This window comes from Periplaneta americana, chromosome 4, assembly GCF_040183065.1.
Source record: "Periplaneta americana isolate PAMFEO1 chromosome 4, P.americana_PAMFEO1_priV1, whole genome shotgun sequence".
Classification (NCBI taxonomy): Eukaryota; Metazoa; Arthropoda; class Insecta; order Blattodea; family Blattidae; genus Periplaneta; species Periplaneta americana.
Window position 1 is genome coordinate 38,837,133 of NC_091120.1, and position 72,089 is coordinate 38,909,221.

Below are 72,089 nucleotides of genomic sequence, written 5' to 3' on the forward strand. Positions count from 1 at the left end.
AATTATATAAATTATACAGAGTGTTAAAAAAATACGGGCCATAATTTCAGGTATGTATTTTCCACATGTAGACAATCAAAACAGTTCATTACAACATGTGTCCGGAAATGCTTCATTTCCGAGTTATGGTCTTCACAACATTGAAATTCACCGGAACGTTTTTCTTTCCGCAGGTCGTTGTCATTACAGAAGATGTTCAAAATATCCACCTCCTGCTTGAATACAGACCTCACTTCGATGTCTCATTGACCTGCGAACACGATCCCAAACTCCAGGAGTATTGCGTATGTCCTCAGAACATGCCACAATTCGATTCCGAAGGGATTCCAAATCAGGCACCGGAGACGAATAAACCAATGATTTTAAATGGTCCCACAAGTAGAAATCGAGAGGGTTCAGATCAGGTGAGCGTGGAGGCCAAGCAATACCTATCCATCGATCGGGAAACCTTCGATCCAAGTACCGGCGAGCCGTACGACTGAAGTGTGCAGGAGCGCCATCATGCAAGAAGTGAATGTGTTGACGATTGATCAGTGGAGTGTCTTCTAAAACATGAGGTATGGTGTTTTCCAGGAAGTTTGTGTACGCCTGCCCCGTAAGTCTGTTTACAAGTACATGGGGTCCAACTAATCGATCACCAATGACACCGGCCCACATGTTGAGGGAGAACCGCACCTGGTGATGAGATGGAACAGTTGCACGTGGGTTTTCATACGCCCATACATGCTGATTGTGGAAATTTGTTATGCCATCTCGTGTGAACTGTGCTTCATCTGTAAATAATACTAAGGCAGGAAAGTTCGGATTTACACCACACTGCTGCAAGAACCACTGACAGAACCTAACTCGTGCAGGGTAATCTGCTGGTGACAGAGCCTGTACACGTTGCAAATGATATGGATACAATTGATACTCTTTCAACAGTCTCCAGACAGTCGTATGAGGAACATTGACTTGCAACGCTACCCTTCGTGTGCTGATAGAAGGAGTCATGTTCACAGTCTCCAGAATCTCCTCCTCTACTTCTGGAGTTGTAGATCTTGGTCGTCCCCTTCCCAAACCAGGAGAGTTAAATTTTCCATACTCGCACAGACGGTAATGGAGACGTACAAATGTCTTCCGATCTGGACATTGTCGCTGTGGAAACCTCTCCTGGTACAAACGACGAGCCAGCGCAGCATTGCCGTCCGCCTTACCGTACATGAAGTGTATCTCTGTCAGCTCTTGATTTGAATTCATGTCGCACAGTCTAACGCCTACACAACACTGAATGTAACCTTCGCCTCGCAATGAACTGTCAGAGTGCCCTCTTAATGTCTCCTTTGACGGCAACGACCTGCGGAAAGAAAAACGTTCCGGTGAATTTCAATGTTGTGAAGGCCATAACTCGGAAATAAAGCATTTCCGGACACATGTTGTAATGAACTATTTTGATTGTCTACATGTGGGAAATACATACCTGAAATTATGCCTCGTATTTTTGTAACACCCTGTATAATGAACCTGACATTGTTAGATGTACAAAGATGAGAAGGCTGGAGTGGGCAGAGCTTGTAGTTCGTGCCTATGACAGTATGATAAAGACGATATTTAATGCATTGCCAGAAGGGACCAGTAAATTTCGAAGACTTAAGTTAACATGGGAAAGAGGTGTGAGACATGATGTAAAGATAATTGGAATTAAGAAATGGAGGAGGTCGGCACTAAATAGGGAAGAATAAGGAAAACTTCTCCAGAAGGCCGAGGCCCAAAGAAGGTTGTTGTGCCGATGGTGATGATGATGACGATGATGATGATGACGATGACGATGACGATGACAATGATGATGACGATGATTATGTATCCTGGATACTGGAAGAAAAGGCTCTTAGAAAAGTGAAAGAATAAACCTATTTCTACACTACATAACGACTAATAATGGTGAAATATAATTCCAAAAAAATTTATAATCAGGGTTTATAACTCAATAATTAAATCTACTCTGTATTTAAAAGCGAAACTTGTACCTTACCTGACAGAGTATTTAAAATTCTTACCACTTGGAAAAGTACTGAAGAAAATACAATGAACAACACTGCAATGTTTTCACAGAGAATAAAGAGGTTTTTTGACGTGTAGAGATAGGAAAACCCATAGTCGCCGACGTAAATTGCCTATTGTACAGTAATGACCATTTAGTACTCATAAATCAATCATACAAGGGATTATAGCTACAATTTTTTGTGTAAGAATGACTTGACGCTTTCTTAGTGATCGATAGAGATCTGATTGCTAATAAAATAATTCGTCAACTGCGTTCTTATAATTTTAACATTATCATAACCTCCAAATGCACAGACTAATCACGTGATTATACGACATTGTATTGATGTTGTTCATTAATTAATTAATTCATTTATTTGTTTATAGTTTTCCACCTAAGGGGAGGTGTTTCACTGCAAAGAAAACATCCTCCAATCTTCCCTAGTTTTCGCCTTCCTCCTGTTCTTCGCATACGATCCTCATATCTTAATATTCTATATCTTCTGATATCTTTTTGTGCTCCGAACTTTTCTCCCATTCACCATTCCCTTCAGCGTATCATTTTTATTAGTTATTTAATATTTCCCTTTTAACTCTTCCTCCTTTATTCTTTTATCAGTTATTTAATTTTTCTCTTCCTTTGTCTCTTCCTATTTCATTCTTTTCTCAATTATTTAATTTTTCTCTTATTTTAACTCTTTCTCTTTCGTTCCTTCTCAGTTATTCGTTTGTTTCTTTTTAACTCTTCCTCATTAATTACTTTCTCAATTGTTTAGTTTTTCTCTTTCTTAACTCTTCCCCTTTCATTTTCTTCTTAAAATATTCAATTTTTTCTCCTTTTAACTCATTACCTTCTCAATTATGCTTTTCTTCTAACTCTTCCTTTTTATTCGTTTTCTCGATTATTTAATTTGTTCCTTCTTTTAACTCTTCCTCTTTCACTCTTTTCCCAATTGTTTAATTTCTGTCTTTTTTTAACTCTTCCTCTTTTATCCTTTTCTCAATTATTTAATTTTCATCTTCTTTTAACTTTTCTTCTTTAATTCTTTTCTCAATTATTTACCTTTATCATTTTCGAACACTTCCTATTCATTCATTTTCTCAATTATTATTTAATGTTTCCCTTCCTCCTCCAATCTTTCCTCAATTATTTAATTCTGTTCTTTTTTAACTCTTCCTCTTTCATTCTTTTCTCAATTTCTTTAATTTCCCTTTCTCCTTCCTCTTTATTTCTTTTCTAAGTTACTTAACATTGCTCTTCTTTTAACTTCTCCTACTCTTTTTCCTGCTATTGAATTTCCGCTCCTTTCAACTCTTTTTCTTTCATTCTTTTCTCGCTTTATTTGTTTCTCTTTTTTGTCTCTTCCTCCTTAAATGCTTTTCCGAGTTATTTCGTTGATACAAGTATATTAAACTATTTACTTATAAAGAAATAATTTAACGAATCCTTCATTCTTGAGGGTATCTATGGAACATTTCAAATTCAAAGTTCTGAACGTGAAGCGAATTGTATCAAATATAAAATGTAGTAACGTACTAAAGGTTTAATTTATATTAACTAATAATAATAATAATAATAATAATAATAATAATAATAATCTGTGGCGCTACAGCCCTTTAAGGGTCCAGACCGATCAGCCGGCTGCTGGCCTCATGTCCACATACCGAAACAGAGGTGGGAGACCATCCAACAAGAATCGAGGTATCGTGTGGTTTGCACGATTATCTCCGGAGCCGTTATAGCTGGCTATCGTAACAGGATTTCGCTACCTATCGTAAATCCCCAAGTGCATCACAATGCATTGGGTCATATTACATTAGCACGATAAATATTAATCTTTGGTAGTAGGTCTATTCATGGTGAATGAATTTCTCATAAAAGACAGGCGACAAACATATCTCAGTAATTGAAATAAATAGATTTGTTGTGCTACACTTTTACTGCTTAACCACTCAAAATTCTAAATTATGCGTATTTTCTATTTCTGTTGGTCATATTCCTATTATGTTTTACCACAGGAGACATTTTTAGGTGACACCAGTCGTAAAAATTGTCTACTCAGAGCAATAGCAGGTCTGTGCAGCTGTAAAAAGAATTAGGAGGAACATTGACGTTAATAAAACTCTAATTAAAAAGTACATATGTTTTATTTTTTTAATAAAATCTGTATAAAACAATAACATGTAACTTTATTTAAAGTGTAATGTGTTCCACTCGTCTATAGTATTGTTATTGTTTGTAATGTCATGTTTGGCTTTGTCTGTCAAACGTTATAGCCTATCTGTCTGTAGGAGTCCAGTCTTGGAAGTATATGTGAATATATTTTATAACTTTGTCATTACAATGCACTACATATTATATAACAGTCAGCATATACTACAGTTACATTACAAAGAAGAGCCAAGAAGTGATGTCTCGTAATTAACAGAAAAATAATTAAAAACATATACAGAATGTAATAAGAAATGGGAGGTAAAATCTTTGGTATTTTATGTAGAGTCAATATGTGTACTTCTACTGGTCAAAGTACATGTGCTACTGGTCATTGTTTAGTGGTAACATTTGGTCATGAAATTGGTTTCTAATAAATACACATAATCTTTATTGTGTCACAATATCTCGTTCACTGTCGAAGTCAACATGAACCTCTATATTTCTCTATAGTTTGATTCAGAAACAGGTAACTCGTTAAACTTGTTGTAAGTAATCATAGACGTTGTTGCTGTTCGAGGCAATATCAAGACTAGATTTCAGAAAGTACACACAATTGGATTAGGTTTATAATATTTTATGAAGGCAGACTATAGTGACAAGATATACTGCTGTGGAATATATTTCCACAAAAATACTGATAAAAATTAAACTGAGCAGAGAGGACATTAGTTTTACCAAGCTCGAAGCTTGTATTTTCAAGTTTTACGTATGATATTTATATTAATAGTAGTAGTTATTAATATCATCTGATTTTGAGCAATAGTTGTAGGTCAACGTTTCTCAAACTTTATTGAAGTGGGGACAACTTTTTAAAGTCAGAACAGTTCCGCGGACTACCTTAGTCTTGTTCCCTTCGAAAGCATATTTTAATACCTGTATACTTATATTTTAAAATTGAATTAAAGTTCGGTACTTTGGTACTCTGTTATGAATTCGGGTGGACCCTGGCTGGGTTACAGGCCCGGCGCCAGATGTGCAGGGAAAAGATGTCGAGAAACACCACGTATATAGTGCTCTAAGGGGAGGCAGAGGTGAAATTTTCGAACAAAAATGAAGAAAAAATGAAAATTTGGTTTTTCCATTTTCATTATCTTTATTTTGATATTCCGATGTTAGTTTTTGATTTTGTGCCCTTAAAAGTATTAAATTAAAGCCAAGATAATTGTATTACTATATTACTCCCATAATAAACTAATACTTATCATTATTTATATATCTTCTCTGAACATATAAATAAAAGAAATATTGAAAATTTCTTACAATATGGTGCATGCAGCATTTTATATCAAACGATATAAAGTTTTATAAAATTATTAATATTTACAGAACTATTGTACTTAGAACGTTGAAACTTGGATGTCCATTACTAATAACATACTTAGTATCCATGATAAATTTCAAACAAATCGGATACATTTTGTGGATTTTGAAAAATTCATCTCTGTCTACCCTTAATCCCTCTTTTGTTGCTGAGAGTAGAGTGGGAAGTCGATAGACGGGTAGGGCAATAAATTTCATAAAATATCTGTATTGGGAGAAAGAGTGAAATTCGATTGCCATGTATCATTTCCAAACTCTGAGATTTTAAGCTATAGTGTGATACGCAATTCCATCGAATTTTATTTTTTCTTCTGTCTTTTTTTGAAGGGCCACAAGGGCAGACCTCGAAGACCATAGTTTGAGAAACGCTGTAATGTAGATTACTAGTTACGAATAAAGGAAGAAATATATTTATCCCCCAATTAGTATTTAAAATAGCTTTTTTAAACTATAATTTATAACATTCTTTGAGTATTATTCATACAATAATTTACGTTCTCTGTAAACGAATTGAAGATATTAATATGGAAGGCTCATTTAAATTGCGCTATTAATATATATTAAACAACTCTTCGTTACATTAATTAGAAAGAACGAAAAAATATATTTTCTGAATATTATTTTTACTAGTTAATTTCTGCGAAGTTTTTGAAGAATTGGAGTTGTGACGCGGGGCCTAACAGCAGTTTGTGAACTCGTTGGTCGCTGATGCATGTCCTTCAGTGCTTAGTCACGAAGTTGGGTTTACGACGTCGAAATGCATAGCAACGTTAAGTCATGTCTATATTCGATAGGTTGAAATTAAACAAAAAAATAAATATTATTGGGAAATATTTTAAAAATAAATTATGTTAGATAATAATTATCTGTACAAAATAATTGAGTATTTCTGGTACTGTTGGCACTTTTTGGACATCCGTCCAGTGCGTCGGCTTCAAATATGGCGCCTTCTCCTTCCCAACACCGTCCGATGTCCAACTGCTATGTTCACTCCATTTATAACACCCATGGAACTAAGTAATCTGGAAAAGAAAATATTCACTGTTGTAATAAACGTTTTGTACTGTGAGACAGTTCCTCGTATAGGATAAGGAGATTTTCATTAGATTAGTATTTCGTGTTAATATTCTTATATGGATAGGATGCGCGGACGTGTAAGTAAGTTTCAGAATGTGAGGCGGAAGTAACAGGTGGACAGGAAGGCCGAAGCGACGCTACGCTGACAGGAAACATGTGTCCAGGCGTGGAGTTGACTGATGAGGGAATGTATGGACTTTGCCTGCAGGTGGTCAGTAAGATGACGCCAAGCCAGGTTCCAAAAGAGATGATCTGGTATATGTCAGAGAATTGTCAGGACGCCGGAAGTAAGGGGATGTTCTAGTTAACGAACAATTTTTGAAGAGCGCGTCTTAAGTGACGTAAGTGTAATCATGGCCAATCAGGATTCTTAATAGAGCCACGTGATATATAGATAGGAGGGCGAAATTGTATGTTTGGTGGTTGAAAGTAGAGGATAGATTTGGCAGATAGACAGAAGGCAGATAGACAGCGTTCGGAGAGGTCGCACTCCACATATTCTCGGCGTACCTAACTCTGAAGGATAACAATTTACGGACTTAGAATTTTTCAGTGGGTTTAGTAAGAAGTCGTGTGTTGTATCATTATTATAAGCCTGAATTCTTTTCTCATCATTATTATTACATTCGGAATAAATTGTCATCAAGTTATCAACTCTCCGTTATATTACTGGTGTTTTATAGTACAAAATATATAATTACGTGAACTCAGAAATTAGTCTACCAACTTGTAGGAAGTGAGAGCAGTAAATTATACACTTGGACGCGCATTTCTGCTAATCTGAAACGAACATTTAATAATAATAAACGTTTTCATAGTTCTTACCAACAACTTCTGGTGTGCGCCTACGTCATTTCAATCTACGAGCACGTCTCCCAAACCCCATGTCCCGACCGTTTTTGCAGCTGACCTGGGAATCTCATACCTCTACCGGAGTAATCTGGAGGAGGCTGGTGCCCAAATTAATTAGTGTACATCTTTAATTACTGACATCAACGTGCCATCCTTGAGATACTTTCCATATACGACGGAGCTGGCAGCCGAGGGCAAGAAAAGGCGTCGTGGGCAACTACGACGACGACCGACAACCGCCGCAGATATGGCAACCCCAACGACGACCGACCGCTTCAACGGTGCCACTATTAAAATAGTTTTACAGAATTTCAGGCTTTAGAAGTAATATTACTGCTACATTCGAATTGAGATTAATGGTTTGAACGAAGTTTGTGATATATTTTAAAGTAATGTCGACGGAGATAACATGACTCATTAAGAATAACTTAGGCCCAACAGAAAATTTATATTTGAATTTTTATATCTCCCATAAAATGTGGTATATCTTAGTTGTTTCAACTGTACTGTGTAAATCAGGCCTGCACAAGGTTTGCGCTCTCCGAGCCGGCTCACAGCTCATGAGCGGAATGCAGATATTAGCTGCGCTCTGTATAGGGTGGACTGGAAGAAGGGGTGATCTCGTACAAAATAAACACAAAAGGAAATACTATTACGAGTGTTTATGAAATGCATTCCCGTTCAGTGTTTGCAAAACTATCTTGGACTATTATTAATTAATAAAGAAATATTTATTTTACAGAAATAATAGATATTCTATAGCTACTTTAATGTACAATATCATTTTGTTACATTTTTATTTATCAGTACATCAAAACGAGGTTTTATGCTGTTGGCAGCTGAAAGGAACAATAGCCTACTGATCGTAATGAAACATCAGTTACAGATGTTCGATGTCTGCCTTTGTTAAAGTTGATTATAGAAAACAGTTGCTCACAAATATAAATGTTGAGCCAAACATAGCAATCATTTCCACAGCCAGCCTGTGTAGTCGTGGATATTATTGCTAATGTTTAGTCTTGTAAAACTCAACCAGACTAGTAATATTATTGAAACGATCTTTAGCCCTCAGGTCACATTGAAGATCAATAAGTTCGAGCTGTAAATCGTTAAATGTTAAATGTTACGTTCCGTCTTTTAGATTCCTCCATACTGTACTGTAACAGTAGCTAAGCAACGTGAAACAGTTACTGAGGATAGGCCTACACACTGCACTCCACTAGATAACTGAGTTGTCGTTTCCCTCTTCTCTACTTATAGCAAGCCTATGTCATTCTGACGTATCTTTCTCTCCGTTTCGGCGAGTGGTAAACACAGCTCTCCCGCTCCGAACGAGCGCGCGCGCTCGTTGAGCGCTGTTTGTGCAGGTATGGTGTAAATGGTAGTTTCAGCCAGTAAAAGAGTTTGACCAAGTATTTTCAGAACTGACCTGTAGGCAGCAGCACTATTATAAGTGAATTTAACTGTATGGTAGCATGAAAAATATTGTGGAAGCATTTATATGGTGAAACGGTATTTTCAGCAGTAAACGGATGGCATATACCAAGCAAATTGGTAGGCCTACATAATATTGACAAAGTAATTTAAATTTGAAATTTAATACATTATTTGCCGTATTGATTATACTGTATTTTGAAAAATAAGAAAGACTGACCAGATACAGATGTGCCAGGATCTAGATCATATTCAAATTATTCACATGAGAAACTAAACCAACGCTTAGAAGATGTCAGAAATTGCGTGGAAACAAAGGGCATTAGCTGAATATTATGGTATTACACGTAGAGCCATAAAAGTAAACTCAAAGGCAACTTTAATGCAAAACCAGGCTGACCAACAATATTCATAGATGAAGAAGAGGATGTATTTGCCAAACGTATCGAAAAGAAGGCAGAATTTGGATTTCCAATGGGCGAACACTTTCTACGAACGACAATGAAGAGCTATCTTGAGAAAACGGGACGCACAGTGACTAATTTAAAAAAGAATATGCCTGGGCAAAACTTTTGTCTAAAACGTCATCCTAACTTGTCAGTCAGATTATGGAGCAATATTAAAAGGGATCATGCAACCACTGACGAAGAGATTACTTACTTACTTAGTTACTTACTTACTTACAAATGGCTTTTAAGGAACCCGAAGGTTCATTGTGGCCCTCACATAAGCCTGCCATCGGTCCCGATCCTGAGCAAGATTAATCCAGTCTCTATCATATCCCACCTCCCTCAAATCCATTTTAATATTATCCTCCCATCTACGTCTTGGCCTTCCCAAAGGTCTTTTTCCCTCCGATCTCCCAACTAACACTCTATATTTATTTCTGGACTCGCCCATACATGCTACATGCCCTGTCCATCTCAACCGTCTGGATTTAATGTTCCTAATTATTATGTCAAGTAAAGAATACAATGCGTGCAATTCTGCGTTGTGTAACTTTCTCCATTCTCCTGTAACTTCATACCTCTTTCATCACTTATTTCATGATGCTCTATCAGTTCTGATGCTATTTAGCTTCGGCGAATTTGGTGACAGCAAGTGTGAGAATTCTCCATGCGATTACCTGATATTCGCATTGCAATTCGTGGAAACTCCAAAAACCAACCCGAGCGGGATTCAAACCCAAGCCAGATTGGAGTCTCTGATAATGAGTTCATGTCTAAGCTAGACTGTTATGTTATCAGACTAGTAGGTTGGACTTACATCTAGGAAGCCTGCTGGTACCCGCGGTACGCCAGCTGCTGGGCGTCCACGGCACTTCGGCCCCAGCCTCCGTGACCGCCGCTGCCACTTCCTCCGTAACCACCGACGTCTCCGCCGCCACCGAATCCGCCGCCGCCGCCGGAGGAGTAGGACTCGTGGTGACTGCTCGTGTGGTGCGGGTGGCTCACGATCTCGTACGTGACTGTCTTCTGGTTGGACAGCAGCTTCTTGAGCCCGATGATGGCTGAGATGACGAGCGCTATCTTGCCGATCAGCAGGGCTTTACCAGCGATGAGAGCGATGGCTCCCAGGAACAACGGGATGAGAGCGGCGGCCTTCAGCTTCAGCGCCAGCAGCAGGGGCAGGAGCATCTTTACCTTCTCTGCACAAAAAATAAATAATATATCAATGGCCGATTGAAGCTCTAAACCCCTGTTGTATAAAAGTCACTATGGGATATTTTTAACTCAACATTGGGAAATAACTAGAAGTTGTTTCTAAAGGCATACAGACTATGAAGTACGTACAAAATTAACTTATGAACATGTAAACGGTTCACCTCCCCGGAGTAACGGTTAGCATGTCTGACTACAAAACAAACGGACCCGGGTCAAATCCTGATTGATAAAAGTTACCTGGTTAAGGTTTTTTCCTAGGTTTATCCTTCAACACATTAAGAGCAAGGCTATTAAATATTTTCACTTCCATTATAACGCACTCCTTTTTGATAGCACGATAGACTGTCGATGGAATATGAAAGTCATTTTTAACGCGTATTTATGCTATGAACTGTTGAATTAGTTACAAAGTTTTCACGATTACATACGAGGAAGATTATTATTGAAAAAAATATACTGACAATCCATGGGCATTATTTACATCATGCACCCTTACGGCGTCTAAGAAGGAGTTTACGTTTGCCGACCTAGTTTAATTCTTATTATATAGAGTTTTTCAGAAATAAGAGGTAATTTTAATTACTCATATTTTCTTAAAATTCTTCAAAATCTTAAAAATTCTGGCACTTTCGTATTACAAAAAAAAAAAGGCATTTTTTTGGATCACCATCCGTTGTCATAACTTCATTTTAAGTGTTGTCTGCGTCCACAGTTTTGTTCTTGTATCAGTAACAACCTATCTTCAATGCTGTATACGACTGCTCTGAGTTCTGGAATATCTGCCGCAGTGTGTGTGCGATAAAATCTTTCAACTCATCAATTATTGTCGTAGGTTTGCTCAAGAACAGTCTTTCCTTTAGATAGTCTTATAACCCATAATCTGCTAGGTTAATGTCTGGCGATCTTGCTGGCCAAGTTATAGGAAAGTGCCTAGTGATAACACGACCATCAGACACAAAAAACTCGTAATGTTTACACAATTACATTTCTTGTGTAATAAATAGAGGCCTGCGTGTGCTTTCCTAAGGCACTAACCAACCCGCAACAGTGTTGGTATGTACGGATTATAGCGCGATGTACACACTTCAGATCTGATGTTCAGAGAACATGTCAAAACAAAACAAAGACGGTTGAAATTGAGTGCTCCAATAGAAGAATTTGGTAACGTATTTTATCAGAAAAAAGGAGAAATTTTTATTTTGAAACATTTAAAATGTTTACAGTCACTCATTGTAATGCATAGAGACTCGTAAAACAAGTGGTCGGTGTAAATAATTTTTGTTTTCACTGTGATTTTTTCTATTATTGTCATTTCCACCATTTATTTGTGTACTTATTTATAGATGAGTAGACCTACATACATAGGCTGTGCTCACTTACAACGTTCACGTGTGAAACAAGTACGTCTATTCATAATTAATTTCTGTAATCTGGCAAAAATCCACAAACGATTAGGGAAAACACGGGAATTTTACTGGAAGCAAGTAAAGAGATAGGTTTGGAAGTAAATCCCGAAAAGACAAAGTATATGATTATGTCTCGTAACCAGAATATTGTACGAAATGGAAATATAAAAATTGGAAATTTATCTTTTAAAGAGGTGAAGAAGTTCAAATATCTGGGAGCAACAGTAACAAATATAAATTATACTCGGGAGGAAATTAAACACAGAATAAATATGGGAAATGCCTGTTATTATTCGGTTGAGAAACTTTTATCATCCAGTCTGCTGTCGAAAAATCTGAAAGTTAGAATTTATAAAACAGTTATATTACCGGTTGTTCTTTATGGTTGTGAACCTTGGACTCTCACTTTGAGAGAGGAACAGAGATTAAGGGTGTTTGAGAATAAGGTGCTTAGGAAAATATTTGGGGCTAAAAGGGATGAAGTTACAGGAGAATGGAGAAAGTTACACAACACAGAACTGCACGCATTGTATTCTTCATCTGACATAATTAGGAACATTAAATCCAGACGTTTGAGATGGGCAGGGCATGTAGCACGTATGGGCGAATCCAGAAAGCATATAGAGTGTTAGTTGGGAGGCCGGAGGGAAAAAGACCTTTAGGGAGGCCGAGATGTAGATGGGAAGATAATATTAAAATGGATTTGAGGGAGGTGGGATATGATGATAGAGAATGGATTAATTTTGCTCAGGATAGGGACCAATGGCGGGCTTATGTGAGGGCGGCAATGAACCTCCGGGTTCCTTAAAAGCCAGTAAGTAAGTAAGTAAGTAAGTACAGTAAGTAAGTAAGTAATCTGGCATTAGTGACGGTAGTACATGGAGACAAGGGAAGCTACAAACACTTTTAAATGAACAAAGTTGAAACATAAGGGCCGAAATAAATTTTATTTATTTCAATATTAACTTTTTTAATTGTGAAAATTCAAATTTCAGTTCTCTCAATAAATTGATAAAATATATATTTATTTAATAAATGAAACTTAAATGTTCAAAACTCAGTAAATAGTAGGTGAAAAATGATGAGTTTGTTATTAAATTCACGTGACTGTATATTATTTTGTACGTGAGCAATGTTCTTATTCTTCAATGCCTATACAGGTAGGCACAAGAATAAGCAGATGTAAGTAAATACGCGAAGCTTCCCATTAAACATTCTCATGGAAAGAGTGTGTTCAATTAATACCGTTTTGTACAAGTAAAATTCTTCTTTCCTCTTAATATGTGACAAACCTAATAGGGAAACTTATGTAATGAATATATAATTTTATGATTATGCATATAAATCTGATTAATACTTTACCTCTATTCAGGATGAAGTTCTACTGAGTATAAAGTAGAATTACCAACACTGTATGGCTTAGCCTGGGATTGTTTCAGAATATACATATAATTTCCGGAATTCAGAACCTGTATTTTGATTTTTTTTTCTTACGTCTTTCGCAATTTTTATTATAAGTATGTAGATATCTGACTAAAAATAACATGTTAATGCATCTGGCAACGAAAGTGACTAAGGCTTTCCATGTTACTTGGTAACCAATGCATTTAAGTTAGCTCTTGTAGACGATAACTTCTGATTAGTTATAGATTTAATGGGTCTAGGCGTGTTCTGATACGCAAATTGTATACAATCTTTGGGATGGAATCTTAGCAATAAAGAAATCGCTACAACTCGATTTTGGCGGTTTATTATTCAGACGGCAGTGGTAGAATCACTGTAGCCAACATATCGCCCTAAAATCTCGTAGCTAAATCTCTCCAAAGTTTGTTTAAAAAAATCCCCAGAAATGTCGCTAAAAGTTAATAGTAAATATCACAAAATAAAAATAAGAAAAACATACATATATACGGAGAAAATAGTAATATACGTTACAAGAGCGGTATGTTGATGTTTTCATGTTCGAGGAAAAGATTGAAAAAGCGAAACGTAGTTGAGCTTTTTTAATTTCCGAGAACATGAAAACAAACATACCGCTCGTGTATCGTACATTATTTTGTGCGAAGATTGTTTATTACATACCTGAAAGACGAATTTATAATTAGTTGCAATGAAATCTCCATGTTGGCTTCTGTTTAATGACGCCAACTTCGGAACACCAAAATCTCTATCTTCAACATTGTTACTGTAAAATGTTTTCTGTGTTTACTATACTCCAGCAGGCCGTGATATACGTCTGTCTTTTTTTCCCCCAGTCTATAAATGCGAACTTAAAACAAACGGTAAGGTTATGTAATGATTTATTTTTCATTTTAATATTTTAACAATATCATTTATATAACATATTGCAGTAATAACATCGGCATCTGGAATCTCGTTGATTTTTTCACGGCTTCCTTAATGTTACTTGTATCAGGAATGCAATAAGTTTCGTGGAGTAGTAGACTTTACTTAATTTTTGCAAATATTTAAAAACAATAATTAACATAATTTAGGTGATATTGCAGTGGTAAGTTTCCAATTTATAATTATTAGTGTGTTAAACGTCTCTAAAAATAATATGTTAAAAGCCTAAAGCAGTAAAATGAATATCGCGCTTAAGCGGTAAGAAGAGGGAAATTGTTATGTGTGTTAGGTTGGGAATACTGAATGTGGTATTTCACACTTACCGCGTATTGGTTCTGTGCGGAAAACAAGCAAATATGCACGATCTCGCACAAATATAATTTCCTCGTCGTCACCCTCTTCTGCGGAGTTTGGTTATGTTGTTGACGGCTGTGAGATTGAGGTGGAAGGTGTGGGAGCAGCCGGTTGTGAATACATTGCACTTGAGCTAATCATTGACACTAGACTTTCAGGCAAATTGTATCACTTTTTAAATCTTATCTATACTAATAATAAATCTGTAGCCGAAATGTTTCTGGTAATTTTCGATTTTCCAAAAATAATTGGTCCTTACATATATAATTAAGCACCCGGAAACCGAAAATCGCTTTTTTGAAATTTTTGTTTGTATGTCTGTCTGTCCATCTATCTGGATGTTTGTTAACTTTTCACGCGATAATGACTGACCGGATTTCGATGAAAATTGGAATATAAATTAAGTTCGTTGTAACTTAGATTTCAGGCTATATGGCATTCAAAATACATTATTTAAAAGGGGGGTTATAAGGGGACCTGAATTAAATAAATCGAAATATCTCGCTTATTATTGATTTTTGTGAAAAATGTTACATAACAGACGTTTCTTTAAAATCATTTCCGATAAGTTTTATTCATTGAAAAATTTTTATAGGACTGATATTTAATGAGATAAATGAGTTTTAAAATTAAAATAACTGCCATCTAAGGCGGTTTAATGAAATAAAAAACAAATAACTTCGTCTATAAGGGACCTTCGACAGCAACAATCGAAAGCTATGAAAGATAGCCTACACAGAATGTTTCTGTGTTTGTATGAAGTAATATCGGTAGCTAAATTAACCGATTTGTATAATTAATTATTATTTCACCATTGGAAAATGTAGTTTCTCTAGATGGACATAATGCTATAATGTTATTGCAGTAACATCTGAGTGAATTGAGGACAGGTAAGATTAAAATAGCTTCTTATGCACAGAAAACTCGATAGGCTATTCTGTATATTCGTTTCCTGTATTTCTTAAAATAATGTTTATGAACACATTCATTTTAATCTCAGAGAATTAACGAACAACGAGAGTGTATTGTTTTAGTACGCAGTAATAGTATGTTAGCTTAGCATTCCATTATTTTGTAATCCAAATTTTAACTATGCTCAATTCAATCGTGTTAAAATACATAAAATATATATGCATTAAATGCAATGCAAACACATTTGGTAATGAGCCAAGCAGATTATGTTGCGCTGTTGTAAAAGTTGTTCCTCCTGAGATTCGAGAGCTCCCATAACAAATTAAAGACTTACTTATCGGAGTACATCCGTTATCAACACATTTTTATATAATATATAATATAATATAATGTAATATAATATAATATAATATAATATAATATAATATAATATAATATAATATAATATAATTTAAGTTATTTAAGTTATTTGAAGGGTTCAGAACCATAGTGGGCCAAGCGCCATTTACTGAATAGGTAGGAAACAATGGTTAAAATTAAGTTATTACCATAATTCAATGGAAACATACAGCAAGTAAAATAAAGCATACACATTGAATCTAAATGATGTCAATGTTCATTAAACTATGGTTGCATGTAATACAAATTAAGAAACATGTTAAAGGAATTGTCATCGCACCAAAGGAGTGCTCTCTGGACCACAATGATCGCATTTTAATTAGTTGGATGCAATTTAAATTAAGTAACATACTAAACGATTTATCCTTCTATCAAACACGAATGTTCCCTGGATCAAATGTCCTATTTTAATTATGTAATTACTTTATATTTATTTCTAACGGGTGCAGCGTAGCGCACGGGTACGGCTAGTATTAATGGTACATTATGCAACGAGCCTATAATGATAGTAATTAAGAAGGGAGTATGGATGTTTATGAAACGAGCTTCTTAATTACCATTATAGGCGAGTTTCATACGACTTTTTATGCTCGACCATATTTCTAGCTTGAAATTATTCATTTTATTTGTATCTAACTGACCTTGAGCAATACCTCGTAAATTGTGAGATGTGCGCAGACGCGAAAGTATTGATTTTTTTCCGAGGAACAGATGTCCACAATGACCTTGATAGCCTACAAGTACCTACAGAGTAAACTAAATATTAACTTTGATATAACATTGAAATTAAATTAGACATTGAAAAAGGAGATGACAAATTGAATTTATTGGAATATTATTTACAATTAACGCTAATTATTATAGTAACAGAACATAACCTTCTGCGACAGTATTGGATTTCCAGCCTCCGTGACTTTTCGCTAATTCTCTTTCGATTTCATATTCGAGAATAATCGATACTTTCGGTTTTATAACGGTACAAAGCTGACTTGTCATTGGCTGAACACCTGTAAGCTGTCTTGTCATTGGCTGAACACCTGTACTTTAATGAGTAGGTGTACTTTAATGACATGCATTAAAGGACTGCTACCAGGTGTATAATTACTACATTTCGGCATGGTCGAGCATAAAATATATTAAAATCAGCAAAAACTACAGTCTTATTTCCTTCACACGAACTGTCGGCACTCAATTGCCTCGGGTCGGTGGAAAATCTCCGCGTTGCGGGGAAGAACCAAGATTACATCAGCTACAGCTCACGGCTCGTCACGTGTCAATCGAAGTTGCCACCGTTTATCGGTGTTGGAATTGTAGCATTGAGAGAGAGACCTAACCCGTGAGAATCATTGCATTAGCTTCTTTCATCCCTGATTACTGATCACAAATATATGAGATCAGGGTTTTCACGTATGAATCATTAGACGACTCAGTCATGCACCGATGCCTCTTCTAAAACTAAGAAGCGCATGACTTCAGTTGAATGTTTTAACCTAAAGGAAAGAAGAAAGTTGAATATAAAAATCAGCTAGAAAAGTCGCTAATCGTATTTTACAAAATTTGTCGCCGAGACTGATTCAAAATTCCCTAGATTTAGCGACTTATCGCTAAATATGGCAACACTGGAAAGCATGGAAACATGTTCATCTGTTGTCCACACCTGTGGAGTAACGATTAGCGCGTCTGGCCGCGAAACCAGGTGGCGCGGGTTCGAATACCGGTCGGAATAAGTTACCTGGTTGAGGTTCTTGCGGGGTTTTCCCTCAACCCAACATGAGTAAATGCTGGGTAACTTTCGGTGCTGGACCTCGTACTCATTTCACAGATTCTGTCACTTTCATTTCATTCAGACGCTAAATAACCTGAGATGTTGATACAGCGTCGTAAAATAACCTACTTCATATGTTCATCTGTCTATAAACAAACATGGCGGTGCAATTATCGTTCGATGAACGTAAGTGGATACTGAAATGTTATTGGAAAGTGGAGAATGTTGTTGAGGTTCAACGACGTTGGAGAGTTGAATTTGGAACACAACCAACAACAAGGTTAAACAATCACAGGAATCCGAGACAAGTTTGAAGTCGACGGAACGGTGCAAGATGTGTTGAAAGGGCGGAAGAAAGAAAAGTTCAACCGATAACGAGAGTGTTAATGTAGTCATGCAGGCTTTTGCACAATCGCCAAAGAAGTCAATGAGGCAATGTTCTCGTGAGATTGGTATCAGTAAATCCAGTGTTCATCGAATTTTGCGAGCTCAAAAATGGAAGCCTTACGTTCCGAGACTTGTCCACGCACTAAATGAGGACGACCCAAAGATGGATAGGACGAAGAGGAAGTGCTGCGGATTTTTGCACCTCGATTTCCGGATTTAACCCCTCCAGACTTCTGCCTGTGGGTGGCTCTAAAGCACATAGTGTACGCCACAAACCCACAAACACTGAATGAATTGAGAGTTCAGATTGAACATGCCTGTAATGATATTCCATTAGCAACAATGCAGTTGGTATGTCGCTCTGTTGTACGTCGATGTTGAGAGTGTACTGTGGATAGGAAGGGGGCCATTTTGAACATGTACGGGTTTAACCGCAAAAATCGTAATTCTGTCTCTTCTTGTTGCTGTGCAGTAGTGTTTCAAAATATGTATACATTCATTTGGGACACCCTGTATAGTTTTACATCGGGGAAATTGAAAGTTTCAATTAGTGTTGTCAGATTGTGTTTCGATAAATTCCTTCGTGATAGATTGCAATTTCCCTTTCATTAATAACCTTTTCCTCAACCTGTCCTATGTACTGTCAGAAATAATTGCACGCTGTTTACAACTTCATTTAATTTCACTAGTGGTACATAAAATGAAAGCCACTCGACTCCCTGTCTCTAATGACAGGGCCATGCAATCACAATATGGGGGGGAGATATAATGTTCTGCATCTACGACCTCGGTAATTCCCTAAATATCCCATTCCCACTGAAGTCACTGTTTAAGAGAATAAAAGACCGATGAAAATCGTGATAAACGAACCAATTTGCATTATCAGTAAGGACAGGTTATGAATCTGGAAATCTCATATACTTTGACTCAAGCAACGACTTCAGTGGGTTATTCCTTCTTCTTGATCATCTCCTCGGACCAACTCCATTCAGTAATTATTTGACACAGTCGAACAATATTCAATATTCATAATTCTAGAATCTGGTTAGAAAATGCTAAGAATTAACGACAAATGAAATATTGCGAAATGAAACTGGAAAAATTGTCAGAACTGTTAAAAATTCCATCTCTGACACAAATTTTTCCTTTTTCCCTCAAGTCATCAGATTTCCCCGGAATGTGGGAAATTTTCCTCCATCTGACATCACTGGTTTGGATTGTGTTCAGTACATTGAGGAGATTGCATACATTCTATGCGATGTATGAAGAGCACCTTTCATCGTACGAGAATCTTATACAGAATGTTAAAAAAAAAGTATCCAATATTTTAGAAGGTGTTAGTATGGATCAAAACAAGAAAAAATGTCTAATAAACATGGGTTCTACAACACATACTTTCTGAGATCTGAACACTTGTTCATAAGATGTGCTCAATGTAACGTCCATTCATGGCAATGCATTCCTCTGCCCTTCAGCGTAAGGAATCGCGCACTCTTTGAAATTGATCTGGTTGTTCTTGATAACCAAAAGTCTAGCGGATTTAGATTTGAGGAACGAGCAGGCCAAGGTGTGGGGCCTCCCTAACCAATCCAGCGGTCCTGAAATGTCAGCGTCAGGTGTTCACGCTCATTGCGGAAAAAATGTCCTGGTGTGCCATCATGCATGAACCACATCTGTAGTCTTTGCTGACATGGCACATACTCCAGCAAGGTAGGCAATACTTTAATGTGAAAGTGTGATAACGAGTCCCAGTTAATCTCTGCGGTACCACGTATGGCCCTTAATCTATTTCCAAGAACGCCTGCCCATACTTTGATTGAGAATCGGTGCTGATGTCTTCCTTCTTCAAGTGCATGTGAATTTTCATCAGCTCACAGGCTGATTACGAAAATTTACAACACCATCTCTGCTGAACTCTGCTACTATCCGCAACCAAACTTTTCTTTTCAGTATTCCTTGCGACGTATCAGTATTCTGTGCCAGGGTGTCAACTACGGTATGATTATCTGATAGCCTGCTGTATTGTAGGGCAGAAAAATGCATTGCCATAAATGACGTCACACTGAGCACCTCCTATGAACAAGTGTTCAGATCTCAGAAAGTATGTGTTGTAGGACCCATGTTTACTAGATATTTTTTCTTCTTTGGATGCATACTATCACCTTCTACGTAAAATATTGGATAGTTTTTTCTTAACACCTGTATAAGATTCTCCTACGATGAAAAGTTCTCTTCGTAAATCGCATGGCTTTGTTTCTATATATAAAAAACAAAAATTTGGCGTCACAGTGAAACTCGTTTAGTGCGCAGGTGTTAACCTTAAACTTGAATTACGTCGTTAACTGGGAATTGTTAGTGTCATTGTAATAAACTTTATCAGCAAGAGATGTACACAACGACGTGAGACGATTTGTTAATATAATTTGTATATGATTTCAGTGAACTGTAGCAGGCAGATGCCTCGCTGACCTGCATACCTGTACCCATGTCATACGATACTTAATAATTCGAATGAATCCAACTTCCATAGTGGGAAATAGAAATTCCGTGGGAGCGGCAGTGGTATGACAGTGACCTACTAAACTGGTACAACAAACCTACACCAGATTTCCGGCATATCATGTTTTACAGTCGCTACATTTCTGTGGTCGTACGTCCATCCTTTCGAGAGAAACTTACTCCAAGTACACCAAGTTGTATCCCAGTCTTCGCTACACTACTCACACGTTTACCTTTCAAACCAATTTTCAATAAATTGTGGCGATGTAAGCCCATATTTAGTGGAACGTAACTTCTTGTGTTATTCTGTGTGGTTGCAGTAATCTTGTACTCTACGTAAATGGGCTGGAATTTTTCCAAAACAGTAATTCTCAACACAAGATGCAGGGATTCGTGACTCGTTGTAGCTTTATAGGAACAATCTACTAATTTCCTTACTTAAAAAACGTCGTGGTCAGCTGGTCGAATTACTATAGCGTAATACTATAATTAAACGTCGGAATGTTTCCGTTAGACTGCTTCGAACAATAATAGCTGATGTTTTGGGCTCGGCAGTAAATGAGGATGAAGAATGAACTATTTTCTGGACATTTTTATGGGAATTTAAATTACACAGTATCCAAGGACACAAAAAAGCATAGCTCCAATAAGAAACATATTTAATTAGAACTGTTAACATTTTCTGACATCTGCAAAGCTGCAATTGAGATGGTGGCTAGTAAAAAGTACATAGGCTTATGTGCCATTTTTTTTTCGTTTAAAATATCATACATACTTTTTTCCATAATCTCTTGAAATTTCTGTTTCAATCAACCAACTGTAGAGATCAGGGAAGTAGTTTGAATGAATTATTGCACAGCTGAGTTCTGCTGTAGAATGATCCTCCAAGACTGTCTCATGTTTATGAACTTATCATGTGACAAAATCAGTATAGAGAACATACAGTCTCAGCTGCTTCAGAAAAAAACAAGTTACTACTGATGTTGCAGATGGCATATAAGTTTTCGTATAGACTATTAACTTATTACGTTGTAACTATTTGCAAATGTTTCCAAAAATTGGTATTAATTTTAAAATTTAATAATACTGTATATTATCTCAATAAACATATTTTTGTTTTTACTGAGTCTTTAATTCCAGCGCTCGTTGGGCGGAAAAAGAGCATATGACACACTTTTTAAAACTCTTGTCCTTATTCAGTACTTTGTTGTCCTAGGAAATTAATTGACTATCCATACTTTACGACTGATTTACCTCGCATCAGTACAAGCTATATTACAATATGGCATTATAGGATGGGGTAGTGCTTTCAGTACCTTCTCATGCCAATAACACTGCTACAGAAAAGAATAATAATAACAATGTCTTAATAAGCCTCTTGATTATTCCTCAGAACTGTTGTATTCCGAATTTAAAGTATTTGATATCCATCAAATTTATAACAATGCCGTATTGAATTTTGTTTATAAAAATCGAAAAATATTTAATTTTTATTCACTTACTTACTTACTTACTTACTTACTTACAAATGGCTTTTAAGGAACCCGAAGGTTCATTGCCGCCCTCACATAAGCCCGCCAGCGGTCCCTATCCTGTGAAAGATTAATCCAGTCTCTATCATCATATCCTACCTTCCTCAAATCCATTTTAATATTATCCTCCCATCTACGTCTCGGCCTCCCTAAAGGTATTTTTCCCTCCGGTCTCCCAACTAACACTCTTTATGCATTTCTGGATTCGCCCATACGAGCTACATGCCCTGCCCATCTCAAACGTCTGGATTTTAAGTTCCTAATTATGTTAGGTGAAGAATACAATGCGTGCAGTTCTGTGTTGTGTAACTTTCTCCATTCTCCTGTAACTTCATCCCGCTTAGCCCCAAATATTTTCCTAAGCACCTTATTTTCAAACACCCTTAACCTATGTTCCTCTCTCAGAGTGAGAGTCCAAGTTTCACAACCGTATAGAAGAACCGGTAATATAACTGTTTTATAAATTCTAACTTTCAGATTTTTGGACAGCAGACTGGATGATAAGAGCTTCTCAACCGAATACTAACACGCATTTCCCATATTTATTCTGCGTTTAATTTCCTCCCGAGTGTCATTTATATTTGTTACTGTTGCTCCAAGATATTTGAATTTTTCCACCTCTTCGAAGGATAAATCTCCTTTTTTTATATTTCCATTTCGTGCAATATTCTGGTCACGAGACATAATCATAATCATAATCACATAAATATAAAACTAAAAGATCAGACAACATATTCCTGATTGAATCTAACTGTACCACAACTGTAGCTTAAGTTATAATCACAGTAGCAACTTCGGTCCAAGGCTCTATAATAAGATAACAGTTAAATTACCAAACGTTCAATTTGCTAATGATTCTTAATTCAAGAAATTAATAAAAAATTAATTGTTTAGGGAGAAATAAGATAGTTTCAATTACTATATTATCTGTCTTCTTCTTTTTCTTTTTTCACATTTTATTATATTAGTTAATAAAATATTTATGTTCAAATTTTTTGGAATGCCCCCAGAACACGAGCATGTAGCCTTTTTTTGGGGTGGTAGAGAGATTTATTTTATGTAAAAATATGTATATTTGTTCTAGCAATAAATTTATTATTACTATTATTATTATTATTATTATTATTATTATTATTATTAAAATAAATACATGTATTTAAAATCGAGGCATTAAACTTAATGCAATGAGGAAGGTTAGAAGTAATTCAAAATATGAGAATTATACTCACAAAAATAATAACTTTCACAAATAGAAAATTTCAAAGCTGTATATCTCAAAAGAATGTTTCAGTCTACGAGCTCCTCTTCCATCCTCCGCCTCAATTTTTATGTTCAATAGATTTCAATGTGGATACTATTGGTAGCACGGCAGCTGTGGAACTTGTATTTCACCTCTAACCAATTCTTTCTCAGCATATTAATAATGACGTTTTGAATCACATGGCAGATTCTCCTTCAAATCGTTGAGATCAGTCACAGGTGTTCTATACACTTCATCTTTACGAATCCTCGGAAGAAAAAGTGCAACGTTATTACATCTGGTGACCTTTGTGTTTGTGGCTAAGCTATGTCCTCATAACCTTTGCCAATTCATCGTCTTGGTAATTTATCATTCGGAAAATTGCGTACCTGCTTGCGAAAAGCTTTCTGTTTCCTTTTGGTATCCCAGGTCATTATTCCTCTACATTCAAGAATGCGATCGTGTCTTTGAAGTTTGAACTCCCTATGAAACCGGCACTCTACATTCTTAACAGGTTTTAGAATTAACAGTTTGTTTATTTTTTTATCTAGTTTGCACTCCATGGCAACCACATCATTATTATATAAATTGCAAGACATACACTATGAAACATCGATAGATTTATTTATGTTTTACGTACTGTTCTCCAACCAGGAGATCAACCATGAAAGGAATGTGCTTACTATTGCGTCATCTATTGGAACGAAATAGATAGATAATATTACCGTTATAACGTCAGTTTAAAAACCATGCGCTCTCCTGCATCTGTTATTTCCTGTATGGAGAGATTAAAAGACCAGGAGATTAACAGTGATCTAATTTTGTAACTAGGGTAGTATAAGTACGTGTGCATCAATGTTATTGTTTGTGCTGAGAGAGCTAGCCGATACAAATACGAGTACCCACGTGTGTGACCTTATGACATCTTATGACATCAACATTCATTCACAGCATTACCCCGTTTCGTCTCATTCCCCAAAGACTTTCTCGTACAGTACAGACCTACATGTTCAGTTATACCACTTTTATTATCCGTGTTTTCAGCTTGACACATTATATATAATAAACTAGATTGTCTTTTGTTCGGTAATAAATACAATTCAGTTTCCAAGATAACACCACTACTGGTTAAAAATCCAACAAATATTTTTCCTAGTTTAGCTGCTACGAGATATCTTTGAATAGTTTGAATTTAAAAGTCTGTGAAATTAATAGATTTAGTTGACTATCGAGCTGTGATTTTTTATGACTTTAAATCTCATTGATGCCAAAAAAATGTATCCGACGACTTCAAAATGTTTTTGTAGATGAAGAACCATTAGAAAGAATCGTGCATGATTAGTTTGTGTAATTCAAACTTGGGCAGCGGACATACTTAGATCAGTGACGATTTCCGCGAGAGTTGACATTCTACATGGACATTAGTTACCGTTTATACCCTTTTTCATGCGACTTAGTTAATGGGATTGCGACTTTTAACCGCCCAGATCAACACAAGCCATTCGCGCTTAAGCAAAGTAGCATACGAGTAGTTGGAACGTTAAGACTAGGTCGCTGTTAGTTGTGGTAAGTTAAATATTACTTACACCCATACAAAATATTGTAGCCAAGAAGAGGATGAAACTTATGAACTAAGTCTCGTGAAAAGGATTACAGTAAGAAACACAGTTACTGTGACAATAGACAGTCATAATGAATTAACGTGAATACTCAGAACATGGGAGGAGTGATAGTAGGAAGAAGAGGAATGAAATGCATAAGATTTGCTGTTTATAAGGAATATGACACTGGAGCTAAATGACAGCTGTGAGCAGTATGGAATGAAGATAAATGCAAATAAGACGAAGACCATGGTCATAGGGAGAAAAATAAAGAAGGTAAACCTGCGAATTCTAAATGAGTCAATAGAGCAAGTGAACAGCTTCAAATACTTGGGGAGTACTACTATAGGTATAAGATGCTATCAGGAAATCAAAAGGAGGATAGCAACAGCCAAGGAAGTTTTTACTGGAAAAAGGACCAAGTTCTGCGGACTTCTAGAGAAATAACCAAGGAAGAGATTAGTGAAGTGCTTTGTATGGAGTATGGAACAGAAACCTGTACATCAGGACGAAGTGATGAGAAGCCGGATAGAATAATTTGAAATGTGAATATGGTGAAAAACGGCACTGGTGAAATGAATAGATAGAATAACAAATGAAGTTGTGTTGGAAAGAGTTGGTGAAGAAAGAATGAAACTGATCAGGAAGAGAAAAAGAAACTTGTTGGGTCACTGGCTGAGAAAAAAAATGTCTGTTGACGGATGCACTGGAATGAATGGTGAACGGGAGAAGAGTTTGGGACAGAAGAAGATATCAGATAATAGACATTAACATATATGGATCATATGAGGAGACAAAGAGGATGGCAGAAAATAGGAAAGGTTGGAGAAAGCTGATTTTGCCTGCGAATTCTAAATGAGGCAATAGAGCAAGTGGACAGCTTCAATTACTTGGGGTGTAGGTATAAGCTGCTGGCAGGAAATCAAAAGGAGGATAGCAATATCCAAGGAAGCTTTTACTAAACAAAGGACCAAGATCTGCGGACCTCTGGAGAAATAACTAAGGAAGAGACTAGTGAAGAGCTTTGTGTGGAGTATGGAACTGGAACAGGAACATGTACATCACGACGAAGTGAAGAGAAGCCGGATAGAAGCATTTGAGATGTGAATATGGTGAAAAATGGCACTGTGTGAAATGAATAGATAGAATAAGAAATGAAGCTGTGTCGGAAAGAATTGGTGAAGAAAGAATGATGCTGAAACTGATCAGGAAGAGAAAAGGGAATTGTTGGGTGACTGGCTGAGAAGAAAATGCCTGCTGAAGGATGCACTGAAAGGAATGGCGAACGGGAGAAGAATTTGGGGCAGAAGGAGATATCAGACGATAGACGACATTAAGATATGTGGATCATATGAGGAGACAAAGAGGAAGGCAGAAAATAGGAAAGATTGGAGAAAGCTGAGTTTGCCTGCGAATTCTAAATGAGGCAATAGAGCAAGTGAACAGCTTCAATTGCTTGGGGTTTACTACTGTAGGTATAAGCTGCTGTAAGGAAATCAAAAGGAGGATAGCAACAGCCAAGGAAGCTTTTACTAGAAAAAGGACCAAGTTCTGCGGACTTCTGGAGAAATAACTAAGGAAGAGACTAGTGAAGTGCTTTGTGTGGAGTATGGAACAGAAACCTGTACATCACGACGAAGTGATGAGAAACCGGATAGACGAATTTGAAATGTGAATATGGTGAAACATGGCACTGTGTGAAATGAGTAGATAGAATAAGAAGTTAAGCTTTGTCGAAAAGAATTGGTGAAGAAAGAATGATGCTGAAACTGATCAGGAAGAGAAAAGGGAATTGTTGGGTGACTGATTGAGAAGAAAATGCCTGCTGAAGGATGCACTGAAAGGAATGGTGAACGGGAGAAGAATTTGAGGCAGAAGAAGATATCAGATGATAGACGACATTAAGATATATGGATCATATGAGGAGACAATGAGGAAGGCAGAAAATAGCAAAGATTGAAGAAAGCTGGGTTTTTGGCTTGAAACACCTGCCCTTGGGCAGAACACTGAATGAATGACTCAGTTATGAATGAAAACATCACTGTACTTCGTGAAATGTCGGTTTTACATTGAACTTGACACAACAGAATTCTCAGCTGCTGAATTGAAAGAGCGAGTGAAGTAGGGTGATTACTAGTTCCAGTCGTGCATAAATTGTCACGGTCACAACAGACGGATCAAGGCACAAAACGACGAGAGAAAGTGTGATGAAGCGGATTTTATTATTCCTGTAGAAGAATTTAACTACAGCCAGTGTTTACTTTCAATTTCTTTTCAGTGAAAGATAGCGCGTAACAAGCTATATAACCTTCGCTGAAGTACGTGCCGTGGGAACACCCAATTTTATGAAGGTTAGAAGTTAGAGGTTAGAGGTCGTGTTGTATAGAGAGATATATATTGCAGAAGGAAACTGCACCCAGCCGTGCTAAAGAAGGCGAAAGCTTTGTGATGCGCATAAAGAGATTTGTGTTCATGTCTGTAATATCCAGTAAGCTTGCCAGTTGTGGGTGGATCTTGCTGCGTTACAAATTAATATTCCTCTTGAGAACGTTTTCTTTAATATTAGATGAGAAGTGATAGGTAATATCAGGGTGATATTCTGGTAAGGTAAATTTGAGAATTCGCTATGGAATTACTGAACTTTGGCTTACAGTTAGGGAAAATCTCAGAAAAAACCAATAAGTAGCCTAAATGCTATAATCTTCATTCCATGCAAGTTGACTCCGCATGTAAACAAATTCACGTGTCTGAATTCCATCCTATTGTTACAATTAATTTTTGGTTTTTCGGATAAATCAGTTGAAGATTATAAATTTATTTTAAAGTTTTCAATCCTATGATTTAGTATAATTATTTGCAAAATTATTATTTGCTAATATATCTTACAGGAGAACGTTTTCGCCTATACGGCATCATCAGATATTCAGAATGTTACAACGAAATCTAAACGTAAGTCCAATAATGTGTTCAGAGTAATAAGCATAACAATGATTTGAATAATTAATAATGAGTTATATGTGAGAAATCCTCAATTTGACTAATTTGTGTTGTTTCGCCGACTTGCCGAAAGGTGAAATATAAAAATATAAATATGAATGTAAATTACGTAGAACTCATGTTACATTTTGTTAAATGTCACTATTATATATATATATATATATATATATATATATATATATAAATGGTTAAAATTGATAAAATATAAAATATTTGTATTTAATGTCGGTGTGAGACAGATTCTACGTGATGTTATGCTAATATTACTGATGTTAACGATTAAATGGTGTATGTCTTATATGCAACACATTTGTTGAAAATCTTCTATATTGATTGTTCACCAGGTTTTTTACTTGTATTGTGTACGTGTGGAAGAAGTGCGGTATTCATTCATAGCATTGAAAACTTTAAAATACATTTATAATCCATTCTATTGGCTGCAGGACAAAGAACCTCTTTATGGCATCTACAACGCTAAGTTAATTACTTCCCAGTCAGAAAACACAATCTGTTATATATTTTCAAAGAATAATAGGAAATATGCTCCTTTCATGAACACGAAAGGAAATACGATATGTGAATCAGTTGAGAAGCTAGTTACTAAGTACTCGTATATGAAGAAAAAATGTTATTTGTAGGCATGGCGATACCTAATACGGCGTCGAGACTGAGAATTATTGCCCGGCAACAAACATATCAAAAGTGAACAGAAAACAAGTGCTCCTACCGCTCATATTGAAATGGGGATTAAGTTATTTGTCGTTAAACTCTTGAAGAGTAAGGGTCTGCTCTTGTCAAGTACGGTTTACTCTAGATAATGTAGTATAACATGTTGTATTCGTACAATAAAAAAGCCACGTCGCTGTTATTTCCGCGTGGCTCCTCCTCTTTGTTTACGTCTTAAACTGGCCGCGTTGTTGCAAATTCTATTCCTGCCTGCCGCCGAGCAGGACAGTAAATTTATTAACAGCTGTCTACAAAACGTGGCAGCAGTGGAAATGCATAACGTCATCAGTTACCAATGACAAGACGCTCACGTTTAAATGTAACCGAGCTGCAACGTGATGGGCTGTTGGAAATAACACCGACGTTAGAGTATTTTCAGGTCAATCTTAAAGTGAAAAACGGCCTACCTCTCTGTCACGCCTCTCGTATCATTTAGTGGGCGTGAAAGTATGACATCATGCGCAACGGAAGCGCTGTTGAGTCTGTTGTCATCTTATAGGTTTGTTTCTGCAGCAGTTTCCAACTGTCAAGAGCATGAGCACAACGACTTTACTATTTGTGCAGCGATAACTTCAAACTCTATTTATTTTCGAATAAGGGAAGAATTTTGACGGTGTCGTGTATAGTTCCTGGGTTAGCTCAGTCGGTAGAGCATTCGTGCGCTAAGCGAAAGGTCCCGGAAGAATTTTTCCCTTGAAATTATTCAAGCCTGCTTCACATGGAGCTTCTACCTGAAAGCCAGATTTGTATCTATTTATTTTTATTCAGTGCTGTGCCCAAGGGTGGGTATTTCACTGCAAACCTAGCATTCTCCAATCCTTCCTATTTTCTGTCATCCTCTTTGACTCATATGATCCGTATATCTTAAAGTCGTCTGTCATCTGATATCTTCTTCTGCCACGAATTCTTCTCCCGTTCACTATTTCTTCCAGTGCATCCTACACAAGGCAGTTTCTTCTCAGCCAATGACCTAACCAATTCATTTTCTTCTTCCTGATCAGTTTCAGAATCATTCTTTCTTCACCCACTCTTTCCAACACAACTTCATTTCTTATTATGTCCGTCCACTTCACACGCTACTTGCTTATCAAAGTCAGACGTTCTTATAGCATATCAAACCATCACCAAACTATTTTCTAACGGTCAGAAAAATTTGCGAATCACACCTAAACCAATCTCAAATCACATTGATGCAAGCGTGTTAAGATAGTTTTGTTTTGCTTTTATCCACTGGACTGGCACACACACGTACTTGTTGCATTGATATTTTATGTGTCGATGATTATCTATATTTGTTTATTAAAATATGGAGTGAAATTTAATTACATCTTCAGTATACGAGATTAGTAACTTATTTTACAGTACATGAGCGTTCGTACACAGATGGTTTCAAATTAATTTCAAACCTGTCATCGTTGATCATGAGCAATAGGTGAGGTTGGAACAGTTTTCAAAGGGAAAAATTGAGACGGTGTCGGGTGGAGTTCCCGGGTAGCTCAGTTGGTAGAGCGCTGGTACGCTCAACCAGAGGTCCCGGGATCGATACCCGGCCCCGGAACAATTTTTCCCTTGAAATTATTCAGTTTTCAAACAGTTGTCAAACCATCACAAAGTCGCTGCAGACAAACCTTGTAGCTGTGTGCGGCATAACAGATAGCCTTTGTCTGGCCCGATTCAATCACCTCCTAGTAAAAATCTTTCGTGACGGGCATAAATCAAGTCGAGTGCAATGTTGTCAACTCATGGGAGATGTCGACAGATTCCTTCCTATCTCAATTTCGTTATCATTTCGTAGTATTCCCCGAACGCCGGCTGGCGACGTACGGAGAAGGCTGGCTTAAGGGCGAGGGGGGTTACCTGCTCGAAATCTGGTTATGCAGCGAACCTTAGTGTAGTCAGCCGGTATGGGTTTGTAAATGCGCCCATCTTGAGGGTTAGCTCAATAATAGATGTCCTAGGCCGCAGTATTCGATCATAGTGGCATAGTTAGAGAGCGGAATTTTAGGCCCTAAAAAGTGACATTTTAGGCGCTTAAAATAGGCTCTTAAACTCCTTTATTTAGTCTCATAAAATAAAAAAATAGTATTTTTTTGTTAAAGAATGTCACTAATATAAGGTGTTCTTCATTCACCAATCACATTTCATAGTGTGCTTCACAGTAGATGATCAGCACCTATTGTGGCTATTGTGTTGCTCACTGCGGTACTTACAAATGGTGAGAAAAAAGGAAGGGGTTGTTATTTGTCTTGGATTTTAACAGAATGCTTATTCGAGTACAACCCAGCGAGTTTGTGTTAAATTGCTGACAAACAGAGAAAGATATAATAATAATAATAATAATAATAATAATAATAATAATAATAATAATAATAATAATTTATCTCGCAGGAATTCTTTTACATGCCAGTAAATCTACTGACATGAGCCTGTCGCATTTAAGCACACTTAAATGCCATTGACCTGGGCAGGGGTCGAACCTGCAACCTCGAGCACAGAAGGCCAGCGCTATACCGACTACGCCACTCAGGCCGACTGAAAATTGGAATTTTAGGACTGAAAGATTGTCAGAATAAGAAGGGGTGGCCCGGAGGTACTTCTCTATTGTGTTGTTCACTGCCAGGAAGGAGGAGTTGTTATCCGTCTTGGGGTGTAAACGGTACAGGATGTTGAGAAAAACAGTGAACAGTTAGGAAAAATGATGCAAAAACTTTTAAAACTTAAAAATAGGCACTAACTTCGAACTAGGCATTTAAACACTACAAAACCCCTTTATTTATGCCTATATTTCCATGAAAACTGTAAATATAAAATCTCAAGCCTGTAGGCTATGTATCAATGAAAAAAGTAGGTTTTTGCCTAAATTCCGCTCTCTAGTCATAGTGCCCCCACCCGAAATTTAATTCAATTCAAAAGCTTTCAAACTGTGTTTTATGAGTGATGTTGCTGTTAAGTAAAATAAACAGTAATTCAGTTGAATAATGTACTGAACACAAAACAGAGTATGAATTGGTGTCAGAATGTTCTAATGGAAGTATGCACGGAAATGACCCCGAAGTAACGACTCATTGGTACCACAAAATAGAGAACAAGGCTCTTTTGTTGTGCGGTTAACATACAGACGTGTAAGTATGTGTAATACCTCACAGGCAACAGTAAACATAAATGGAGGACAAGTGTACACATTTAAGGTTAATGTTGTGTGAATTAAGACTGCTTTTCCGGCACCATAAAAATGTATTCGATGTGTACTTACGAAGTGTCCAACTTTCCAGTTGCTTTTGTAGACATTTTATTTTTCCTCTGGCTAGTCAGATGGCAATTCTGCATGTGGTGGAGAAGGTGCGTAAGGACAAAATAACGAAATATTTACATAAACAATTCCCATGTGAGAAATAAGCAATTTAAATCACGAAGTTGTACGTTCACTTACATAAGTGGACATACGCATAAATTGAAACAATGAAATAATGACGAATTTAGAGACACAAAATAAAATTACATAACAGAAAGGGTATTACTTGGTAATTCGTCGCTGTTATTACAAAACCTCGTAAATTCAATGACCGCTGAAATCGAGGTTTCGGTCTTACCAGTGGCAAAATATCGATTCTCAGTAGTTTATGAACGCTTGAGTTAACCCAGACAGCATCCCAAACTATGACATTACAAAAATGACAGTCATTCCCGGAATGACTAACCGGGAACTGCTTAACAAACCAACCTGTATAGTCAGGGGGCCCTTGCCCTTCATGGAATTTCGTGGCTAATATATCTTCTTCTATAGAAGAATGAGTAATACATTTTCCGCAAATGACAAACTACAAACCTTGAAATGAGAGCATACTTTTCAATAAAAAAAACTTATTATAATGTTTGGATAAATTACGAGTTTTTGGTGCTTTATTCTGTTAACACAAAATCTGGTACCGGTACATCACTAATGAGAGGTTTCGGTAGTTATGTTTCGTGAATTTTTTTAGTAAATATTTAATGTTGTCAATATTACAGATATTATTTTGTAGGACAAATTAATAAATCTATAATATTTTTGGTAGATTATTTTATGACGCTTTATCAGCATCTTACGTTATTTAGCGTCTGAATGAAATGAAGGTGATAATGCCAGTGAAATGAGTCCGGGGTCCAGCACCGAAAGTTACCCAGCATTTGCTCATATTGGGTTGGAAAACCCCGGAAAAACCTCAACCAGGTAACTTGTCCCGACCGGGAATCGAACCCGGGCCACCTGGTTTCGCGGCCAGACGCGCTAACCGTTACTCCCCAGGTGTGGACTGTTTCGTGAAAGCGCCTGTTTATGCTCCATTAATTTTTTTCCACGACCGGGAGTAAATGTCTGTTTCTATGTTACCAAAATTGGGAGAGAAACGTAACATTTCCTCCGTAGGGAGAGAATTACATTGTAAGAGCGAAACATAGGCCTATCGTGTTTTTGCTGTGACATTTCCTTTGCGTCTGTGCATTATATTTTATACAATATAATAAAATTTCTTCACCCAACTTTAATAATAAGAATTTCAGAAAAAAAACTGCGGCAATTTACTGAAAAATGTTTTCTGAAATTATGTCAACTAAAATTACATTAGGTTGCTTACAGCTGTTAAAGAGTGCCATGAGTAACACTTACTTACTTATGGTTTTTACGGAACCCGGAGGTTCATTGCCGCCCTCACATAAGCCAGCCATCGGTCCCTATCCGGGGTAAGATTAATCCGGTCTCTACAATCATAAAATCCATTTTAATATTATCCTTCCATCTACGTCTCGGCCTCTCCAAAGGTCTTTTTCTCTCCGACCTCTCAACTAACACTCTATATGCATTTTTTGATTCGCCCATGAGTAACACTACATCTGAAATTCGCCTGTTCAAGCCATTTAGAGAAGTTTAACGAACACAAGAGAAACTAACATAGTCTAGATTTAGGACACGTCAAAGATTATTCTTACAAAATTTCATACAATCCGGACGCTTATATTTTTATACTCAGTGGATTTTTTGTAAACTCTGAAGGTCAATAGTAATAATCACTCTCATAGTAATTCTAATGTAAAGGGACCCGGGTTCAAATTTCGGCTGATTCTCCCTAAATATATAATTTGTGTTAGACAAGGCCGTAGTTCAGACAACACAGGGGTTTCCCCGTGTATTCCTTTTCTCAATAATTCTCTATTATTATCATCAATCATTATGTGTAAAGTACTTTTTGTTACTCACGACAAGAAGAAGAAGAGTGAAGCGGGAGGGGGAAGTATGTTAGTGACATTGATGTTTATATTATGTGATGCAATAGCCATACTAATCATTAAAAATATGCTAGTCATTGGTCTTGTGCTTAGGAAGTGAGAAGTTAAACTGTTAGTATATAGAGTAAGCAAGTTAATTGTTACTTTATTAAAATAATTAATACGGTATCCTTTAATTTTCCATGCGGGCTATTTCATCTCAAATCGAACGAAATATAGAGAAAATTGACCTTGCAATTTTTAAATACAATGATACTTTTTCTTTCCGTTGACAACTGTGATACAATGCTTTGTGCAAAGTTTGAGGCATCAGATCTTTATAGTGTTTAAATTAAAAATATTTAAATTTATCGTATTTTCATAAAATTAGCAACTTTAAACTGTTCTGGCTCCGAAACCCTTTCACCCAATGATCAAAATCATGGTTTATTTTGATGCTGAGAAATTAAAGTTTATATTGACATGTAAATAGTTTTTCTTACTTTTTTTATGGAAATGGAGAAATTTAGATTTTTCTTCATTAAGACGCCTTTGCTCACGAAAAAATATTTTTAAAATATATGGTTAGATTCCGCATTGAAAGTACAAATAAACACATTTTTTTTACTGGTACACCGTTGATAAGAAAGTATTGAAAATATCAAATAAAGAAAATAAATAGTACACGCGTGAACTAACCAGCTGTCTGTGAGGCGGGAGCTAGCCGAGGCAAGCAAGGCCAGAAGACATAAACACGTGATGTTTCGACTAGTAGCGCATAGCTGGGTTAGCTTTATCACAAGTTTTCATAAACACAGGAGTAAAATGACTCCCAACGCTCGCCTATCTTCAGCTCTCGGCCAGTGCGTGCGGTATTGCGCCGTTCAAGTCTAGGCGTATATAAATAATTTATTTAATATCCTCGAAACTTACTGCCGAGCCACTAAGCAAGCAATGCCGAATCCCTCTTAATATTGCAAGGTTTTTTCTCAATATTTTTTTACATTTTTACAAATGGCCAAAAAGCCTAAAAGTAAGTAAAATCAGATTATCTGTCTCTCTGTATACAATAAAAATAAGGATTACTTGTTATCATAACCTACCATATGTCAGCTTCAAAATGAGCTCCCGTTCAATGTTCTGCGGTAAATGGTTCCAGAGTTCTGAGCACTGAAAGAGGCTTGTTTTTATAAAATACGCTAAATTTGTCGCTCAATAGTACGAAAACCGTTTAACTTTCGATAATATATTTTTGCAAATGCACTCTCCTCAGCACCATGTATAAATATGGAAAAAATTAGAGTATTATAAAAATGCGAGGTTTTTTACTGATCGATATCATATGGAATAGCCCATACGCTTACTGTAACTAATGTTTTCGGCATGAGTAATAACCTGGCTACTGGAATGCTTATCTGTATAAGTAGTGTTTATCATAATTAGTAACCGCAATCCGCTCGTCTTCTCGTAACTAATAATACAGTCCACCACGTGTGGTGCACTCTGAATAGTCCCTGACGAACTATGGTCCGTCCAGGAATCCGCGCATATGGGGGCGGAGTCTATCTGTGCCGGAATGTCTTGCACGCAGCATCATCTCCAATTCGCTAAGGGGTAACATGCTCGTGATAGAAGGTAGAGGAGAGTTCAGAAAGAAATTATCCCCTCCTCTACAAGCGATTAATCGCTTCGTTCAAGCAATGCCTCCCCCCAGAGCAGTCATCGGCCCTCGCCCTCCCAATACCACTTGCTCAGAGGTGTTGTTTCGGGCAAATCGCAATATAGCGAACGTAGAAGCTCCGCCCACGACCTCTTCCACTTTTCCCATACTAGCTCACCAGACACTCTACGTGATAGGCGAGTGTTGTGTCGAATGCACATTTCATGTGGGTGGGAATATCTTCCCCTACTGGTGTTCTCTTTATTGCGATTTATCCCTCTTTTTTTTTCGTCTTTCCACTCCACAGTTTCCTGGGACGGACCATAATTGGTCTAGCGACATCTATGAGTAGACTCGGGGCGAATAACGGCAAAGATAAGAGCTCTGCTTAGGGAAAATAAAATAATAATTCCAATAGAGTGGGGCATAAAGAAATTACGGTTGCCACTGTACTATTAGAATATTCGCCATTTCTTTTCGGTGGTATCTTGGGTTCCCTTTACTCCTTACAATTTGACACATCCATTTCATTTCTTATGTCATGTAGACTAGTATCATTATTTTTAGAATATACAAGAAGTCGCAATAAAAAAAAATTGTAATGGAATTGAGAAACGACAGAAATTACGCTGTAGATACTTGAATTAAGCTCCACCCCAATTAGTGGCAGTTTCTGGAACCTTAACAGTGACACAGGGCTGTTTACCTTGATTAAATTTTGCCCAACGAAAACGCCATCTCTAAACTAAAAAAAAATTAACTGCTGTCCGTTTCTATAGGCCTGTGGTGGGCAAAATGAACACAACCCACAAGGCAGGATTTAAATGGCACCTACATGCTGTGGGAGGGTTGCACTCTACAATGCAGTGACGGATTTACAGACAGTTACGCCACTACACTCCTACCTACCATATGTAATTAGAATAGTCCATTCACGTGATATTTAATTAATCATTTTTCAAAGCAATTTCTTCGAAATTGGGATTTATATCTGTGCATGCTATTTGCAGTTGCGCAAGGAGATGAGCATCGCTTAAGCGGGATTTATGGCTGGACTTCATAAATTTCATTTTAGAAAACAGCCGTTCACACTGGTAGGTTGATGAATACTTACCGTCATTTCCCATAACTATGGTCCTGGAACACAACTATGATCCACGATACAACCATTCAAAGATCACTGTAGAAGTAACATAGACCGTTCGTAGATAGCTGCAGTGACTTGAATTCAAACTACAGTACAGCAAGAATATAGATAAACGAGGTACTACATTATGGAGTACAAAATTTGAATAGTTGTATCGTAGACAATAAGTTATGTTCCAGGACCATAGTTATGGGAAATGACGGTACTCATTATTTTTTAAGCAAACTGTCTAAGCAGTGGATATATAGTACTGGACAACTTTTAAAAAATTTTAGCCCCCAGTAGACCTTCACATTCTGCTTTCAAGAAGCCATCATTCTGCAAATCCAGTACCTGTAGGTAATTGCAATTGTGGGATAACATTTTCAATTTAAACATGAAAAGGAGTGGCAAAATATTGAAATCTTTCTCTATCCTTTGAAAATCACTGAATCTGTGTTCCTTGAACTCGTATAACAGGTGATTTATTTTAAGAATATACATAATTTAAGTTCGTGTCCTGAATATTTGTAACTTATCCTAAACATGAGAAATGAAAGAACCGCCTTTCTTGTAAGTGTGATATCCTCTCGATTAATTTCATTCTGCGAAAGACATTGTATCACTAATGAAGCTCTGAAGTACAGCAATCCAGTATAATCCGCTACGTACACGCGCAATATTTTCATGGAGTGGGGAAAGGGGAAAGTAGGGGGTAAGTTTGGTGCTTCGCTAAGGTCTGACGTCACTGCGGCAATGCCGCAGGAATGCCCACCATTGCTATAGGCCTAAGTAAAAAATTGGAATATTTAGAGTGAGATATAAAGTTTTCTTCGTCGTCTTCTTCTTTGCATTGAGATTCAAGTTTGGAACGTACACTTTTAACATTTAGGCCTACGCCAAGTCTTGGAAAATCTGTGACGTGTGAATTATCTTGCTACACGTATGTCGGTTGAGTGCGTTGCACTGTAGGACAACATGCATTTGAGCAAGTGCTTTGTGTTGTAGAAAGAGTAATGGATGGGCTGTAGACGGGCCTGTGACCTTTAATTTCAGTGTCATGACCACAAAACACTCAAGCTACAAACAGGAATTCTCAAGGCACGTAAGCACAGCGTGCGACTTTATTTTTACCAGACAGAGAGAGAGAGAGAAATAAAGAGAGAGAGAGAGAGACAGGCAGACAGAGAAAAAAGAGAGAGAGATTTCTAGTTGAAACTAAGAACGAAAGTAAATGGCAATCGTGTTTTGTAGACGTATGAAATAATAGTTCTTTTAATGTACCTAAAACGTTGGGTGTTTCCACTTCTTAAGAGTTACAAGCCTCGGGAGACAAAAACAAGACTTTAATGCCAAGTTAGCAAGCTATTATCAAGAAGCGGTTTTTCAATATTTACTGCTACGTAGTGGCATCCTAATGTTAGCTTCGAGGGGCTGAGCAGGATTAATATAGTCTTCAACAGCAATTTTAGAAATAAAGATTACTGTATTTTTCTAACAAGAAAATCATGTAATGAATTTATGCATTTCGTAACATTTTCAGCTTGTAACGTTTAAGCATTTGGAATTCAAGGAATCTGGTCATTATCTATGTTAATATTGTGACCTCATATTGCAATTACAGTAGAACCTTTATTATCCGTGGTAATGAAGGAGGTGAACTGAACGCTTAATCGAAAAAATCGGATAATCCGTTATCATAAAATATTTTCATAAATTAAGTGAATAATACATACACTTTCGTAATTTCCTCGGTGGTCTTGCATTTAACACGCCACGTAGTGGATCAGAAGTTCACTAATTTAAGTCTAGTTGTCAACGAGGAGTTTTATGGAGCAAGGAAACTCCTTGTAATGGCTGTCAGCGGAAATATAGGAATACTAGAGGTCTCATGTTGTAGATTTACATACTTTATACACTTCATCCTTGTTTTTTTATTAAATCGCGCATAATTGTAACACCAATCTCGTATTCTGATGTGAGATGAGTCACAGTTTCTCTTTCCCCAAATTACTCAATTATTTTCACTTTTTCGGTACCTGGCACAACACGTTTTCTTTTGACATTTTGACATTTTATACAGAAGTTGAGTAGACCATTGTGTAAGTGAAAAGGCATGTAATAACACTCTCTAGCAAAAATACATACTAATATAACGTAAAATAGTACTTCATATGTTTCTGCAGCAAAAAAAAAAAAAAAAAAAAAAAAAAAAAAAAAAAAAAGCGAGATACAGTCGGATAATCCGTCAATCGGTTATTAGAGTGACGGATAATCGGAGTTCTACAGTACTACAATAATTGACATTGGATGACGGAGAGTATGATGTATTTAAAACAAAGTAATTTGGAATCGAGCCAGTTGTCATAAAACATAGAGCAGAAACGAATAACATAATGAATTCATTATTATTTGTACACAAATGCGGCGATTAATAAATGCGGGGAGTATAAAGGTGGAAGTAGTTAGCCGTTTAACGTAGTGTAATTCTACAGTACTTAACTGTAGTATTAATTTCCAAATGAATCCAATTTTCTGTAATGAAATTTTATTTATTCATTCATAGTTTTTTCTCAAAAGCCGATCTTTCACTGCAAACCCGACATTCTTCAATTTTCCCTATTTTCCGCCTTCCTCTCCGTGTCCGCATATGATCCATATATCTTAAAGCTGTCTCTCATCTTTTTCAGCCCCGAACTTTTCTCCCATTCACCATTCCTTCCAGTTGCATCCTTCAGTAGGCAGTTTCTTCTTTAGCCAGTGACCCAGCCATTTTTTTTCTCTTCCTGATCAGTTTCAGCGTTATTCTTTCTTCGCTCACTCTTTCTAGCACAGTTTTATTTCTTACTCTGTATGTTCATTTCACACGCTCTGTTTTTCTCCATATACACATTTGAAATCCTTCTAATCGTTTCTCTTCACTTCATCGTGATGTCCATGTTTCTGTCCCATGCGATACAGTACTCCATGCAAAGCACTTCACTAGTCTCTTCCATAGTTCTTTTTCCAGAGGTCCGCTGAAGATGTTCCTTTTCCTATTTAATACTTTCTCTGCCATTGTTGTCCTCCTTTTGATTTCTTGGCAGCAGCTCATGTTACTGCTTATAGTACAGTGCGTATACTAAATGGCTCCGCAGGAGAAGTAAGGAGAACGCGGGAACTCGAGGAGTTGTGTTGGTATAGTGTAGGTAAAGTCAATGACCTTGGCCGCATTGAATGGTTGAGAGTGGGAGGGAGCGAGAGAGGAGATGTAATATTCCTACGTTTCCAAACCAGGCGCTACACAGTATCAACTTTACATCCCTGCCGAGTAGACTACTCTCACTTGCTTCACTGCGGAGCCAGTTAGTATACGCAAAGTTCACCCCAAAAGTATTTGAAGCTGTTCACTTGTTCTATTGCCTTATTTCGAATTCGCATATTATTCTTCTTTAATTTCTTCCGATAACCACGGTCTCCGTCTTGTTTGCAACATATTATTATTCATTACAATTTTAAAAACTCATTGATGTCATAATGATGTGTGAATCGTTTCGACTATCAATTTTATTGTGTTGTCTCGAGACAGACATGGAATGAGGAAGCTGTTATGGAATAATTATCGAGAAAACTTTCTTGTTAAATTTAAATGCAAGGAATATGAAGACAGAAATGAAAAAATATATATATCAAAATCATTTTAAATCCAAAACAATTTAAAAATCCCAATCATGCCCTTAAAATCTCGAATAGCAAAACCCTTTCACTCAACTGTAGGAAATCCATTAATCCTCTATCACTTTTTTTAGAATAATTCACATATGAAGTGCATGTTTGACACTTTGAACTGTAAAACTTAATAATAAACTTATTAACAAAATGACATCCAAAAATTAAGCCTGCTTTAATGAAGGAGTAGAATGAATAACATGAAATTTAACGGTCTGTTTCCAACGAACCGGTTTCTCTTAATATACATACCCGCACATAATCAGCTAGGTTCGGTACATCAATTTTAGCGCCTCGGCGCACAGGTTGCAGTTTTTTTTTTTTATTCATCTGATGGTTTGCATAAGACTTTGATAAACTTTTATGATCTCAGGTTTTGCTTTATTTTTTTCGCAATTAAAATTACCGGTCCACGAGGCAATCTCGTGAGAAGTATTAATTTCCGCATACGCAAGCGTTAAAAAGATGTCAGATGGGAATATTGATCAAGATATTAACCAAACTGTCACGCTTTTGGAAGCACGACTACTTTGACCGTTTCTTGACAGCGTAGACCTGAATTTGAAACCCATCGAGATTAAATTGAAATTTCTTTAAGTTTATGTACACATGCTTTAACATCTGTGGATCCCTATCACCACGGCATGGCGCGTCCTCAGGTTGCGGATAGAGGAGACGGATAGAGGGTAGCTGTGAATATATTGAATAAGCAGTCGTGAACAGCCGATAAGGGGAGGTCCTCCAGCTTGGGGGTTGGGCGAAGGGCTAACAACCCATCACCGTAAAAAACAGCTTGTTATGAAACCTTACAATAAGGATAATATTAAAATCGACTTGATGAAGTGGGATATGATGAGAGACTGGATTAATCTTGCACATGCTAGGGACAGATGGCGGGCTTATGTGAGGGCGGCAATGAACCTGCGGGTTCCTTAAAAGCCATTTGTTAGTTGCAAGTAAGTATGCTTTAACATCTGTGATCATATCACGAGTTTAGCACCTGTTGGTATACCAGTAAGCCGTTGTTGTTATTGTTAAGTTTTTTTACTTGGTTATTTAACGACGCTGTGTCAACTACGAGGTTATTTAGCGTCGATGAATTGGTGATAGCGAAATGATATTTGGCGAGTTGAGGCCGAGGATTCGCCATAGATTACCTGACATTTTCCTTATGGTTGGGGAAAACCTCGGAAAAAACCCAACCAGGTAATCAGTAGAATTGAACTTGCGTTCGAACGCAACTCCGGATCGGCAGGCAAGCACCTTAGCCGACATAGCTACGCCGGTTAAGTTCCTGTTTCTATTGTGTGTTCATGTAACTGATTATTAGATTTTGAATAATGTTTATGATATTGATGATTGAGGAGGTGATGGATCATGGCATGTAAATTTCCAATCCGGCATTAGAATTTGTGACCAATTTTGGGAGTCTATTGCCATTATTATCATAATCATAATCGCCGTCATAGTTATGAAGTATTTACTATTAGGATATGCTATCTGGCCTTCTTGTATCGATGTAAAAATGTTCTCGATCGTTTCGTTAAAGTTTCATTTGTCCTTGGTCTCAGCGTCGTTTTGAAAACAAGGAAAGCTGATTTTGGTAGTTTATGTCTTTCCATCATTACAATCATTATCATTATGAATGATTTAGTAGCATTTGATTATACGTTTTATTTCTGTTAGTCTCAAGATGTATGTTCTTGATCGCTTCAATCGTACCTGGTCGCAGAGCTCTTTTGGAAGACCACTACAGTAAATGCTGGTTTTAGAAGTCAGTGTATTTCATTCATCATCATAATCATCATAATTGCTATCGTCATAAAGTATTTAGTAGCACACCACGTGATATGTTCCTATTGATATTGCCCTCGGAGATTCGATCGTCAATGATCTTCGCTTCCTCTTGGAAGAAATCGAAACGCCAATGTTGAGAATGTGTGTTCTTACTATTATAGGTCTCGCAAGCAGGGATTACCGACGGAAGGAATGCGAATCACACACTGCGATAAGGAAGAGCGGGCGAGAGGAAAGGTCATGAGATAACTTGAATGATATTCAAGAGTACAGTCGGAAGAGAAATGACATCGATAGAATCAGTCTTGCGTTGTGATAGTTAAATTATGACTTTAATTTGTTCCATTGCATGTGAATGCGTGTCTTGTATCGCACGGTATTATTATTTCATTCGTAAACATATGTTGCGCGTTTAATTAGCTTCGAATTTTTCTCTTGCTACGTTCTTTATTTCCACAGCGATGTCTTCAGTTGTTCATCTTATTGGAAGAGACAGTACTTCCATCGGTTCTAACCTCTTCCCCCCACGGCGTGCCTACATACACACGTCAAAACAGACAGCAACGCCACCATTGGTTTTCGGTAATCGTTTCTTGCGCGAGCTATACTATCGCATTTTTTAATCTCTTTGACTATACAAAAATGTCGTCAAGCTCATTATGAAACATATGACAAGTATGTCTAAACACTTATTGCCTCATGCTTAATTGAGGAGGGGTAACTACATAAATTCTTGTAATACAGATATAAGAGCGGTTTTAGCATAACTAAGTTTGGGGGCACGGAAGGGTCAAAATTGTCACCGAAGAAGGAGACCGCATCTGTCCATTATCGGTATTACTAATAAAAACTCTTATACAGACGTTTAACTGACTTATACTTACACAGTGAACAGCTCGTTTATAAATCGTGTGTAAAGTCCTTACTAATAATCACTACATACGTCGTGTATAACAGTATAACTGTTACACATCTACATCATAGTTTCGAAAGGTAATAGAATATCTGAGGTTCTCTATTGTATCCGGTAGAGTGCTCTAGTGTGCCGTGTTAAGTATCGATAGTACAACTAGTTCCGATCAATTACCACGCTATATTTTGGTCAAAGAGTACAAGCTATAGTAATATTATTCTTATTATTCTGTGATCTTTGGATTGTTCTTCTGTGGTTACAAGGCAACCATCTTCATAAAATGACAGTCGATTCGAACAGCTGTTAGAGGGGCGGCAATTTTTTCTCTATATACAAGCTTAAACAAGGGGTTTCGTGTATATAACTTCGGCAAAGCAATTCCCATTGTATAGTTACAGCCTGTTTATACATCCATCGCTTATGCATGGTTTATTAGTAACACAGCTACATCATAGTTTCGAAAGGTAATAGAATATCTGAGGTTCTCTATTGTATCCGGTAGAGTGCTCTAGTGTGCCGTGTTAAGTATCGATAGTACAACTAGTTCCGATCAATTACCACGCTATATTTTGGTCAAAGAGTACAAGCTATAGTAATATTATTCTTATTATTCTGTGGCCTTTGGATTGTTCTTCTGTGGTTACAAGGCAACCATCTTCATAAAATGACAGTCGATTCGAACAGCTGTTAGAGGGGCGGCAATTTTTTCTCTATATACAAGCTTAAACAAGGGGTTTCGTGTATATAACTTCGGCAAAGCAATTCCCATTGTATAGTTACAGCCTGTTTATACATCCATCGCTTATGCATGGTTTATTAGTAACGTTTTCTGTCTCAACTTCGCATAAGTCTCGTATAAAAATTATACACGGTTTATTAGTAAGACCGTACGTGTGCGAAAGAAGTCTTGGGAGCAAATTGTAGCGAATTGTAAGGAAGCAGAGCATCTACGAAGAAAATGCCTATCACCCTCAATGCTAGGTCGGAATAGGGGGTCACTTGCGTGTCTTGACATCATGGGGAATAGAAAATCCGAACAAAAACTGGATTGTTTCCTTCAAGGCGAGACTGATTAGAACATCACCTGTTGAAGTTTATGTTAAGAACAAAGCACGTACGGTCAAAAGACCCTTGAACTGAATTTAAGGGCAAATTCTGATATTGTAGTGTATCTTATGTATAATATTTCTGAATAAATGCCACATCTATCTAGAACATTTATTGCGGACAAGATCTCCAGAAAGATGCATGAAAAATGCTCACGGAAAAGATATACCGAATGGCTCTGGCGTGATCCGAGGTGCATTGCTACATGCGTAATAATCTATAAACTGTTCAGCGGTTTAATCTATTGGAGATAGGTCGCAGTACGTGTACATCATCCTGTGGTCGAGTTTCCTCTCTCTGAAGCGTTCTGCCTTTGAAGGACCAAAGCCTGCCATACAATTGAAGTCCACTCACTTCTGTTCTAGTTTCTTGTAATTGCAATACAAAAGCTAATGGGAATTTCGACGTTATAGATAGAAGAGAACGTGTCATGAAAATGATCATTATGAAATGATATAAAATTACTTTGAATCTTATCCATCTTGTTCATACTAGTTTTTGTACTTCAATTTTTCTAACTGTACTGAAGCATGATGGTATGTCATTTATAAATTTTTGTGTTCGATTCTTTCAAGAAGCCTACCAAATTTGTGAATTTGGCTTTTCTTGAAACCTCGATGCGACAATCTCTTCCTAAATTCGTTCTCTTTTCGCCAGTTCAAAAATAAATCAGATTGTGGTTGTTGAATTATTATATTAGTTAAAAGTGTACTTTTGCAATAAAATTAAGATTCTTAATAGCTTCTTGTGTGATTTTCTAATATCAATGTCGGTTTCTGTGGTCAAGTTTGATGGCTACATCTGGAATTCAATTCTTCGAAGATGCTCATTATTTTTTAAGAGTTTTTGTGTTTTGTTTCTCCTAAAACACTTTAATAACGACCTCTTCTTACTGAATGTTTTTCTGTTGAGCAGTTCGTGAATACTGTATACTAGATCATTGTTGAATAAAAAACAGCACTTTGAAATGTTGTAATACAATAAATAAATATAGACCTATGCCTTGTTGAGAGACTATATAAAGTGAATTCCAAAGAAAAGGATATATAGGACATCTGAAAAAGCGACTGAGTGGCTATAATAAGCAGATGCAAGGAACGTGAGGTACAGTGCTTGAAAATGGAGGTTATAAAATTATAAATTATTGTTTGTTTAACGACGCTCGCAACTGCAGAGGTTATATCAGCGTCTCCGGTATGCGGGGAATTTTGTTCCGCAGGAGTTCATTTACATGCCAGTAAATCTACTGACATGAGCCTGTCACATTTAAACACACTTAAATGCCATCGACCTTGGCCGGGATCGAACCCGTAACCTCGAGCGCAGAAGGCCAGCGCTATACCAATTACGCTACCGAGGCCGGCTAGATGGAGGTTATTACATTGATTAATTAACTGTATTAATTTAATGAGTAAATTATTCTTTGAATTCTTATAATTTACAAAATATAAAAAAATAAAGATAAAAAAATGCACTATGCCTGTGAAATGACCGCGACCCCAGATGTTACACAAATAGAAGAAAAAAATAAAAACTTTAGTTTTTTTGCAAAAACTTAATTATTTTTTAAAGATTAAGTATGTATTCTCCATGGAGAAAGAAATTTTCTGGTGAAATTTCGGCCAGTGTTTGGGACCGGCGCCCACCCAACATCGTGATGCACTTGGGGAGCTGCGATAGGTAGCGAAATCCGGTTACGCAAACCAGCTATAACGGCTGGGGGGTCATCGTGTTAACCATACGATACCTCCATTTCTGGTTGGATGATCGTCCACCTCTGCTTAGGCATGTGGCCGTGAGGCCAGCAGCCGGCTGGTCGGTCTTGGCCACTCGTGGGCTGTAGCGCTACGGATTTTTAATTTACAACTTAAAATATCCTTATTTCGGCACAATAACTAAGACATCTTTCTCTGAATCACACGTAATAATATCCGAATAATTCAACAAGTTGGAATATATACTAATTGGAAACAAGAGCGTACTAACCCAAGTTCTGCAGCCACTATAAGTTATCCTAGGAAATAATCGTTTGTATCTACATTTCATAGAAGGCTACATGGATCAAAACCGTTAAAGAAATTAATGGACGAGAATTAAATCAATTTCTCCTGGTTGGGTTTGTGTTTCCGAGATAACATTTCTACACGTTGAATTCACATTGTGCTATTGTGGATCTAGGAGAGAACAAGATAGTTAAAATTAATCTCAGGTAAACAGAATGTAAACAACAATGTTACTACTACTGCTACTGCTACTACTACTACTACTACTACTGCTACTACTACTACTACTGCTACTACTACTACTACTACTACTACTACTACTACTACTAAACCTACTATTACTGCACTATCACGAAGTCGTTTTTCTAGAACTATTACGGGATATTACATAGCCCCTAAACACACAATTACTGCCTGCAAATATGTATCGTGCAAGTCATCGTTTCAAACAACACAGGAAAGAAAAGAATATCTACTCAAATCCAGCTTTCATGGGAGGGAATGGAATGTCCAGTAGCAATTAATATTCAGTTTATTTAAACTATTAGTAGTCAGTGGATAGCAAGAAGGCCATATTAATTGCTACTTTGCGCTGTATTTTACAGAATTTTTACTTTAAACCTCATTATCCAATTCTGACTTACACTACTTTTGCTCTGAACGGCTCATATAACAGATTGTTCAGCCTTATAGCTTTGACGGCAGCAACTTTTATCAATTTTAGGCTACTATAGGCTACTGCCATCTAGCGATAGTAGAAGGAATCACGTTATAATTCCCATTTGAATTGCATGGAGCAACTGTACTTCCATCTAGCGGTTGTTTTAAATCGACGGTGGCGATCCTAGCGGTTATTCTCTTACACATGCTACCGTTTTTAACATTACAATGGCTAATCTGTTATATACGTAATCAGGGATTTTGGCCTATATGAATGATAAATTCGAAGTTGAAAAGTTACGCTTCATTTTTAATGCAGAATAAAACGTTACCATTTACTGACAGTTTTCTGAAATCTTTTGTTAGGCTATGAAAATATATCTATACTGTAAAAACAAAGGCACTCCTGTTATAGGCTATGAAGGCTCACAGAGTAGAGGTAGAGATGGGTTAATATTCTTTAATTTTGTAGACAATCTGCATTAGTAGCAGCATGCATGTCCTACATAAAAATAAGTATTGTATTTTATTTTCTCTTATAACCTAAATAATAATAACATTGCAACTTCTAGGATTAGCCTATAACATTTTAAAAAGTCTCGCCTTCTCTTCGTTTAATACAGAATCTAATAAATTGCAAATTTGAATTTGAAAAATTTGTTTTCCTGAATTTCTTTTTAGATAATTTCACTAGCAAGTAGTTACTCACTATTATTCATATCGGGGATAATATATCGATGGATGAGAAGAGATACCTTGTTTCTCTGAATTTGCAGGTGAATCATAAAATTGTTTCAAAAATTAATTTATCTTAAACTTTTTATATATCTGCTTCGCAGGATCTTCTAGTCGAGGACAAACTATTAGTTAATGTTCAATTTTGTAAACATCATGATAAATTAGTCAACTTATTCTAAATAATAATAATGTAGTTGTAACTGACCGTTTTTGTATATACGAGATGTCACTTCTTAGCCATCGATATGTTATCATCATTTCCTCTGTTAAGGAATTCAATCATTTGACAGTCATGTTTGTACTTATTCTTGGGAATACTGTGTACCAAGTAGGACTCTTTAATCATGTGGTCAACACTGCACAAGACCTCCAGGTGGGACTCTTTAATCACGTGGTCAACATTGCACCAAGGCCTCCACATAAGAAAACACATAACACATACACGTTTAAAGCAAATATCTATAGGCCTACCCATTACGTTTGGAAGAGAAAAATACCTCGTCTTGTCGGGATTCGAACCCGAGTCAGCTATATATATATATATATATATATATATATATATATATATATATATATATATATATATATATAGCTAGAAACGCCACTGTTTCGTCCAGAGCGGAATAAGACAATTATTACATAAAATTGTCCCTTTTCATAGAATTTTAATTCTGCAGTGCTTGGGAAAAGTGGCATAAGTCAGTTTCCACAAACATTTTTTAATAATTTATTGACAATTTACGGAACATCTGCTCGCTTGAGAAAAGAGACATAAGTATTTCTCCCGTTACAATAATTCATATAGAAGAAAATCAAATCGACATAAACCAGTGTGAAGATAGTTTCCCCCCCCCCTTCTCCTGTAAAATTAACATTTTTGACTTGTGCCACTTTTCCCGAGCACTACAGAATTTTTGTTATAAAATTATTATTCCAGTATCCAGACTTAAATGTTGGAATAAAACTGGGTACTCACTTTTCTTTCCTCTCTCTTCGCTGCCGTCTTCGCTGTCATCATCAACTTCCTCTGTGAGCCCCAGGGTATCAGCCACATCGCCCAAAGCCCTTCCTGCCGAGGTGACGGCATTCAGGACTTCGTTTCCCTTGAGGTCCACTTTGAGAGTGTGCGTCTTTAGGAACCGCTCCACCCTGTTGATGACCATGCTCTCCAAGTCTTTGCTGTTCTCCTCCTCGTCCTCGCCCAGCGCCCTGGGCGCTCCATCTCCTGAAACGTCCGGCGGCGAGCCTGCCGTCTTCACCACAGTGACGCCCTCTGTGAGCGTGAAACTGTCCTTGCTTCCCAACACCTTATCCACAAAGGAGAACAGCTTATACTTCACGCATGACATGGAGTCCTTTCTGAGGCAGTCGCTGTAGACACTGTCCATGAGATCGTCGCCCGTCTGAATGGCGTTGCGGCTGTGTTGCTGGAGTCCGCGCGCTTCTTGAGGGGGGACCGCGGGCGGTGGTGCAGGCACTTCCTGGGACGACGCCACGCTCGCCGCCGGAAGGGCCTCCGAAGCGGCCGTCGCTAGACAGGCCAAAAGTAACGCACGCCACAAAGCCATGCTGATGTTCCGCCAGAAGTAAGAGCAATGTCGTCTGTGAGACGTGAACCTTGTTTTGTGAAGGGTAACACCGGAGTAGTTAGCCTTATATAAAGATTGGAGTGAGTCTTCCTCCTCGCCCCCCTCTCCCTCTGTACTATTCCACAGATGAGTGAAACCACGTGCAGGCCGGTACGTTAATAACACAGGCCCCCTCATAGGAGTGGCTCTGCCGGAGTGGGGTGGGAGGAGACGGTGATGGGAAGAATTTTTTGCTTCTGTTTGTCTCTGCCGGCCAGTGCCCGCACAGGTGCGTGTGTAACCTCCAGTGCATTACCTCCCTCCCCCCTTCACTCCCGGACAACCTGGTTCCTTCACCGATCTGGACCAGTCGGGAGCTGGGCCGACTTTCTTCTGCTCGCTCACGAGTAACCTGGATCCAGATAAGACAGAAGATTTGTACCCTCAATGAAATTGCCCCGAAGGTCACTTTTTACGTGTGGGTATACGGGGGGCCGACTGACCCCGCTCTCGATCCGGAATGTGTGTACCTGCCTAATAAGAGGCAGGGGAAAGTTAAAATACTTATTTGATTAACATTCCCTCTTTTGCGGGAAAGTGGCTGATGGAGTTACAATATGTTCGATAAGCTAGTGATGCTTTAGTTGATGGACGTTGGAAAAGTTGACGTTAAAACAAATTTTAACTCTAGGAGTTAGAAAGAGTCGGTGGTTTTGAGCCTGTCTCAGTTATGACTACTGGTATTGAGGAAATGTCATTACTTAAATTAAAATAAGAACCTCTAGAAGCAATCGCATAGACATATTGCAGTAAAACTCTGAAGAATCAGGGAAAGTTTATTTAGAAATATTAAACGGCATGCAAATATTGTAAAGTTGATATAGGTAGAATTGACTCCTAATCATGACGTTGAAATATATTACAGTGCTCGATCTAAAAAAAAAAAGATACTTTTTTTGTCCATGTTTCAAGCGAAATAGTTTATCATCAACTTCTTTTTATGCGTTCGTCGATAGTAATCGAATTTTCAGTTTCCGGAGGGAGATATAGTATGATATCTGACTTAATTTTTAAAAATTGTACTCTTCATGTATAACCTACTGTGTATACAAAGTGAACCGTAAGGAATGTCATTGGTTTCAGGAGGTTATTCCTTGAGATACTTATTTCAAACAAAAAGATTTAATACAGTTTTGCTCCTTTTTTGCTTCCTTTTCGAGAAAAACTTTGTTTTATGTGAAGCATTTCATACCGTGTTCCGGGAAAGCCATTGACCGAATTCCCAATATGCTCATTTAATTTAAGAGATCAGTGTATTATGATAGAAGATGGTTGAAAGAATTCCAATTTTGTCCTTCAAATATGCAGAAATTTGATCCGAACAAATGTAACTTTTCGTTCTCCAAAAAAGTGTTAAAATGTTACATTTGTTCGGATCAAATTTCTGCACATTTAAAGAACAAAACTAAAATTATTTCAATCATTTATTATCATAATACACTGCTCTCTTAAAGTGACTGAACACATGGGGAATTAAATCAATAGCTTTCCCAAAATACGCTATGAAATGTTTCATATAAAACATTTTTTATCTGCGAAAGGACGCAAAAACGAGCAAAATTGTATTAACCTCTTTTGTTTGAAATATCTGAAAGAGAAACTACCTGAAATTAATGAGATTATTTATGGTCCATTCTGTATAATGATAATGCTTGTCGCATAAATTCACGTGATATCATTCTTTATTTTTCTCTTTTACTACAATTGCAACCTACCCTAGGTGCAAAAGCGCTTTGTTTGTAAATTTTGGAGCTATAATAATAATAATAATAATAATAATAATAATAATAATAATAATAATAATAATAATAATAATACGTTTCCAATAACATTTTTTAAATTGTGAATATCGATCTTTAAATTTGGTAAAAGTAAGGAATGTCCTTTGCATTTCTTCATTTGTGTTTGATTATTATTATTATTATTATTATTATTATTATTATTATTATTATTATTATTATTATTATTATTAGTTTTGACAACTATGAAAGTTCTTTTCTGTTTAATTTACAATAAAATACCATCGTACTCTCTTTCTCTCTACAGGTTTTCTAATGAAAAACTTCTAGGGTGTTATGCATAGACATTTCGCTAGCCCGCGCTACGAGCGTGCTAAGCTAGCCCCGGCTATCGACTGATTACTTGTACAGGATTCATATCATATCATATCATATCATATCATATCATATCATATCATATCATATCATATCATATCATATATCATATCATATCATATCATATCATATCATATCATATCATATCATATCATATCATATCATATCATATCATATCATATCGCTAACACTGGTTTATGAATACGAAAAACGTTAATTCGCCGATCATCCACCGGAAACCCGCGCTAAGAATGTCTACGAATATGGAGTATAAAGTCTTTATGGGTGCAATGCATAGACATTTTTCTAACCCGCGCTACGAGCGTGCTAAACTAACCCCGGCTATCGACTGATTACTCGTACAGGATTCGTATAACATATCGCTAACACCCGTTTATGAACACGAAAAACCGGAAAGCCCGCGCTAAGAATGTCTATGAATATGGCCCTTAGTGTTTAAGTCACCTAAATGTCGAATTCTTAGCCTTCCCAGTAGCCTGGGCTCATGTGGTATTTCTTGTAAAACTTGTAACTTCGTTTCCTTTTGACGTTCTTAGTATCCTACACGTCTTAGAGCCTTTTGGATTTGCTTCGTGTTGCGTTTCTTGTAGAGACGGTAAACCTCTTCGTTTATTAATCTTCTCCATTTGAAATTCACTGGCTGAAATACTGCACGAAATATTTTCCAAAAAATGTTATGTTTAAGTGTATCGTATAGATATAGATATAGATACACTTGCCCTCTCCAAAAAAAATGGGAAGATGAAATATTCAGAGTCCCAGATACAAGATACTGAGCATGATCAGATAGCGAACCGCGGCATGAAATTTTGTGTTTCCTTCATCAAGAGTCGTTCCATTCTTTTCTTTTGGGCAAGTATATTTATCGGGCGGGACATAGAGCATTCACAATCTTTTCAGCCCAAAGAAGCTTTTTGTACACCTGTGAAGGAATGCGTTGCGTGCTGACTGTGGTGGTCGGCTCTCCAGTCATCAAATCCCACCATACCTACGGTCATAATCTGCCATAGGCTACCTGATAGAGCTATATAAATTGTCACTAAAACATCTGACAAACAGAAGAGCCTGGCAGACTTGAATACTTCTTGTACAGATATAGTCGTGTATAATTCGTTACCACTGCCATCTATCTTTCTTTGCACACATTGTGTGGAACACCTGCTGTGGCGGACGGCCGATCCTTCGTCACGCAAACACAGAAGATGTCCATTTTTTCGAGACGGAGATGATAATGGAAGAGAAATTTTGGAGATTGTCAGCACAATGACTAGAAAAAATGGAAGAACCCCGATAATATCACCACAACATTCGCTTTGTTCACAAAACACAAGTCCGTCATCACTAAGATTCGAACTCAGGTCTGCGGTCGTCGTAAGCCAACTAAGCTACCAAGTTTACTTGTTTTCTGGAATTTATTTAATTTACTAATAAAATTTGTATTTTGTTATAGATTTTGTAAAATTAGAGCACAATTTATACAAATTCTTGCACATTGGGTATATATTGGATTCTGCAATAGGCTATATTAATGTTAATGATACGATGAGAATAATATTGGTATAGTGAAAATTACTTTTTCTTGGCTTGACGAGATGTGGAAATGTTAGTTCGTAGTTCAGACTGTACAAGATGCCCTTGACTCTTTCCAGCAAACAAGAGGGAATAATTCCTTCACTAGAGAACCTGAAATGTCTTTGACCAATACATTAGCATTTTCTCCATGTTTCAGTCCTACTCGAGAGGTACTTTTGTATCCATATAATGCATTTCGTTGCCACGGTTATTCCTTGTATTTAAACACGTTCTTTAACATTTTGAAACCCATAACGAACCGAAGTTTAACAACCGTATGCCCTTTACATGTTTTATTTTACCTGGTTATTTAACGACGCTGTATCAACTACGAGGTTATTTAGCATAGATGGAATTGTTGATAGCGAAATGATATTTGGCGAGATGAGGCCGAAGATTCGCCATAGATTACCTGATCTTTGGGAAAAATTTCGGAAGAAATCTCTCTTAGCCTGTTATCGGAGATAAGTGATATTTTCAAGCTTATAATACACCGATCTCCACCTTAGACAACACATGACATCAGATTGACAACTGACAAACGTTAATGGCCTAAGTGGGATTCAAATCTAAGACTATGACTTCCTCGAAACCACGAAATTATACGACTTCGTGGTTGCATGCAATGCAGGCGCAAATTTTTAGATTGTGATGATTAAAATTCACTTTCTTTCGTGTTCATTATTTTCAGTACTTAATATGGGAACTTATAGTTTATTCTGTGCTGTCCTGTTTTTTCATTTGCGACCGCTTTACTACCCTATTGCGATATAATAAACACAATATACTGCGCAATGAAATTCAGTAATTCGACAATTTTTCTAGCACAAATTTTACAGTCTTCACTATGGACAAATCTCTAACCTTTCCTAGACAAACCGATAACTGACAGAACCCGAGACGGTGAGAAATATAAGAAGGTAAACTGCGATGGAACTTCTCCGTTAACTATTTGTAAAACGAATTTTAGATCTCCTCAGTGAATGCATCTACATGTCATTTAAAACAGGCAAAATCTCGACATGTTACTGGAATTAGTCGTGGGAATACTCGACAGTGCGTGCTATAATAAAGGGACGAAGGAATGCAAAAAAAAAAAAACACACATAGGCCTATACCTAATGTAGCTTGCTATAGTTACTTCACTCTAATGAAATACTTATATAAATTTGCTTTGTCATTATCATTAGAGTCATATTATCATCACCATCGTCTTCTTTACAATCACAGTTGTTTTCATCGTTTTTTTTTTCATAATAGCTATTGTAATCGTCATCATGACCATTGATATGGATATAATCAATATTTTGATTTTCTTTGCCGTTATTTTAGCTATCTTCTTCACTGCTGTAATCGTTGTTCGTTTTCTTAATCGTCATCCATTGTCGCAATTGCCGTTCATTACCGAAAAAGCCGTTCATTGTCATAATCGCCGTTATTGTCACAATCGCTGTTAGTTGTTTTAATCGCCGTTTTTTGTCGCAATCTTCGTTCATTGTCGTAATCATTTTTCGTTATTTTAATCATCATTCATTGTCGTATCGTCGTTCATTTTCGTTATCGCCGTTCATTGTCGTCGTAATCGCTGTTCTTTGTCTTAATCGTCGTTTATTTCCGAAAACGTCGTTCATTTCGTAATCTCTGTTCGTTGTCTTAATCGTCGTACATTGGCGTCTTAAACATTTTTCATTGTCGTAATCGCTGTTCGTTATCTTAAATGTTGTTCTTTGTCGTCTTAAACATCGTTCATTGTCGTAATCGCTGTTCGTTGTCTTAAACGTTGTTCATTGTCGTCATAAACGTCGTTCATTGTCATAATCACTGTTCGTTGTCTTAAATGTTATTCATTGTCGTAATCGCTGTTCGTTGTCTTAAACGTTGTTCATTGTCGTAATCGCTGTTCGTTGTCTTAAACGTTGTTCATGTCGTAATCGCTGTTCGTTATCTTAAGCGTTGTTCATTGTCGTCTTAAACGTCGTTAATTGTCGTAATCGCTGTTCGTTGTCTTAAATGTTATTCATTGTCGTAATCGCTGTTCGTTGTCTTAAACGTTGTTCATTGTCGTAATCGCTGTTCGTTGTCTTAAATGTTATTCATTGTCGTAATCGCTGTTCGTTGTCTTAAACGTTGTTCATGTCGTAATCGCTGTTCGTTATCTTAAGCGTTGTTCATTGTCGTCTTAAACGTCGTTAATTGTCGTAATCGCTGTTCGTTGTCTTAAACGTTGTTCATGTCGTAATCGCTGTTCGTTATCTTAAGCGTTGTTCATTGTCGTAATCGCTGTTCGTTGTCTTAAATGTTATTCATTGTCGTAATCGCTGTTCGTTGTCTTAAACGTTGTTCATTGTCGTAATCACTGTTCGTTGTCTTAAATGTTATTCATTGTCGTAATCGCTGTTCGTTGTCTTAAACGTTGTTCATGTCGTAATCGCTGTTCGTTATCTTAAGCGTTGTTCATTGTCGTCTTAAACGTCGTTAATTTTCGTAATCGCTGTTCGTTGTCTTAAACGTTGTTCATGTCGTAATCGCTGTTCGTTATCTTAAGCGTTGTTCATTGTCGTCTTAAACGTCGTTAATTGTCGTAATCGCTGTTCGTTGTCTTAAATGTTATTCATTGTCGTAATCGCTGTTCGTTGTCTTAAATGTTATTCATTGTCGTAATCGCTGTTCGTTATCTTAAACGTTGTTCATTGTCGTCTTAAACGTCGTTCGTTGTCGTAATCGCTGTTCGTTGTCTTAAATGTTATTCATTGTCGTAATCGCTGTTCGTTGTCTTAAACGTTGTTCATTGTCGTAATCGTCGTTCGTTGACGCCATCGTCACAGTCATTCTCAACGTTAAGCTTATTGATTAGTTTGTTTCATCTTTTCCGATAATGTCTCTGTTTTGTTTGCAAAGAATAACAATTTAGAATGTATGTTGAAATTATTGCAATATATTTGAAATATTTATTTTAATACTGTTTTACCCCGTTTCATAATAATTAGCATATTTTCATAGTTTCTTTCTGCATTACTATTTTGCAATAACTTGTATTGTTTCATGTGAAGAGTCAATTCTTCTTAAATTTCTCTTTTGATCTCCAAAATGGAAATATAAAAATTATATGATTTTAACTTAAAAATAAATGTTGCTTGCAAATTACTGTATATGTGTAGAATTCACTTGGCGGTTTTCAAATCTATTTCGTAGTTTTCACACTTTAGAATTCAACGAGTTCAAGAACAAATTGTGGAAGATGAAGATGATGAGTTTTCTCAGTTCACTCCAATTTGCGCTTCACCACCAATTCTTCCTCATGGTTAAGCAGGTACAATTCGAAACTTCTTTAGTAGATATTTGTTGAAGCATTGTCAAATCTTATATTGCCTTTTTTTCTCTAACTTTTGATGAAGACTTGTACTTGCTAGTTTCAAATACTGAAATGATGTTCCTCGTCATATTTACAGTAACATACTTCATGTAAACTAACGATGTACGCACAATCATAGTATGTCAAATTATAATATGAATTTAATTTTTGAAGAAATAATTGACTCTGCTACAATTTTCGAAGTGTGTGCACTTCGTGTCACGTTATATTGTCATGGCCATTCAATTTTATGATTTACAAGACGTGTAAATATCTGTGTCAGTAGTTTAGACAGTTAATTGGATATACGCAGCTGAATTGCTGTTGTATCATGACTTCATGAAACCTGTGACTTATAACAGATTTACAGTTTGAGCTAGAGAGAGCATCTGGCAAATAAATCTAACAGGATTATCTTTTATTACAATTTCATGTAGCCCAACCGCAGCTTAGTCAATTAACTCTATAATGACCATCCGTTTCGGTGATCTGAAATATTCCTCTCTGGAACGACCTTTCCCACCATATTATGACTTCCTTCACTATTTTATTGGCAATATTTCTTTACTGGGACTTATAACTGTTTGATTTCGTCACTAAATAGCTTCTATAATCGAAAAGAGAAGTAGGGAAACTTAGTTAATACAAAATACCATCAGGCACATTACAGACTTTTAGACAGGTATACAATAAGTCTACAAATATTTCATTTCTAGGTTGTTTTCTTATCAGTAATCTGCGTACTCTTTATGCAGATGACATTTTGATTTGGCGAACAAATGTTCAAGAAACAGAAAATAGATCAACAGGTTGGAATCAAAATGGAGTCTAGCTCAAAAATTAATAAGAAGACAATTTCCTTAGGACTAGCGAGAGAAAGTGTTTAGATAAGAATAGAAGACACAAATATACAAAAAGTAGAACATTTCATGATCTGGAAAGCAAAATTAATAAAAATGATAACATTTAACAGGAGATTCGTAGAAGATTAGAGTCAACCAGCACACTCAACGTTTTAATATTAAGACTACAGTTCTCTAATTTGTTTCTTTTGTAGTCCTACTCAATTATTAGGCCTAATATTTTTAAATCTTAAGCTACTCATGTGCCCTTAATTTTAAATGTCCCTTTAAAATTTTATTTTTTTAATTTTTATTCCATCTGGAAACTTGAACTTTCTCGTTTTCAAAAATATATCAGTTTTGTTTCTATGATGTTTGCGAGATTTTATTGACCGGAAACACCCTTTTTCAAAAAAACGGAAGTGCAGTTCTGCAAGTGTCAATCCGTCATATTGTCAGTTTTATATATTTTTCGTGTAGTAATTCGAATTTGGCGGTAGAGTTTGACTATTATTATTTTTTTATCATGTTCAGTTTTACAGCATTTCGTCCACACCTGTAGAGTAACGGTTAGCGCGTCTGGCCGCAAAACCAAGTGGGCCGGGTTCGATTTCCAGTCGGGGCAAGTTTCTGGTTGAGGTTTTTTCCAGGGTTTTCCCTCAACCCAGTATGAGCAAATGCTGGGTAACTTTAGGTGCTGGACCTCGGACTCATTTCACCGGCATTATCACCTTCATCTCATTCAGACGCTAAATAACCTAAGATGTTGATAAGGCGTCGTAAAATAATCTACTAAAATAAAAAATACAGCATACTAATGTTAACACAAAGTGCACTTAGAATTGAGATATTTTCATCATTCTTGCACCAAAATGAAGCTGATTACTATATCTTGTTTTTGTCTTTATATTATATTTTTGTCAGAATTATTAGAAAAATAAATAAATAATAATAAAAAAATAAATAAATAAGTAATTTAGTAAGTAAGTAGTTTAGTAAGTAAGTAAGTAAGTAAATAAACAAATAAATAAACAAATGAATAAATAAACAAGTAAATAAATAAACAAATAAATAACCGAAAAAATAAATAAATAAACAAATAAATAACGAATAAATAAATAAATAAACAAATAAATAAATAGCCTACATAAGCAAATAAATAAATACATAAATAAATAAATGGCTGAGTGGTTGAGTGAACGAGTGAACGAATGAATGAATGAATGAATGAATGAATGAATGAATGAATGAATGAATGAATGAATGAATGAATGAATGAATGAATGCCAAACTACAAACAGTACCTTATTGCTTTAAAAGTTAATTTAAAACTCCAAGATCTCAAAATTTTATTTGTATGTTTGAAATTTTCAAAAAGTAATTGACATTTTTACTTAATGGGATTAAATTAGGAAAGAAATGTTTCCACAACTTATTATGTACTCTAACGTATTAGACTAGGGGTAAGACAGTGAAAGAAATTTTGTTCTAACATAAAAACTGTGGACTAAAGCAAACAAATTTGAGTTTATAGTTTAAAAATTGTCACCCCTGTCTCCCTCACAATATTTGGGGGATTTATTTTATGTGAAAAACCATTAATTTTTTTGTCAAGTAATCAGGGAAAAATAATTTTAAAAAATTGGATTAAAATGCATATTTTTCTCCAAAGAGTATGTAAGTCCCTTAAGCTAAGGGAGAGGAAATTGCCTCCCTAAATATCGCCTCTGTTTTAAAAAAATATATTTGCAGACTCAAGCACTTAACTTTTACTATAAATACGCTCATAAACTATAGAGCAAGAGAAAGGAGCTCGTCGCATTTTAATAAACAGGTAATCGGTCCCCTACATCTTGTACTGCGCTATTATGTACCGTGAACAATGAAGGGTGGCCAATTCTGACCAGTACACGTCACCGTGACCTATTTTTTCCTATAAACATCGATCTAATGTGTTTCCAACGACGTGCTCATCAAAAGAAGAATAAAAATGCTTGTAATTATAAAACGGCAGATGACTTTCATCGAACACATTGCACAGACGCATCCTGTTCCTGACGCCGCGTGGGAAAATAATTTCTGCACTCATTCCATTACACGTTTATATGCGTACAACCGAAGATATTGGTGCAATAAACACATTATTGACATTTTATGGTGTGAAATGCTAAACTTAGACTCTTGTCCTTCGGTAAAGAAGAAAAAATAGGCCTACTAAAATAGATATACTAGCAGACACAGAAAAACATGCGTCCTGTTTCATCAACGTTCTTCAGATTTTATTTGACAGGCGCCAAATTAACAACCTATCGTCAATATAACAACTGTTCCAACACCGCTAATCAGCAAATAACTTATTTGAAAACTAAATGCCGCATTGGTTTCCATTTCTACTAAAACCAAAAATACAGACACCATTCGCGAGTCCAGGGACCTGTTTCATAAAAATTACAAAGCTACAAAGCCAAAAGCTAATAGTGTAAGTAAGGGATACAAGTAATAAATTCTTGTAATTTCTGTTTCATAACAACTCACCTGTATTATTAGTATTTCCTTACAATTCCCTTGACGTCATTTGACAAGTAAGCAGCAGTTCACAGAGAGCGAATTTTCATTTTAAAAAATATCTCAAATAATGTCAACAAATTACAAATCATAACAATGAAGAAACATAGACTCGATTAATGGATGTTGAAGTTACTTTTAATCCAATTGTAAACGTATTTTGAAACTGAAAATCATGAAAAACACAGTCCTTGTCATTTCAATGTTTTAAAGTTTTAGGATATTTCAAATTAGCTAATACAGTAGTTAAAAATGTTAGCATACAACTTTAAATTAGATGACAGCAACATAATGATGTGATTGTTCATATGAAATTTTTTCTAGAGTCTGAGATTCCTTTTATTGTAGATAAAACAGTCTTCCTTTTCAAGACACATGCCACACAAAGTATTTCTTTCGACTCCGCCTAACATTTGTACAAGCTTCATGTACCCATTTCCTTCAAGATATACACTGAATCATACTTTCAGCGATGGTTTCTTCATACACGAAACAAAACCAGGAGTCTTGATTTTAATTGCTTCCTGAAAGGAATTGGTTTCCATGAATGACCCATTTTAAAATGCATTCCATTAATGGGAACTTCAGCTGGTCCATCCATAGCGATTTTTCCACTTTCTAATCACACTTCAAGAGCGCTGAAGAGGTTATGCAAAATTTATGAATATACAAACTAAAAAGGAAGCAGACAGAAAACTGCTTTCAGCTATGTACTGTATGTCATGTCATAACTTAATGCCATTAAGCCAATGTACTCTCTACTTAAAGTTACTTTAAAATTATAGTAAAAATAACAAAAACATATCTGAGCTTCTTGTTCAGCCCATGTGTTTGCTGCCACTACCAAGGACAACTCAGGAGTGACATACACGAGGGGGAAGCCTTGAGGTGACGTTTCACGTATACGCAGTCAATATGACCAAGAATATGGCAACGGTCCATTGAAAGCAACGGTTCATCGATGGCTACTCTCCCCTACTTAAAAGCGATGGAAATATCTGCAGACTGTTTATTTATAGCTACTGGATGGCAATATATGAAAAGGTGTTCATGAGGTTCAATGCCATTAACACAAAATTAATAAAATTAATAAAAATCATCAATAAACAGTAAAAACCATTTACACAATCTCTACTGTCATCCAAATAATTTATTAAGAAAATTATGTTAAATACTTCCGCTTCCATCAAATTCCACCAGGCACATCTCCAACTAATTTTTGACAATAAAACATCTGCTACGTGTGCTTAAGTTTCCCTTGACATTTTCATTTTAGCAGTGCTTCATTACCACTATATTTCGTCATTTTCATACAAAAACTTTGGATTAGTTCTTAAGACTTGTTCGATGGAAAAACTGCATTGGGTCGATAGTACAATGTCAATTTTTGGAATTTACGCTTAAAAGTCTGTCAGATGTGTAAATTATACACATATCATTAAAGAAAATTACGACAAAGACGAAATTAAAAAGGCAGACGGACCTGAGAAACATATCAGTTAGAATACACCAGATAAAAATATGCTTGTAGGCCTAGTTATATTTACACGAAACTCTGTAGTGAAGAAGCGTTATAGATGGTTCATTGTATGTGTAAATTCTTCCCATACTCAAGCTTTTAACTTTGAGGTATCAGATCAGATACAACTCACTTGGGAACCAGGAAAACTACCACACAATGTAAGGAGGTTCTTGTCTTGTGGGAATAAATGGACAGGTGTTCTTTCACTTCCATAATCAGTGTCTTTCTTTGACCTTAAGGCTTCCGCTCCATATTGTGCTTGTATTCAGAATGCATTTCCTTCCCACTAACGATCGTTCCTCTTGACTGTCAACGCAGAGAATTCGAAGGTATGTGCCTACATTCGTACGCTTGGCCTGTTTTCCGCTGAATTTCGCAATTCTCACGCAGATTTCTGATCCGTGTAAGATTCCAGAATTGAGACGTATCATCTCTTACGACGTAAATACACCGAGAAAAATTACAGATTGCGGATATTAGTTGTGTTCTAATGGCTTACTTCTTTGTCATAGACATTGGTTAACAAGGTTCCTACTCAACGTTTCAAGTGACAGTGACAGATTTATTTTCATCACTGTCACTGTTAATGAGCCTAGTCATTTTGCTGACCATGTTACTGCCTCATAGTGCCGACGTCAAGTAAAAAACCGAGCACTTAATCAAAGTAATATGTGGCAGACATCTTTTCATATATGTTACTATTACTCTAATTATTAGGGCTAGAATTTTGATGACCTATAAATCATGAAAAAATGTCCTAAAAACAATGCATTTATGACCTAAAAATCTTAAAAAAAAAATGCTCTTAAAATGCCCTAAAAATTGTTCTTACATAATTGGTTTAGTAGAAAAAGAGGTTTTGTACTACTTCATATTCAGACTAGTAATTAAATTAAATTCTAGTATCAACATTTAAGTTTATTTAATTTTACATAATTTTTTCTAAGTAGTACACTTTCATTAATTATTTTACCTGATGTAGTTTCCATGTAGTCCACCACAAGGCCACTCTTATCCGGAATTAGCAGGTATAGAGGAATCTATACTACGTTAAAATGGCAATATTTGTGTAGAAAAACGATTGAAATATTATACAAAATAATGGGTATTAGCCACCAACATAGCTTGGTCGGTTAAGGTGCTTGCCAGCCGATCCGGAGTTGCGCTCGGTCGCGGTTTCGAATCCCGCTTGGGCTGATTACCTGGTTGGGTTTTTTCTGAGGTTTTTCCCAACCGTAAGACAAATGTCAGGTAATCTATAGCAAATCCTTGGCCTCATCTCGCCAAATATCATATCGCTATCACCAATTCTATCGACGCTAAATAACCTCGTAGTTGATACAGCGTCGTGAAATAACCAAGTAAATAAATAATGGGTATTAATGGACAAAATATGTAGATAAAATATCAAAGGAAATAAACATTATTTTATATTAATAATGGGGATTTATGGCCAAAATTAACTGGAAAATGCCTAAACAAAAGTCCAAATAAAACAAAAGATGCTCTTATGAGTTGAAAAACAGGCAAAAAATATAAAAAAAATGCCCTAACAAATGTGTCTTAAAACACTCAGTTTATCACATAACATCTTATAAATACTAAGGCAGCTACGTTTCTGGCTTTCTAGAAAAAAGATGCAATTTCATCAAAATCCTAGCCCTACTAATTATTATTATCATTACTACTATTAACAGATCTGCCGCTCTCGCTGTGCTTCTAACTAAACAGTCCGAGGTTCGATTCCAGTCGTGGGTGGAAATTTATTTCCATTTTACGGGACATGGTGTTGTTCCTTTTTCCTGTGCTTGTAATGCGACATTTCCGTGGTGGCTTTTCATCGTGATGACTATACTACCCGAGAGGTCCGCAATGTGAGAGATTCCAGTGTTTGTTCAGATGTACAGTATACTGTATATATATAGTTGCGGCGTCGTTTAATACCAGAGCCTTACACCTATTAATTTGAGAAAAATTCGTTCCGGCACCGGGAATCGAACCCGGGACCTCTCAGCTCTGCGGGACCTCATATATGAATATATGTATGTACCAGAGCCTTGTGTTTGGTATAATATCTAAACTGGGTATTACACACTATAATATATGGTACCATTGGTAACATTGATTGAATTGGTGACATGAATGCTTGTAAGACTATGAACATGTTTTTGTCTTGAAAAATATATATTTTCGCCATAAAAATAATTTTATAGCTCTATCGTACATATACGTAAAGTAAATACAAGTAAATTAATTATTTTTACTAATGTAAACGTAGCAATATTAATAAAACAAAGAAATAAAAATAAATAGAATTGAAATACTTTGCATGATATTGACTTTGGCTTATAGGCCTACTTTTAATGGACATAACTATACTCATTCTTGCAAAAGAAACAAAAATAACATTAGATACTCTTTCACAATAGATTTCACGGAATCACAGAAAGCAAAACTTAAATATTTGGTACCAATATTGTAATGTTTTTGTTAAGAGTTGTAACACTTTGCAAAATTACTCGACCTCTTCTTCATCGGAAGAAAATTGCGGTCCTTCATTCTCAACTCGTTCACGTGTATCATTCTTGTATCGGAGATTCCATTGCACCGAAACAAACTTTTCGGTTGTTTCTCGTAATACTAGACCTCCGTAATTTGAAATTTGAGCGAATTGCTGATGGACATCAAACAGAACAGCATTATCAGCTTTAACAGTGTTAATAGCTGCCGAAATGGGTCCTCTGAGATAGGTTCTACAGGGACATCATTTTATTTTTAATTCAATTTTTATTGTACCTGAGAATTTTAATGTACTTCACTCCCACCCCTTCTACTAATGAAGTTTCAACTGTTCTCCAGACAGAATCAAGGCCGCATATAGTTATTGAGTATAGTACGTTCCAGAAATATGTTCGCGTTTTCCAGTGACGAAAGAACTTTCAATATTGAATCATATTTTCGCACAGGTACTGTCCGTTTGCCTACGTCGCATCCCGATTTCCCCCACCTGCTTCTGCACGCCCCTCTGTAAAAGCAGGGCTGTCTTAGCTCTTTTCTGAAAACATTAATTTCTCTTAGGAATTGGACGTTTACGTAATATTATACAACTGTTTAAAATAACTTAAATAAAAGGGCCTCGTTAAGTAATTAACTGTCACGTGATTTCGCTCCTTTCTACGATCCTGCGGCATAACCACTTGGACGGACAGTAGATAGCATGTCTGAGTAATTTTATCTGTGCGGGCCGGGCAGAAGTGAAGATTGAATTTACAGTACGTAAGGTACTCTTTTATAGAGTAGGTACAGAATTATTTCAACATGAGTTACTAGTACGAAGGACGTAACTAGCAATTGGAATTAGATGCAGTAGTCTATAGTGCGATAATATGCACAAAAGAACTGAAGCCTGTATCGAAATGAACGGCCACCATTTTAAAAAATGTGTTTAAATATCCATATTATGATTATTTTTCAATTTAACTTCATTCTCTATATTGTACGCTAATGTGCTGTAGACAGTATAATATACACTGCATAATGAATACTTTCGCATGAATAACTCAGTTCGTGAGTAAAAATACTTATTCTTAATACAGTACTGCATTTTGATTAAACAAAAACCTAATGAAAATTATCGAACTCAAAATCGCGATATTTCCTAGTTTACGTAAATGGATGAACTACTTTTCTTCCCTCCTATACCTAGTAAAGTGATTTGTTTGTGTTTTACGCCGGTATCATCGAACTCCAGTCGTGGAAGGAGGTAGCGAACGGTGTTTCCGGTTTTCTAAAGGTATAGCCAGGTTAATATTAAAAATGTTAGTAAAAATAAAATGATGTCCCTGTAGAAGAACCTTACTGTGTGAAGCAAGTGAGTACTTCTCAATTTGAGACAAGTCGCCTGATGTTTATGCACAACGGAGAACGTTGCGGTAGTGAAGATTGCGTCGTTTTATACGTGTTATATTACGTATAATGCAGTATTATACAATGCTTGTTGGTATTATACGGTATTTTTACAACTCATATATATCCTTCACTACACCGCAATGAAATATTAAGAGAACCCGTTTCTTATGATTGCCTAATCTTCTAGATTGATCTCAATAACAGCAACTGTGGTAACAATTATATTTAAATAGTTTGATTTGTTTTAAAATAATGATTGAGTAAAGAATAAATTAAATATGAATAATTAATATCTCTGAAAATACTAAAACAATTAACGACATATATTTAATAATTTGACTTTGGAACAAAGATGATCCCACTTTAAGTAGAATACCCTACCACAAGACATCTTTATATTCTTCATCTTATACAGTTTCAGTTGCAGAAATTGGAACTCGCTTCCGAGTGATGTAAGGGGTTGTTGGACAATAACTTCATTTAGGTCAAAATTACATAAATTCTTACTTAACAGATTAATTGCTGATTAATATTTGTTACTTGTAATGATTACTAACATATGTCCATTCTTATTATCATCATTAATTTCTCTAAATAGATTTACAAAACCTCTAATGGCAATTACATTAATATTCTCATTATAAAAATATATTTTAGATTTATATATATATTTTTTTCTCCCTGTAACATAGTTCTAGTAAGCTTATATTAAATTAATTTTCATCATTTTACTAGCTATCCCAAATATTAAATTAATTATAATTGATTGAATTAAATTAGCTCATAAATTAAGTTACTACTTTAGCTTATAGGTTTATCTAAATTTAAATAAATATGTAGTCTACTAGTCGTTAAAATTGAAGAATATTGCTGGAGAACCTTTTAAGTGTAGTTCGTAATTTAAATATGTATTGTATTGATTAAGGCTGGTTGAGTGGAAAAGAAGGCCTTATGGCCTTAACTCTGCCAGCGAAAATAAAACATTATTATTATTATTATTATTATTATTATTATTATTATTATTATTATTATTATTATTATAAAGTGTACCGGTATTATAAATTCGACTATTAACGTAATTTATATTATTTAAATTCAATACATGTATAATGAAATATTTGATTAAGAAGTAACAGACTATATCACTGAACGGTATAATATAACTATACATTAACATTACGCAATAGCTGGCCAGTATGTAGAGGTACAAATTTATAACTGGTGAGGTAAGATCTTTTTATAATAATATTTCAATAAATTATTATATTAAGGGCTCAATGAATAAGAATAGGTCTATTAGGCGAAAATTGAGATGTTTAAACAATAAACATAGGACGAAGTATAAAATGCAAGTAGATTTGTAAATAACGCTTGTACGGAACGCTTATACCAGATGTAAGAAAAAATATGGACCGACGACGATAGGACGAAGAAAGAAATGTAAGAATACTAAGGAAAAGAGGTAGGTAGTGATTAAGATCTATGAAACGATTCAAACCTATTTTGTTCTACACTTTTATTTTGTTGGTAATGATGATAATCATGATAATGATAATTACACAGAAAATTAGTTTTCTAAAGTTTGAACTTAATATATGCCCGCTCATACTGGCCTAACACTTACTTTATAATGAGTTCTTTATTAGCTAAATGAATCAAATCTCCGTACTGAAAATGAATAATCCCATTGTTTCATTTATTTACAGTAAGAAAATGTTTTTATCTCTTTTGTTATTATCAACAGTAATCTCACTAGACGTTTTGATTTATCTAGAGAAAATCAAAACTCGAGTGGGATTTAATTGACTATTACACGATTAGAAGAAAGTATATAAAGATTAGAAGTAACGAAGTACTCCAATACAATAAAATATTAATTGACTTACGAAAATACAACTGTCTTCAAATGTATTGTTGTACCATCTCAACATTACAAATATTACGCTAGATGCATGCTAGATGGCAGTAGTGTCTTTATACAGACACTGTAATGATTACTATTCAATAAATCTTAATATTAAACAATCTCTGATACGTGACTTTCCGAATGAATAATTTTAAAATGAATAATTATTGAATGTACAATTTTCAAATTTGAATGTGGTTGGTGGTTCAATTGATGTTATATTGGACGTGTGCATAATAGAAGTGGAACTTGTTGATTTAGGCCTACATGGTGTATTCAACTTATTCAGGATTTCCGAATGGTGCTCTTTATTTATTTGTAAATCGGATTTCAGAAGATGCATAGGTATGATCAGTGATTTTTATTAATTCTTGTTCTTGAATGCCAATGCGAGTCATATTTGAAACTGCTGTGCATCGACTGGAGTGGTTTGTAATTTTATATATATTTTTGACGTTCAGACCAGCGCAGTTTCAAATGTTGGCAAACAAAGAAACAAATGCTAGGGACGCGATAAAATTAAACAAATGCTAGGGACGCGATAAAATTGTGCGATAAGCAGCCATGATTGGTTGAAATACGTCCTTTCGTACCGTTTTATTGGTCAAAAGTAGTATGACGTAGTAAGAGTGTAATAGTCAGTCTAAATTGTTGCACCTTGCATGCTCAAAGTAAAATGTTATAAAAAATTAAAGGAAAATAGCGAAGTTTAATAAGTATTCATACAGGCTATAACTTACCAACAGTCATTTTTCAAGTGTTAGCATACATTAACTAGTTTCTGTATTGGTGTTACGACCACCGAAGTTCATCTGCTTAACTGTATCGCAAGAGTAAGGTGAGGTAATCGGTTATGAACTAACGACAATTGATCACTTTTTAATTGAACGTATCTTTTTCACTTCAATCTGCTGCTGTAGTTTCCGTGTACCAGAAAAGGTCAATTTATGAGCTTACAAAGTCATTCTTTAAATGACAGACAGTCTTCGTAGCAGAAAATTTAGACTTAAAAATTTCAATAAGCAAGGGAGGTAAAATAATGACAGGAAACACCTGCTTTACGTAGGTAATAGGATGTGGTTTTATTATAAGGTCACCTCATAAGTAACGTCGGTTTTTTAAGTTTGATGTTTTGTAAGATAATATTTTTCTCTGCTTGTTCAATTTCATAATACAGCTACTGTATTATTGCTTACTGTGAGCACATGAAAGTCGAATAAAGAATATAAAATGTAAATGATGAAGTTTTTGAATAGTGTCCTTCTGAATCACTATTGGAAACAAGATTATAAAGCTGCTGCAGCGGCTCAAAAATAGGTAAAGTCGAGGATGAAGATGTCGTTAGTGAGCGTTTAGTACAACGATGGTTCCAGCGTTTCAATAATGGAGAAGGAGACATTAAACGTTTACGAAGTCCTGGAAGGTCTGAGGTAAGGAATAATGAGGATACACGTAGAGATTTGGAAGAAAATCCACAAGAAAGTACTCATAGAATGTCAGAAGAACTTGCTGTTTCAAATGATAGAAAAATAGCTACATTAAGACCATTAGAAAATCACACAGGAGTTGCAGATCTCTACCTCATGAATTAACACCTGAACAGACTCAATACAGAGTGAATACCTCTCGTCGGCTTGTAGATAATTCCACGGATGATAAAAAAACAGGAGAATTGTCACATGTAATGAAAAATGGATAAGTGTATTATCGCAACCCTTTCTCAAAACAATGGTTCGACTGCCGTAAGCCTGTCAAAGACGTCGTTAAACGGATGCGGATCTTTATTCTCAACGTATGAAGTTTTGAGAGAGAGGTACTCGGTATAAGTTAATCGAAAGAGAATTCTCTTGCAATAGGACAATTCGAAATGCCATACCGCTCGAAGAACTATGGAAAAATTCAGGAATTCAGAGGAATCGGACTGCTAGAACATCCGACATACAGCCCTGACCTTGCACCTTCAGATTACTATCAGTTTCAAGCCATGGTTCATTTCCTGCCTGGAAGAAACTTCCAAAACCAGAAACTGGTGTCGTCGTAAGATAACAAACTTATCTGTAAGGTGGCTCAAGACTATTGAAAATAATAGTCTTTACTTTGAAGATGTTAGTCTCATGGTCTAGTAGTCAGAGCTTCTGGAAACAGTCCTTGAGGTCCCAGGTTCAATTCGCGATTAGGGCATAGGAAAGTTTCCAAGAGGTAATTTTTCCTGTGTTCATCCATGGTCTCGAATTTAGGTTAAGTTTATATTTAGGACCTCTCCTGGTACCACATCATCATCATCATCATCATCATCATCATCATCATCACCATCCTGTTATATCATTTTTTGTTTAGTCAACTGCCCGAAGACAGGGCTGAACCTCATAAGTGACACCAATAAGGAATCACTAATGAGGCAACTAGGCTAGGTGATAATGGGGTAGGGTGGTAGTTCCTTTCCCCCTCCATTTCACACATCGCCAATTAGCCACATGTTCTTCTTCTGACACATCGTCAAGTGAGATGAAGGCTACTGCCTGATAATAGAGGTGCATATCAGCCAGAACCTCAAACAGAGGATAATCATATCATTCCGCCTTTCGGGTGCCGCAACCTTAGAAGAGGTTTACACCTGAGCCACTGCCAGGAAAGACAATAAAGGCCGAAAGATAACCTGGTAGCATTACAAATAAAAAAAAAAAAAACTTTGAGGAATAGATTAGATATTTCTGTCAACACATTACAACTAAAATTTTGCGCTAAACAGATCGTATCTGTAGCTTGTCTGACTAAGAACCTGAAGGTCTCGGGTTCAATTTCCGGCTGCACCAAACGATTTTATGAGTAGCCTACGGTGTCTGGAACTGGTTATGTCCAGCCTCGTGAGTGGAAAATCGTGGAGAGACGACAGGTAGCGAACTTCGGTTAAAGAAAAGTCGATTAATAACAATTGTGGGGACTCACGGCACGAATACACACGTTCGCAGTTATCTTGTCTGTTAGTTAACGTATCTGATCGCTAGATATGTGCTGGCACGGACCTGGTTCCCAGAGATCAATCTCTCAGAGCATTGATGACAAATCCCCGAACGGAGTCCTCTGTGATGTATACTCTCCCTTGTCTAAGAGTTATTGTATACCTGTCAACCAAGCCAAACACGATTATAGTGGTTAACGATCAGGATTATTATTGAGATGCCGGAAGTGTACTAGTTCCCACATGAATCACGCACCGAGCACTGGAAAGTAACCTGCAACATTGTAAACTGCTTAATGTTTGCAAATTACTCGTAAGTACCTTAGACAAGAAATGTTGAATTGCTTCTGATTTTATGATGTCGAAAGATGCTCAAACTTATATGAAACATCTGATCAACGCGAATATAAAATTCGTTGTATATCTCTACAACTCATGAGGAAAGATCGTTGCTAGGCTTGGCTTTTCGGGAGCTGAACCAACGGCGGATCCATGCATCTAGACCAGCAGTAACCAAAGCCGGTGTCGTGATTACATCGTGTAATCACAGACATTCAAACGGGTACGAGGAGTTTCCTGTGCATTGCTGTGTCTTTCATTCACGTACTGAAGGCAAACAGTGGCGGTATCATGTCGCTTTACAAACTCTGTTTCTATAAGCAGTAAGAGGTGGTTTCGTAAAGAATGAGAAGAGGAACTTTTTTGTTGTTCTGTAGGACAAAATGTAATATGTTTACTTTGCTCAACAGTTCAATTAGGAGTATATAGAAACATTAATTGCCACGCTGAATAACGTATTATTATTATTATTATTATTATTATTATTATTATTATTATTATTATTATTATTACCGACCACTAACTATGTGTTTCTATCATTCTTCTGTACGTGCATGAATATTGATATTTTTAGATCTTCTCCCTAGAAGGATGAAATTCTATCTCAGTTTTAATCTTAATCTTTAGATGAGGGCAACTATTTATTAGTTATTCACTTAATAATAATATTGTAGAAAAACTGATTCAATATTATGTGCCAACGAACTGTTAAACGTTGGGAATTGACATGTCTTAGATCATAGCCAGGAAGAGAAAGATGAGATAAAATAATGTAAGGAAGTGAGCTACCTAGTGGGGTTTGAAATATCTCGTGCTCTAAAGTCTTTTAATAGAACAGAATTTTCCAAAAGAGTAATGATTAAAATAGCTTAAGTAACTTGTCCATAAGAAGATTTTAATTTCGAAAAACTACGAATTTCTCGACCAAGTATCGAGAGAAGAATTTAGAAAATTCCTGATTATATTCAAGCGGGAGGATTAAAAAAAGAAGCAAGAAAAATCGTATATTATTCACTAGCTCTTGATGACAGCAGTGACATTACTGATACAGCAAAACTAGAGGTTTTTATCCGCGGGATTGATCAAGATGTTAGTACAGGAGCCACCACTGGTTGTAGTTGTAATGCCAAGTACCTTTCCTCCGTCTCTTTACTTCATAGGCATGTAATCACTGCAGCTCGAGATTTGGTCACCGCTGGTCTAGACACTTTTGGCGCCCTATATATTATACGGGACCTACTTCACCGGGACATTTTAAAATTCCTCTTCAGAACGATAAGTTACATGTGTTCGGTTGAAATTTCTGCACAAAACTTAAATTCTTTCAGTAATTTATTATCATAATACACTGTTCTGTTAAATTAACTGAACATATTGGGAACGAAATCAATGGCTTTCCGAAAACACGCTATGAAATGTTTCATATAAAACAATTTTTATCTCGAAAAGGAAGCGAAAACGAACAAAATTATATAAAACATTCTTGTTGAAATATCTCAAAGAATAACACCATGAAATTAATGATATTACTTACGGTTCATCATTTATATGTGTTCGTGTTGTCTTTAAGAGATGGTGCCTGGGTCGTGCTGTTCCCTCACCAGAGAAGTCCCTCTATTGTCCACGTCTCGTATGTGTTCTAAAGGCATTATCCCTCTC

At 36.3% G+C, this 72,089-nt stretch overlaps 1 protein-coding gene across 1 annotated transcript; it reads right to left on the bottom strand.

Moving 5' to 3' along the window:
• Nucleotides 1–4,151: 4,151 nt before the first annotated feature.
• On the bottom strand, nucleotides 4,152–49,339 carry Osi7 (Osiris 7). Its single transcript, XM_069823205.1, has 3 exons — nucleotides 48,678–49,339; nucleotides 10,187–10,568; nucleotides 4,152–6,579 (listed from the first exon to the last, which is right to left on the bottom strand). The coding sequence occupies exons 1-2, from the start codon at nucleotides 49,267–49,269 to the stop codon at nucleotides 10,189–10,191; spliced, it is 972 nt and encodes a 323-aa protein (XP_069679306.1). The 5' UTR covers nucleotides 49,270–49,339; the 3' UTR covers nucleotides 4,152–6,579; nucleotides 10,187–10,188.
• Nucleotides 49,340–72,089: the final 22,750 nt, after the last annotated feature.

What these genes read in the sequence shown, in the direction of transcription:
- Osi7 (XM_069823205.1), bottom strand. Translation starts at nt 49,269, where the DNA reads ATGGCTTTGTGGCGTGCGTTACTTTTGGCCTGTCTAGCGACGGCCGCT. An exon ending in CGAAGAGAGAGGAAAGAAAA is followed by an intron (nt 10,569 to 48,677) that starts GTGAGTACCCAG and finishes TTTTTTGTGCAG; the next exon opens with AGAAGGTAAAGATGCTCCTG.